Source organism: Ranitomeya variabilis, chromosome 5 (assembly GCF_051348905.1).
Source record: "Ranitomeya variabilis isolate aRanVar5 chromosome 5, aRanVar5.hap1, whole genome shotgun sequence".
NCBI lineage: Eukaryota > Metazoa > Chordata > Amphibia > Anura > Dendrobatidae > Ranitomeya > Ranitomeya variabilis.
In genome coordinates this window covers 503,624,954-503,697,042 of record NC_135236.1, presented here as the reverse complement: position 1 = coordinate 503,697,042, position 72,089 = coordinate 503,624,954, and positions in this window count along the sequence as shown.

The window sequence follows — 72,089 nt, the reverse complement described above, 5'->3', positions numbered from 1 at the left end:
ATAATTCATATTTTCTCTGCAGCAAACGCTACTGCAGAGAGGATATGAATCGCGGCTTCAGCATGATGCAGAGTGGGTACCACACGCTCCGTGTGGCACCCACTCGCCATACGGGCGGCACACGTGTGCCGCAGGTATGGCCTCCGTGAGTTCCCAGGCACACGGACACGGATAACTCCGGTACCGATTTATTCCGGTACCGGAATTATCTGGACGTGTGGGACAGCCCTTGGGCAGCTCAGATCTGCGATTATTTTCTCATGTCAATTTGGCATGAGAGAACAGTCACAGCATGCAGCTATTGGCAGCATGACTTTGGCTCATTCGCACCCATACTAGTCTATGGGTGCAAGAGAAACATCGCACTGCACTCGGATATCACCTGAGTGCATTCCGATATATGCCAAAGCAGGCAAAAGAGGAGATGGAGAAATTACTTTCTCCATCTCCTTCACAGCTGTGCTCTGATCCTGTCATGTGAGGATCAGAGCACAGTAGCATGACTCTGTTAGCAGAGGGCCATTAGCATATCGCATCTGATGTCCTCACATCGGCTGCTATATGCTGGTGTGACTCCAGCTTAGGGCAGGTAAAATCATAGCAGGACCCAACAACATAGAAAAGATGTATTACATACAGTATATACACATAGAATACATAGAAGAATGAAAAGATGTATATAGTAAAAGATTAAAAAAATTAAAAAGTTAACCCACAATGAATATATATATATATATATATATATATATATATATATATATATATATATATATATATATATATATTTATGAAGAAATGACTTCAATTACATAAGTAATAACTGCAATAAATATAAACTGAGAAAGGGATTACTGATACACAAAAGATGAGTGGCAGACCACTCGGAGAAATAACAACAAGCAAACCGGGATCAGGAGTAAAATAACGGTAAAATATGGCCAAAAGAAATTTATATAAAATTGCCTTTATTTAGTTTTTGGCAACTGGCACTACAGCATGTGCCTGTACTTGGAGTGAAAAAGTTTTGTTTTTTTTTAAACATACTGTAGAGGTAATAAATATCAGGACGGACAATATATACAAACTTATGTAAGACTTGGGATATAAAGCACAATATACCCTCAGAAAAATAAATAAATGTATATATGTAGCTACATCTCAAAGGTACACAGCCATGTGGAAAAAACGAAATGTGCAAATGTGCAAAGAATCACAGCAGGTATGTAACACCAAACAATAATTAATGCGGATAGTGAAAGTTTTTTTGTAAAAAAATTTACTAGTGTAAAAAAATGATAAAAATAAATAGGAGTGACCAATCAAACTCAGGCTGGAGTCTAACTGATGCTGAGAGGAGTAAATAATATATGTGAGTGGTATATCCTGCCCTATGCTATATGTGTAATGCGCCAAGGGTAATATATAAAGGAAGAGATGACACATAGAATACATAGCAAAGGGAAAGCTGACGGCTGGGGACAGATGTTTATAGCCTGGGAAGGGTGTAATACCCATGGAGCTTTCCAGGCTATTAATATCAGCTCACAACTGTATACATAACCTTTAGTGGCTTTTAAAGTGGGGGACCCCCAAAAAAATTATGTAGAGTCCCCCTATAATTAATAACCAGCAAAGGCTATGCAGACAGCTGCGGGCTGATATTAATAACCTAGGAAGGGGCCATGGATATTGCCCCTCAGGCTAAAAACATCAGCTATCAGCCACACCAGAAAAGGTACATCTCTAAGATGTGCCAATTCTGGCACTTAGCCTCACTCTTCCCTCTGGACCTGTAGTGGTGGCAAGTGCGGTGATAGTTGGGGGGGGTTGATGTCACCTTTGTATTTTCAGGTGACATCAAGCCCAGAGGTTAGTAAAACACAGACACCCGGAATAAAGTCCTTTAATTGAAATAATGACACAGACTCCTTTAATAAATTTTAATTAAGCCATACTCACCGCTATGCCATTAAAATTGCCTATGGCGCTTGTGCCAACATCAGATAGGTGAAGTGAGTTCATTGATTATGAACTACCAGAACAGGTGAAGTGAGTTCATTGATTATGAACTACCAGGACCTGTCTGATGGCACAGCAAGCATGAGAACTTTCTCGCGCTCGCGGTGCCATCAGACAGGGAATAGGAGTTCACAGGGAGTCACTGAGCACATGCTGCTCAGTGTCTCTGCTAGATGGCAGGCTGTGTGGTCACATCATGCAACCATGCAGCCTGTCATCTAGATGTAGAAGAGCTAGATGCATCGTGAGACAAATGGATTATCATCTTCTCTGCGGAAAGGTGAGGAATATTGTTTTTTTTATATTTTAACTCTTTTGCAGGAGACAATGGCTTCTCTGGAATGGGCAATGTCATAAGGTTTCTTTGGGGATCTCTCGATAATCTACTGATTCAGTCCAAACTACTGTATCTGTGCATGCAGACAAAGCTCACAAACATATAAACAATGTTGTCAAAGAAGTGGGATAATGTACACAATGACATTGCAGTTTAGGTCTAACATGCAAAGTGATTTCACAGTGAAAATAGTCTTTAGCACCTGCAATTCTCATTTTAAATAGAGATAGAATAAGACTTTACTATAGGGCTTGGCAACTTAAACTTATTCACTGTATAAATGAATTTTTTTGCAACTATTTAAGACCAGTACTTTTGTTTTCCCATCATCTGGCATGTTCTGGGTGTGGTACTGTTTCTATGTTTTTTTCTATAGGCTTCTCTAGAGAGCATAAGAGTGGTTTAAAATATATTAAATAGTAAAAAATGACAACAAAAAAGACACTTCTAAAAGTGACATGAAAAATGTTTACAACTCTTTCTTAATAAATGTTTAAAAAGACTAAAACTTTCCTGTTACAAATGTCAAAATCACGGAAAAGACAATCATGCTCTTTTTTTCCTACCGACATTAACAAGAAAAACATAATGATAAGAATGAATTGACTGCATTATTAAAAATAAGACAACAGGTGCTGAGTAACATTTAGTGTACTGGCACATTGTATGAATGGCAGATTATTATAATTCTCTATTGAATTACAGTGCAACATCTGCCTGCTGCGTTATCTTACACATAAAGTAATACAGCAGATAAGCATCACACATACGCTCTGTCTTAATGTGGCCTTACTAAAGGAAACTCTCCTAAATTCATATCATGCTCTCTGATCAGCACTGGGCAGTCTATCAAGACGTCGTAATCCTCATTTTGTATGCATGGAGATGTTACTGTATTTGCGTCTTGCTTTATTTTCAATGTATTTGTATTTTAGCCTTAATGCTACAATTGGCTGGTTCGATGTTTAACTTCCTTGCTTTGTATGCATGAAGAATTTCAGGATCTCTACATATCTGCAGCTCATACCAATGCAAGAAGTGTACAAGTTTTCTTATGTGAAGCATGAGGTTTTTTTGACAAAGCCAAAATCAATGGTGATGGATTAATTGATGAATCCTAATTACTTCCTGTGCCTTAAATTTATATCAAAGTGCATGGTGTGCTCTAGGCTTTGTCAATACATCTCATGTAGGGTAAATATGTTACTACCATATTACTACTGCCAGCATTCAGCAGCTGATCCGAACTGGTTAGCTAGATAAACTATTAGCAACAAGACCTTTGCACAAGGTTTCATTATGTCTCTATAGTGTCTGTGTGAGAAAGTCAGCGACCCGCACCACAGATACCGCCCTGTGCGAGCCTGTGGGTAAATGAAATCCTGCTGTCCTGCTGGGTGTCGGGTGCCAAAGCGAGAAGAAACTAAATTGATATATACGATGATGAAGAAAACGGCTGCACTCACCAACCTTCAGTAACAGGTCACTCTTTATTCAGTCCATACAAAAACGGCACGGGGGTGTGTACACAGGGTAATGCGGCGGCTGAACTCATTATGTCTCTGTTTGAGCCTCTATATGCACACATTGCAGTCTGAGGCCACGCTCACACGTTCAGTATTTGTTGAGATTTTACCTCAGTATTTTGTAATCCAAAACCAGGAGAGGAACAATTAGAGGAAAAGATGAAAAAATGAGGAAAGATTCCGGCACAACCATCCAGGGATAAAACGGATTCTTTATTCAAATGTAGTTAAAATTTTAAAAGACAAGGCCTCATACCTGACGCGTTTCAGGTGTATACACACCCTTAGTCATAGGCTAACAGTAACAGACAGTTAGCCTATGACTAAGGGTATGAATATACCTGAAGCACGTCAGGTATGAGGCCTCGTCTTTTAATATTTTAACTACATTTGAATAAAGAATCCGTTTCTCCCTTGATGGTAGTGTCGGAATCTTTCCCCATTTTTTCGTCTACCTTCCTGTGATCACCAGTGGAAATTGCACCCTCAGCAGGAACTCCGGGCCAAATTTCCAGCTACACATTTCCATCATGGTAAGCTCCTTCGTCCCTCTCCCTTTCCCTACATCTCATCAAACAGAGGGAAAGTATAGCAGAAACACGTCACCACTTCTGCATTTTCCACCAAGGCTTTGGCTTACAAATACTGATGTAAAATACTGACCAAATACTGAATATGTGACCATGGTCGAAGAGGCCCCATATTAACCATCTGTGGGCCTATAGTTTCCTATAATTGTATATGGAAGTAGAGTTTTTTTTTCAGAATCTAATAGAAAACCCAAATACATTTTTACGTGAAAAATCACCATGAATTGAAAGAGGTTTTTTTCAAGCATTTTTGTATTTTTGTTATGTTTTTTGATGTGTATACTGTGCATATAGCATAGCCATAAAGGGTTGTTCCATTACTTTTATATTACTGACCTATTCTAAATGACCAACATCAGATTTGTGGGGGCTTGACAGTCAGCACCGATCAGCAGCTTTGAATGCCAATGGCTGAATGTAAGCAGTTAGCACTTCTATTCATTCGAATAGGTGCAGATCCGCAATGCCCGGCATTGGCCACTACCCAGTTGATAGAGCTGTGCTGTTCAGCTTCGCAACTGGCAATATCCACCAGCACAGAGGACAGCTAACCGGTGGGGTTGCCAGGTGTTGAACCCCACCAATCTGACATTGATGACCTATTCTTATGATATCTCATCAATATAAAGGTGGTGGAACAATCCTTTAATGAATCATGGAGGGGCAAGGACAAGACACAGGTACAGAAGGCAGATACATAATGTAAATTGGTGACATTAAAAAAAATCCAGTGCTTTGAAATTACATTCATTTTTACAATTATTTCACTTTTTTGGCAATAAAACATATTGAAAAAGGGCAAGTCAGAGAGAATAAATAAAACAGTTTTGTACATTTAGAATTGATCTCTGTGACACTGCAAAGAAAAGGCTTTTTAGCTGTTTCAATGTTACATTGTCATATAGTTTTATTACTTTCAATTATATTTTTAGAATATTTAGAAATTACATTTCAGTTATGTTGCAAGATGAAGTTGGGAATTTTATACATTTGACCATATATGTCCTTCAGAGAAAAGATATCAAATGCCATAATTTGACAAAATTGCACAATGACTGAGAATAGCTGAGACGTTAAGGTTTTGGGCAGATGGATAGACATTGCAGGCTGCAACAGGATAATCCTCTGTGATTGATAAGCCTAGCGAGTCACATGACAGAAACATTCGTCAGGCAACGGGTCATTTGACCAGAAAAGCACAGGCTCATGACATCATTTCGTAGCTTGAAGACCTACCATTGTTAATTCCAGAATAAATAAAAAAAATTTAGGCTATCCCTGCATTGACTATCTTCTTACTAAGGTCAATCCCTTTACCTTTGTCTTTTATATGAGTGTAAAGGTACCTTCACACTCAGCAACTTTACAACAAGAACGACAACGATCCGTGACGTTGCAGCGTCCTGGATAGCGATCTCGTTGTGTTTGACACGCAGCAGCGATCTGGATCCCGCTGTGATATCGCTGGTCGGAGCTAGAAGTCCAGAACTTTATTTGGTTGTCAGGTCGGCGTGTATCGTAGTGTTTGACAGCAAAAGCAACGATATCAGCAATGTTAAACATGGAGCTAACGACCTGTGAGAACGATAAGTGAGTCACCGCTACGTCACAGGATCGCTCCTGCATCGTTCTGGAGCTGCTGTGTTTGACGTCTCTACAGCGACCTAAACAATGACGCTGCAGCGATCGGCTCGTTGTCTATATCGCTGCAGCGTCACTGAGTGTGACGGTACCTTAAGAACTTACAATTGATCTTTAACAAAACTGAATAATTTCATAAATCAATGATTTTGATACTTCTGTCTAACTACTGACACTTATTGAAAAATAATTGTGTATTTTCTTTCTCCCTTACTAAACCTTGTAACAATTCTTCAATACATTTTCATTTGGGGTTATGACATTTAAGACTTTGGAATACTCATTATAATTGGCTTTTGTTGATTTGTTTTAATATCTAAACATATTTTAAAGAGTTAAATATATGCGCATAGTCAGGGTTGGATTTAGGTTGGATGATGCTTGGTGCAGCATTTTCAGCCCTTCTTCGTATAGTAACTATACCATATAGTGCCTAATTCTAAATGTCACACTGTAGGGTGAGTATTAAATAGTGCCAAGCATTTGTTTCATACATGTGCCTTAATAACTATGCAGATAGCCTCCACCACCATCAAACAGTAAACATACACAGCACATAAAGGGGTACTACTGATATCTTTAACCTTTAATGATGAGCACTGTGCTTGTACAGGAGTGCGTGTATAGAGTGGGTTCAAGTGATAGTTGTGATATTCATCTACTATCTGTCTCTGACAGCTAAGGGTCTAACCGCGTTCTAATAGCAGCTGTTAACCTGTTACATACCACTGTCAATCTTTGACAGCTACACTGCCCAGTATAGCACCGTTACACATGTCCATTGACCACCCAGCAACTCGATTTTGGGGTGCCGATTGGTTGTCATGTCAGCTTGGGGTCTGATAAAGACTGTTGCTGCTGTTCTTAGGAGACTGAGTATTTCAGTATTTACTATAGGTCATCAGACAATTACATGGACCAGTCCCAAAAAAAGGAATACAAATATAATTAAAAAAAAAAACATTCAACACACATTCAACGCCGGTCTTGATGAATTGGATGCAGAGTGTGTATTACCAACAAATAGTGAAAGATTACTACAACCATATTATTAATAAATATCACAGTACTAACACTAATATTACCCCCATACAGTGACTGTATATTTGAAGTTATCAATATATACAAATGTAACTTCAGTCACTGGTGACATCTCCAATTAAAGCGGATAGATGAACCTTTTCAAGGGCGGCTGCGGGATGCTATTTTTAGGTGGGGCCCCAAACCAGTTTGAGAATACCATCCCTCAGTTGTTTGCTTTAGCATGGCTGGCTGTCATAAATTGGTTGGACGCCGTGACATTTTTAAAATTAATTATTTAAATAATTTAAAAAAAAATGGTGTGGGGACCCCTCTACATTTGATGACCAGCCATGATAGAGCTGACAGCTGAGGGCTGCAGCCCCCAGCTGTCAGTTATGCCTGCACTGGTTATGAAAAATAGAAGAAACCCCTAGACAATTTTTAAAATTATTTATTTATTAATAGAGCACAGGCACCCGCTGAAGAATACTCCCATCTTGCTGTTATTAGTGGCAGCAGGCATAGGCTGATGGGTGTAGTACGCTCTCATCAGATGGTGTCTGTGACCAGCAGTAACCTTATTACAGCAGGTCACACTTACCGGCTCATGCTGTCTTTTGACAGCATGGGAACCGCAGATGTCTTACTGACAGAAAAATTATCTTACTTCTAATCAGAGCTAATGTTTTCTGCACTATCATGCAGATGACAACGTGGCAAACAATGGGTGTATGGGCACCCAATTCATTTGAATCGGGTTCAGGTTCAGGTATCATTCTGGTACCCAAACCAAACATTTTCTTTTTAATGTTCGGCCGAACCCGCCGGACACGAACATCCGCATATCGACCATCACTTTCTATGAATAATCATTTCCCCAGGTACTAAATGCCAACAAACCAATCTACTTTGGCCAAGGTATTTAGATGCAGGGATACGGTGCATTATTAATTATGTTCTGTTATAGAACATTAGATTCTGTTGGTAAACTAAGGTTATGTTTCCACATTCAGGAAACGCTGCGTGTTTGACACTGCATAGAGCCGCAGCGTCAAACATGCAGCATCCAGATGTTACAGCATAGTGGAGGGGATTTCATGAAATCCTGTCTCCACTATGTGGTAAAACACGCAGGCGGCAGACCCGCGTAAACGGACATGCGGCGCGTCTCTTCAGAATGCACCATGTCTGTTTACAATGCGGCAACGCTCCGTCGATGCTCTGTAAATTTACCATAGACTATCATTAGACGCGGTAAAACAGCATCTAATGATTAGTCACATGCGTAGTAACTGCGTAAACGTGGCTTACTACACATGTCCATGTCAGCTCACCTGTTCCACTGCCGGAAGTCCCTCGTCCACTGCAGTTCCCGTGATAACTTATCTTATCGCGAGAACTGCCGTGCACGTGACTGGGAGTTATCTCCGGTCACTAGTCTGGTTCTCGCAAACAGCTGATCAGCTGATTGTCAGAATGCTGCAGTGTAGGTGATCGCTGGAGAGTTATCTCCGGCGATCATCTACAGGCTCTGCTACATCTAGATGTCAGGCATCCAGATGTAGCAGAGCCGGACTCGTCTAGACTGTGTGCACATACAACACACAACATACAACATTGAACATACAACATACACCATGCAACATACACCATGCAACATACGACATACACCATGCAACATATGACATGCAACATACAACATGCAACATGTGACATACAACATGCACCATGCGACATGCGACATACAACATGCACCATACGACATACAACATGCACCATGCAACATGCGACATAAAGCATGTACCATGCAACATACAACATGCACCATGTGACATGCAACATGTGACATACAACATGCACCATGCAACATGCAAAATACAACATGCACCATGCCACATGCAACATGTAACATGCACCATGTGACATGCAACATGCGACAAAGAACATGCACCATGAGACATACAACATGCACCATGCGACGTACAACATGTACCATGTGACATGCAACATGCGACATACAACATGCACCATGCGACATGCAAAATACAACATGCACCATGAACAATGTGACATGCAACATGTGACATGCACCATGTGACATGCAGCATGCAACACAGAACATGCACCATGAGACATACAACATGCACCATGTGACATGCAACATGCGGCATACAACCTGCACCATGTGACAAACAACATGCACTATGCGTCATACGACATGCTCCATGCGACACACAACATGCACCATGCAACATACGACATACAATGTGCACTATGCGACATGCAACATGCACCATGCGACATGCAACACATGACATACAACATGCGCCATGTGACATGCAACATGCGGCATACAACATGCATCATGCTACATGCACCATGCAACATACGACATACAACATGCGACATACGACATACAATATGCACCATGCGACATGTGACATAAAGCATGTACCATGCAACATACAACATGCAACATGCAACATGTGACATACAACATGCACCATGCAACATGCAAAATACAACATGCACCATGCCACATGCAACATGTAACATGCACCATGTGACATGCAACATGCAACAAAGAACATGCACCATGAGACATACAGCATGCACCATGCGACATACAACATGTACCATGCGACATGCAACATGCGACATACAACATGCACCATGCGACATGCAAAATACAACATGCACCATGCACAATGCGACATGCAACATGTAACATGCACCATGTGACATGCAGCATACAACACAGAACATGCACCATGAGACATACAACATGCACCATGTGACATGCAACATGCGGCATACAACCTGCACCATGTGACATACAACTTGCACTATGCGTCATACGACATGCTCCATGCGACATACAACATGTACCATGCAACATACGACATACCGTACCGTGCACCATGCGACATGCAACATGCAACATACAAAATGCACCATGCGACATACAACATGCACCATGTGACATGCAACTCATGACATACAACATGCGCCATGTGACATGCAACATGCGGCATACAACATGCATCATGCTACATGCACCATGCAACATACGACATACAACATGCGACATACGACATACAACATGCACCATGCGACATGCGACATACGACATACATGCACCATGCGACATGTAACATACAACATACAGTACACATACACTACATACAACATACATATAGACATACAGTACATATAACATAGAGTACATGCTCACCACTACCTTGTCACCTTGATCCCCGAAGCCATTGTCACCTGTAAAACTATTAAAATAATAAACAAACAATATACTCCCTGATCCGCAGAAATCCAATTAAAACGAGTGTCCCACGACGATCTCCCGTGGAGAGCAGCCACATCAGCTGATGTGACCGCTCTCAGGGGCTCCAGGAATACAATGAAGGAAGGTATCCTTTAGCAATGTATTCCTCCGCCTCTGTGAGAAATAGTCCCTACTCTCACTTGTGGCACTGCTGTGTGGGAAAATTCCCACGCAGCTTTGCCATAAAGTGAGACCCTTAACTCAGGTAAACTCTTCAGTGATGCGCTGCAGGAGCCATTGTCTCCTGTCAGTGTGTCACTGGAGGGCCTATAGAGCAGTGACATCACCCAATGTCACTGTTCTATAGGGGAGATCATCATGGGAGACTCATTATTAATTGGACTACGGCAGAAAGGTAGTATATGGTTGGTTTATTATTTTTAATTTTTTGCAGGTGATCGAGTATGGTAAGTATGGTGAAATTAGGAATATTAAAATACTTTTTTCTGGCTGTGTCTTTTTATTTTTAACCCTTTCACTACTATAGGATTAGTAATGGATAGGCGTCTTATTGATGCCTCTCCATTATTAACCGGGCTTAATGTCACCTAACAATAGCAAGGTGACATTAACCCCTTATTACCCCATATCCCACCGCTTCAGGGGAGTGGGAAGAGAGGGGCTAAGATGTGCTATTTCTTGGGTGGCTGGGGGCTGGAATTTGTAGCCGGGGGGCCAATAACCAGGGCCCCTCTCTGGGCTATGAATATCAGCCCACAGCTGTCTGCGTAGCCTTTCTGGCTATAAAATATAGGGGGATCCCACGTCATTTTTTTGGGTCCCCCTAATTTAATAGCCAGTAAAGGCTACGCATACAGCTGCGGGCTGATATTTATAGCCTAGAGAGGGGCCATGGGTAATACCCCCTTCCCAGGCTACAAATATTGGCCCCCAGCCTTCGGCTTTCCCCCCCTGGCACAGAAAATAGCGCGGGAGCCCACGCCATTTTTTTCCCTTTTTTTAAATTAAAGTTCATTAATAATCATCGGCCTTGCTATTACATATCTACCAGATGGTGGCCCGATTCTAATGCACTGGGTATTCTAGAATATGTATGTAGTTTATTTAAAAAGCGTGGTTTAAATTCCACGCCAATTCGCGGCCGGACTGCACCTGTCGCTGATTGGTTGCAGGTGGCTGGCGCGACCAATCAGCGACGCGGGATTTCCGTTACAGACAAACAGACCCTTAGGCGATTATATATATATATGGATAATCTATCTATAGATATATTTATAGAAAGATATATCTATAGATACATAGATATACTAAACATCGGGCTTGGTATTATCGATCTATCATATCTATCTCTTGTCTATCTATCATCAATCTATTTATCTATCTATCTATCTATTATCTATCTATCAATATATCTATCTAGCTATCTATCGATATATCTATCGATAGATATATTTATAGATACGATAGATAGATACGATAGATAGATACGATAGATACGATAGATCTATCTATTATCTATCTATCCCATATCTATCTATCATTTATCTATCATCTATCTGTTATCTATCATCTATCTGTCTGTGTGTGTAAACATTATTCTTCAATGGAGTATGTAAATGAATAGGTTGGACAAGAAATGACACCACCATTTTTTTTTTTTGCATATCTTTATTGAGCTTACAAAACACACACAGATCCGCATGAAAAAAATGCATGAAAAAAACGCATTAAAAACGCATTAAAAGACGCATAAAAAACGCAGGTGACGTGCCAGTGACCTCAGATTTGGTGCAGATTTTACCTGCGTCAAATCCTGATCAAATCCTGATGCAATCCTGAACGTGGAAACATACCCTAAATATCAATGAAATGTAAATAATTGGATCCACACAATTCGATACAGTGCATAATGTACTTGAGGAATATATACTTCTGTATATCCTATGCTTTCAGGTTCATGACTAAAATGCCATACCAATAGAACTACAGTAAAAATAAGGAGATCTTAGGTCTTTCTGATATACTGTACAGTTCTTAAAAGTTTGACTGAAAATAGAATAATATTTTAACTACTCTCTAATGGTGACTAGTCACGTGTTCTATCTCCTACTAAAGTATATTATAATAATTGAACAAGTTCAAAGCAGACCATAAGCCAGAAGTGGCTAGCAGTGAATGTACCATCTGCTACTTACTGTACAAATGTTGTTCTTTTTTTATCAAATGGATCTTCTCATCTCTGGACTGTTTTATGAGAAATATATTTTATACTTGTGGCTTTTATATATTGATGCTGAATCAAACAGCTGACATTGAGCAAGGTGTCGGGTTTTATTTTATTTTTACATCTAGTACATTTTTCAAGGTGGTGACACAGATTAATGATAACCAAATAAAAAGAAAATCTCATATGCTGCTTCATGACCTCTGGAAACAAAGTGCTGTCATGTTATCTTCTGCATTAAATAAGGGCACCGCTGTTAAACTAAAACCCCAGTACAAAGGATCTCTTCACCCAAAGATCACAAAGTAGCCTTTTCCATTCAACATCATCTTTATTGGATTTATGCATCCTTTTTATTATATTTTCACCATTTACCTTCTATTCCATGAGCTCATCTTTCTCATTGACTCCCAAAGTTCCACACAAACCTACACAAAATCCTTTCAGCTTGTTTTGTAAGCTAAAAAAGTAGTTACCTTCCTTGCTTATGTCATGCTTTTATGCTTTATAAAGAAACAATTACTTCCTTAACATACTTTGTATGTTGCCTACAGTAAATTTACTGTGATTTTACAGATAATTCTTGGACAAGAAATAAAAACAGCAACAAAAGGCTAGTATAATTATTTCCATTGTGGTCAGCTAAATTAGCTCGCTATTATATAATGTTCTTTTTGAACATTCTTTGGTAGAGAAACCAAGACATATGTCAACATTAAACTAATTGGATATTTTTTAATTTGCTTTCTTTTTATTTTTTTTCTAATAAAATGTTAAATAAATTCCTAAATTCAATTCTAAACAGATTAAAGTCTGCATGGCCTCTTTATGTTCTTCTAGTGTTTAAAAACACTTTTACATATGGTTAATTAGTGCTATGACTGTGTCCAAACTCACTAGAGAAAATTGGTAACACACTAAAAACTGCAACTGACCCTGCTGTTTCCTGAACAGACTAGAGATCCTGAACCCACAGAGTAAATAAAACCACACCCAAAAAGTGATAGAGCAGACAACTTAATATATAGAGAAGCCGACCACAAAGCACATTCTCTAGGGTGTGAACAGAGACGTACAGTACAGTCCAAAAGTTTGGATACACCTTTTCATTTAAAGATTTTTCTGTATTTTCATGACTATGAAAATTGTACCTTCACACTGAAGGTATCAAAACTATGAATTAACACATGTGGAATTATATACTTAACAAAAAAGTGTGAAACAACTAAAAATATGTCTTATATTCTAGGTTCTTTGAATTAGCCGCCTTTTGATTTGATGACTGCTTTGCACACTCTTGGCATTCTCTTGATGAGCTTCAAGAGGTAGTCACCGGAAATGGTCTTCCAACAATCTTGAAGGAGTTCCCAGAGATGCTTAGCACTTGTTGGCCCTTTTGCCTTCACTCTGCTGTCCAGCTCACCCCAAACCATCTCGATTGGGTTAAGGTTTGGTGACTGTGGAGGCCAGGTCATCTGGCGCAGCACCCCATCACTCTCCTTCTTGGTCAAATAACCCTTACACAGCCTGAAGGTGTGTTTAGGGTCATTGTCCTGTTGAAAAATAAATGATGGTCCAACTAAACGCAAACCGGATGAAATAGCATGCCGCTGCAAGATGCTGTGGTAGCCATGCTGGTTCAGTATGCCTTCAATTTCGAATAAGTCCCCAACAGTGTCACCAGCAAAGCACCCCCACACCATCACACCTCCTCCATGCTTCACGGTGGGAACCAGGCATGTAGAGTCCATCCATTCACCTTTTCTGCATCGCACAAAGACACGGTGGTTGGAAACAAAGATCTCAAATTTGGACTCATCAGACCAAGGGACAGATTTCCACTGGTCTAATGTCCAACCTTGTGTTCTCTAGCCCAAACAAGTCTCTTCTGCTTGTTGCCTTTCCACATGTGTTAATTCATAGTTTTGATGCCTTTCCTTCAGTGTGAATTTACAATTTTCATGAAAATACAGAAAAATCTTTAAATGAGAAGGTGTGCCCAAACTTTTGGTCTGTACTGTTTAATAATTGGTTTTCTAAAAGTGTTCAGTTATACCTTCAAAAGTGCCAAGCAAATATGTTTATTTAAATTTCAGGCTCATTTAGATGGGCCCATAATTTCATAACAATCAGTCCTCACCCTCGTTACCTATTACCGGCCTGTTTAAACAGGACAACCATTGTCCAAAAAAACAAAATGTTAGCTAGTCAACTGCAATGATTTTTAAGCAAACATCATCCCTTGAAAACAAGTGATGCATGGCCTATTTCATTGGCCTATCTACACTGACCACCTATCAGATTGTAACAAGCCCATCTGTGGTCATTTAAAGGTTACAGTTAGCACATACAGTGGCATGTAAAGGTTTGGGCACACCTGGTCAAAATTACTATTATTTTGAAAAGTTAAGCAAGTTGTAGATGAAACAATATCTAAAAAGTATAAAGCTAAAGAAGACACATTTCCTTTGTATTTGCAGCAAAAAAAATTATTGTCATTTTTTACATTTTAAAAATTACAAAAAGAAAAAAGGGCCGATACAAAAGTTTGGGCACCCTTACAGATATGTGTGATCAGATAAATTTGACCAAGATTTCAAACCTTAATTAGCCAGTTAAGGTTATGGCTTGTTCACTATCATTGTTATGAAAGGCCAGGTGATGCAAATTTTCCAGCTTTATAAAAGCCCAGCCTACTCTAACCTTATGCCAAAAAACAGATGCCATGGGTTTCCCTAAGCAGCTGCCTAGCACTCTGAAATAAAAATGGTGGAGGCCCACCAGAAAAAAGAAGGCTATAAGAAGATAGCATAGTGTTTTCAACTTGCCCTTTTCACAGTTCAAAATGTAATTAAGAAATTACAGTTAACAGGAGCAATGGAGGTCAAGATAAGGACTGGAAGATCAATCAAAATTTCAGTGATAGCTACTCATAGGATAGCTAGAGAGGCAAATCAGAACCCCCACTTGACTGCAAAAACCTTCAGAAAGACTTAGCAGACTTTAAAGTTGTGGTAAATTGTTCTACTGTTCAGAGACACCTGCACAAATATGGCCTTCATGGAAGAGTCATCAGAAGAATACCTCTCCTGTGTCCTCCTCACCATAAAATTCAGAGTCAGAAAAATGTAAAAAATCATCTAAACAAGCCTGATGTATTTTGGAAACAAGTCCTGTGCACAAATGAGGTTAAAATAGAACTCTTTGGCCGCAGTTATCAAAGGTATGTGTGGAGAATAAAAAACACAGAATTTCAGGAAAAAAACATGTCACCAACCATTAAGCATGGAGGTGGAAGAATCATTCTTTGGGAATGTGTTTCAACTAATGGCACGGGCAACATTTCACGGGTAGAGGGAAGAATGGATTCATTGAAATTTCAACAAATTCTTGATGTAAACATAAAACCATCTGTAAAAAAGCTGAAGTTGAAAAGAGGATGGGTTCTACAAACGGATAATATTCCTAAACAAACATCAAACTTCACAATAAATTACCTCAAAAGGCGCAAGCTGAAGGTTTTACAAGGGCCCTCACAGTCCACTGATATGAACTTCATTGAAAATCTGTGGCTAGACCTCAAAATAGCAATGCATGTAAGACAACCCAGGAATCTCACAGAACTGGAAAAAGTTTCCAAGGAAGAATGGATGAAAATCAATCAAACAGGAATTGAAAGACTCTTGTCTAGAGATGAGCTAATATTTCAATATTCGGTTCAGCTCATGATAGCCGAATTTGCAATATTCGTCGATTTAATCGCCGAATATAGCCAAACACACACAGCACAAAAGCCGATGTTTCCCATGATGTGTAACATAGCGTGTGGCGTAGCGCTTCTGATCGGTGGAGAAATCATCCCTGCTGGTCAGAGAGTTGCAGTTCCCAGTGTTCAGCTGTGACAGGAGGTATAAAGCTTACCTCCGGTCACTGGTGTCAGCTGATGGGACTACAGTTCTCATCAGCTGACACCTGCTGCCGCTAATAACAGTGAGAGCAGGAGTGGCAGATGGGAGTATTCATCAGCCACTCCTGCATTGTAAATAAATAATGAAAAACCCTGTATTTTTTATAACTAGTCAGGCAAAACTCATAGCTGGAGGCTGCAACCCTCAGCTGTCAGCTTCAGCAGGGCTGGTTATTAAGAATAGACTGCTATTCCCTGTCTGTATATAAGTGTATATAAGTCAGTTCTGTTAGTTTGTCGTATACAGTTGTGGCCAAAAGTATTGACACCCCTGCAATTCTGTCAGATAATACTCAGTTTCTTCCTGAAAATGATTGCCCACACAAATTCTTTGTCATTATTATCTTCATTTAATTTGTCTTAATTGAAAAAACACAAAAAGAATTGTCCTAAAGCCAAATTGGATATAATTCCACACCAAACGTAAAAAAGGGGGTGGACAAAAGTATTGGCACTGTTCAAGAAATCATGTGATGCTTCTCTAATTTGTGTAATTAACAGCACCTGTAACTTACCTGTGGCACCTAACAGGTGTTGGCAATAACTAAATCACACTTGCAGCCAGTTGACATGGATTAAAGTTGACTCAACCTCTGTCCTGTGTCCTTGTGTGTACCACATTGAGCATGGAGAAAAGAAAGAAGACCAAAGAACTGTCTGAGGACTTGAGAAACCAAATTGTGAGGAAGCATGAACAACCTCAAGGCTACAAGTTCATCTCCAAAGACCTGAATGTTCCTGTGTCTACCGTGTGCAGTGTCATCAAGAAGTTTAAAGCCCATGGCACTGTAGCTAACCTCCCTAGATGTGGACGGAAAAAAAAATTGACAAGAGATTTCAACGCAAGATTGTGTGGATGTTGGATAAAGAACCTCGACTAACATCCAAACAAGTTCAAGCTGCCCTGCAGTCCGAGGGTACAACAGTGTCAACCCATACTATCCGTCGGCATCTGAATGAAAAGGGACTGTGTGGTAGTAGACCCAGGAAGACCCCACTTCTTACCCTGAGACATAAAAAAGCCAGGCTGGAGTTTGCCAAAACTTACCTGAAAAAGCCTAAAACGTTTTGGAAGAATATTCTCTGGTCAGATGAGACATTATATACCAGCATCAGGCATGCTGATGGTTTAAGGGCAGTCAGTTTTTTCCTGTGCTCGTCTGACTACTCCTCCTCGTTTAGATCCCTTGTACTCCAGCTCCTTGAATTTACTCTCACTCACAATTTTTTTGTTTTTAAGGGGTCCTTCTTCCTGCAGCTCCAGGGAACAGCCATGGGGGCGGCCTTTGCACCCTCCTATGCTAACCTGTTCCTGGGGCTGTGGGAGAGGGACCTCTTCCTGTCAGACCAGTGGTCGTTGTCGGTGTGCCGCGTTCTTTCTTGGGCGCGGTACATCGACGACGTCTTTCTGGTCTGGCAGGGTACTGCTTTGGAGTTACAGGAGTGGATAGGTGAATTAAATGAGAACAATCTTAACCCCTTCCCGACCTTTGACGCAGCGTCTGCGTCATGAAAACCTGTGCCAATCCGACCTGTGACGCAGCATATGCGTCATGGCCGGTCGCGCTCCTGCAGGCCGGGTGAAAGGGTTAACTGTAATTTCACCCAGCCTGCAGGGACAGGGGGAGTGGTACTTTAGCCCAGGGGGTTGGCTTCGCCCCCCCATGGCTACGATTGCTCTGATTGGCTGTTGAAAGTGATGTTTCACTTTCACTTTCAATCAGAGCGATAGTAATATTTCACCAATGAAAATTGGTGAAATATTACAATCCAGCCATAGCCGATGCTGCAATAGCATCAGCCATGGCTGGAGATCGTGATCAGTCCCCCCCCGCCACCGATCTCCTCCCCTCCGGTCCTCCGTCCTGTCATATAGCGCCCCCCGCTCCCCTCCGTCCTCCTGTGCGCTCCCCACGCTGTCCGCTCCCCCCCTGCTTTCCGATCACCCCCCCTTCATACTTACCGACCTGTGACCCTCCCGGTGTCGGTCCGTCTGTTCGATGGGCACCGCCATCTTCCAAAATGGCGGGCGCATGCACAGTGCGCTCGCCGAATCTGCCGGCCGGCAGATTCGTTACAGATACATTTTGATCGCTGTAATAGGTTCTATCACAGCAATCAAAATAAAAAAAAATAAATAACCCCCCCCTTTATCACCCCCATAGGTAGGGACAATAATAAAATAAAGAATTTTTTTTTTCTTTGCCCCACTAGGGTTAGGGTTAGGGTTAGGGTAAGGTTTGGGTTAGGGTTAGTTCACACTGCGTCTAAGCAGTCCGTTTGACGGACTACGTTACACCGCGGCATAAACGCGGTATAACGTAGTCCGTTACAGCCGCCATTGACAGCAATGTCGGACGCATCACAAGCGCACGCCCAAAATGGTTGTGCGCTAGGGATGTGCCGTCATTGAGTGACGGACCCAGAGAGGCGGACTGCAGCGTTTCCGGGTCCGTCACTGCTAGCGCAGATAGAGCTAGCAGATGCTCTATCTGCGCTAGCGCGATGCAAACGTCGCCACTTGCGCTAGCAGCAGCCTGTTAACGTATGTGCTGAACGGGCTGCTGCTAGCGCAGTGTGAACCTGGCCTTAGGGTTAGGGTTTCAGCTAGAATTAGGGTTAGAACTAGGGTTAGGGTTAGAATTAGGCTATGTGCACACGGTGCGGATTTGGCTGCGGATCTGCAGCGGATTTGGCTGCGGATCCGCAGCGGATTTGGCTGCGGATCTGCAGTGGATTTGGCTGCGGATCCACAGCGGATTGGCCGCTGCAAATTCGTAGCAGTGTCCATCAGGTTTACAGTACCATGTAAACCTATGGAAAACCAAATTCGCTGTACCCATGGTGCGGAAAATACCACGCACGGAAACGCTGTGTTGTATTTTCCGCAGCATGTCAATTCTTTGTGCGGATTCTGCAGTGTTTTACACCTGTTCCTCAATAGGAATCCACAGATGAAATCCGCACAAAAAACACTGGAAATCCGCTGTAAATCCGCAGGTAAAATGCAGTGCCTTTTACCTGCGTATTTTTCAAAAATGGTGCTGAAAAATCTCACACAAACCGCAACGTGGGCACATAGCCTTATGGTTAGGGATGGAATTAGGGCTAGGGTTGGAAATAGGGTTAAGATTAGGCTTGTGGTTAGGGTTACGGATAGGGTTAGGGGACGTTGGGGTTACAGTTGTGGTTAGGGTTGGGATTAGGGTTAGGGTTGGGATTAGGGTTAGGACTAGGGTTGGGATTAGGGTTACGGGTGTGTTGGGGTTAGGGTTGTGGTTAGGGGTGTGTTAGGGTTAGGGTTGTGATTAGGGTTATGGCTACAGTTGGGATTAAGGTTAGGGGTGTGTTGGGGTTAGTGGTGAAGTTAGAATTTAGGGGTTTTCACTGTTTAGGCACATCAGGGGTCTCCAAACGCAACATGGCGCCACCATTGATTCCAGCCAATCTGGTGTTCAAAAAGTCAAATGATGCTCCCTCCCTTCCAAGCCCCGACGTGCGCCCAAACAGTGGTTTACCCCCACATATGGGGTACCAGCGTACTCAGGACAAACTGGGCAACAACTGTTGGGGTCCAATTTCTCCTGTTACCCTTGCAAAAATAAAAAATTACTTGCTAAAACATAATTTTTGAGGAACGAACAATTATTTTTTTATTTTCACGGCTCTGCGTTATAAACTTCTGTGAAGCACTTGGGGGTTGAAAGTGCTCACCACACATCTAGATCAGTTCCTTGGGGGGTCTAGTTTCCAAAATGGGGTCACTTGTGGGGTGTTTATACTGTTTAGGCACATCAGGGGCTTTGAAAATGCAACGTGACGCCCGCAGACCATTCCATCAAAGTCTGCATTTCAAATGTCACTACTTCCCTTCCGAGCCCTGACGTGCGCCCAAACAGTGGTTTACCCCCACATATGGGGTATCAGCGTACTCACAACAAACTGGGCAGCAAATATTTGGGTCCAATTTCTCTTGTTACCCTTGTGAAAAAAAAAATTGCTTGCTAAAACATCTTTTTTGAGGAAAGAAAAATGATTTTTTATTTTCACGGCTCTGTGTTGTAAACTTCTGTGAAGCACTTGGGGGTTGAATGTGCTCACCACACATCTAGATTAGTTCCTTGGGGGGTCTAGTCTCCAAAATGGGGTCACTTGTGGGGGGTTTTTACTGTTTAGGCACATCAGGGGCTCTGCAAACGTAACATGATGCCCGCACACCATTTCATCAAAGTCTGCATTCCAAAATGTCACTACTTCCCTTCCGAGCCCCGGCATGTGCCCAAACAGTGGTTTACCCCCACATATTGGGTATCAGCATACTCAGGAGAAACTGGACAACAACTTTTGGGGTCAAATTTCTCCTGTTACCCTTGGGAAAATAAAAAACTGTGGGCTAAAAAATCATTTTTGAGAAAAGAAAAATTATGTTTTATTTTCATGGCTCTGCGTTATAAACTTCTGTGAAGCACTTGGGAGTTCAAAGTGCTCACCACACATCTAGATTAGTTCCTTGGGGGGTCTAGTTTCCAAAATGGGGTCACGTGTAGGGGAGCTCCAATGTTTAGGCACACAGGGGCTCTCCAAACGCGACATGGTGTCCGTTAACGATTGGAGCTAATTTTCCATTCAAAAAGTCAAAAGGCGCGCCTCCCCTTCCGAGCCTTGCCGTGCACCCAAACAGTGGTTTACCCCCACATATGAGGTATCAGCGTACTCAGGAGAAATTGCCCAACAAATTTTAGGATCCATTTTATCCTGTTGCCCATGTGAAAATGAAAAAATTGAGGATAAAAGAAATTTTGTGTGAAAAAAAAGTACTTTTTCATTTTTACGGATCAATTTGTGAAGCACCTGAGGGTTTAAAGTGCTCACTATGCCTCTAGATAAGTTCCTTGGGGGGTCTAGTTTCCAAAATGGGGTCACTTGAGGGGTAGCTCCAATGTTTAGGCACACAGGGGCTCTCCAAACGTGACATGGTGTCCGCTAGCGATGGAGATAATTTTTCATTCAAAAAGTCAAATGGCTCTCCTTCCTTTCCGAGCCTTACCATGTGCCCAAACAGTGGTTTACCCCCACATGTGAGGTATCGGTGTACTCAGGAGAAATTGTCCAACAAATATTAGGATCCATTTTATCTTGTTGCCCATGTGAAAATGAAAAAATTGAGGCTAAAATAATTTTTTGGTGAAAAAAAAGTACTTTTTCATTTTTACGGATCAATTTGTGAAGCACCTTGTGGTTTAAAGTGCTCACTATGTTCTAGATAAGTTCCTTGGGGGGTCTAGTTTCCAAAATGGGGTCACTTGAGGGGGAGCTCCAATGTTTAGGCACACAGGGGCTCTCCAAACGCGACATGGTGTCCGCTAACGATTGGAGCTAATTTTTCATTCGAAAAGTTAAATGGCGCTCCTTCCCTTCCGAGCCCTGCTGTGCGCCCAAACAGTGGTTTACCCCCACATATGAGATATCAACGTACTCACGACAAATTTGACAACATCGTTCGTGGTCCAGTTTCTCCTTTTACCCTTGGGAAAATAAAAAAATGTTGCTAAAAGATCATTTTTGTGACTAAAAAGTTAAATGTTCATTTTTTACTTCCATGTTGCTTCTGCTGCTGTGAAATACCTGAAGGGTTAATAAACGTCTTGAATGTGTTTTTGAGCACCTTGAGGGGTGCAGTTTTTAGAATGGTGTCACTTTTGGGTATTTTCAGCCATATAGAACCCTCAAAATGACTTCAAATGTGAGGTGGTCCCTGAAAAAAATGGTTTTGTAAATTTTGTTGTAAAAATGAGAAATCACTGGTCAAACTTTAACCCTTATAACTTCCTAGCAAAAAAAAATTTTGTTTCCAAAATTGTGCTGATGTAAAGTAGACATGTGGTAAATGTTATTTATTAACTATTTTGTGTCACATAACTCTCTGGTTTAACAGAATAAAAATTCAAAATGTGAAAATTGCAAAATTTTCAAAATTTTCGCCAAATTTCCGTTTTTTTCACAAATAAACGCAGAAATTATCGACCTAAATTTACCACTAACATGAAGCCCAATATGTTACGAAAAAACAATCTCAGAACCGCTAGGATACATTGAAGCGTTCCGGAGTTATTACCTCATAAACGGACACTGGTCAGAATTGCAAAAAACGGCCAGGTCATTAATAGGCTGGGTCATGAAGGGGTTAATATACGTCTTACCTTTAATCACCATCCGGATGAGATTGATTTTTTGGATGTGGTTTTAAGGAGAGGGGAAAATGGAAATATCTGCACGAGTATCCATAGGAAGCCAACGGCTACTAACAGTCTTCTACATGCCACTTCTTTCCATCCTCAACACATGATGGTTACACGCTCAGGGACAGCTAATAAGAGAATTCATAATTCGAATTTTCATCCATACAAACGTTATGGCCCCTATCAGTCAGAGAAGAACCAAAGTAACAAGGTAATCAATTTAAGTGATTACACGCTATCCCCTACCGATCTTTCTTTGCTGGAGAAGGGTCTTACATTTTCCCCTTCTGCCGGACTTGATATGTTTATACTTATTAAAGACCTACACATGTTTGCTCGGTCTCTTTTGTTTAAACGTTTTTTCTTTGACGAAAATTCACATGTTTTATTCCCTACAGAAGAGGAGCAGGCAGCGCTGAGGGCCTTGGAGGAGTTGTCTGATGAGCACAGGACACCAGAAGGAGGTAGGATTCCGTCCTCGATTAGACCACGCTCCAGGAGGTTCCCCCCGCTTTCAACATGTAACAACATTGATTTGTTCGTTTTTGTTGTGACAATTTAACAAGAGATGAGCGGCAGCGCCTCCTTGCCCTACAGGGTCTGCTGGGAATAGTGATTAAACCTGCAGACAAGGGGGGTAATACAGTAGTATGGCCCATGGACATGTATGAACGTGAGGCCTTCCGTCAATTAAACGATTCTACCTGCTATAAGAGATTATCTTATAACCCCTTGTCTGCATACAGCGCTAATCTTGCCGCTATCCTGGCAGACGCTGTGGAGGGGGAGGTGATTACTAAAGAACTAGCTGCTGCCTTTAGGGTACCGTCACACAGTGAAATTTCCATCGCTGCGACGGCACGATTCGTGACGTCGCAGCGTCGTATGAATATCGCTCCAGCGTCGTAGACTGCGGTCACACTTTGCAATCACGGCGCTGGAGCGATGCCGAAGTCCCTGGGTAACCAGGGTAAACATCGGGTTACTAAGCGCAGGGCCGCGCTTAGTAACCCGATGTTTACCCTGGTTACCAGCGTTAACGTAAAAAAAAACAAACAGTACATACTCACATTCCGGTGTCTGTCCTCGGCGTTCTGCTTCTCTCCACTGTGTAAGCGCCATAGCCGGAAAGCAGAGCGGTGACGTCACCGCGTCACCGCTGTGCTCGCTTTCCGGCCGGCAGGCGCTCACACAGTGCAGAGAAGCTGAGACGCCGGAGGACTGACACCGGAATGTAAGTATGTACTGTTTGTTTTTTTTACGTTTACGCTTGTAACCAGGGTAAACATCGGGTTACTAAGCGCGGCCCTGCGCTTAGTTACCCGATGTTTACCCTGGTTACAAGCGAACACATCGCTGGATCGCTGTCACACACAACGATCCAGCGATGTCAGCGGGTGATCAAGCGACAAAAGAAAGTTCCAAACGATGTGCTACGACGTACGATTCTCAGCAGGGTCCCTGATTGCTGCTGCGTGTCAGACACGATATCGCTAGAACGTCACGAATCGTACCGTCGTAGCGATGGAAATTTCACTGTGTGACGGTACCCTTACTGTCACTGAACCTGTAATCTCTACTTTGTATTTACTCCCTAAAATACACAAAAATGCGCAGTCGCCACCTGGGCGTTCCATTGTTTCGGGCCGGGGGAACTTCCTGGAGCCTGTTAACAAGTGGATTGATTCCATTTTACAGCCCCTTGTGGTGGATTTACCATCGTATTTAAAGGATACAACCCACTTGTTGAGGATGGTTGATGACCTCCCACTCGATTTAGATACCCTTCTTGTTACTGCCGATATTGAGTCATTATATACCAGCATCAGGCATGCTGATGGTTTAACCCCTTCACCCCCAAGGGTGGTTTGCACGTTAATGACCGGGCCAATTTTTACAATTCTGACCACTGTCCCTTTATGAGGTTATAACTCTGGAACGCTTCAACGGATCTTGGCGATTCTGACACTGTTTTCTCGTGACATATCGTACTTCATGATAGTGGTAAAATTTCTTCGATATAAGTTGCGTTTATTTGTGAAAAAAACGAATATTTGGCGAAAATTTTGAAAATTTCGCAATTTTCCAACTTTTAATTTTTATGCCCTTAAATCACAGACATATGTCACGCAAAATACTTAATAAGTAACATTTACCACATGTATACTTTACATCAGCACAATTTTGGATCCAAAATTTTTTTTTGTGACGGAGTTATAAGGGTTAAAAGTTGACCAGCAATTTCTCATTTTTACAACACCATTTTTTTTTAGGGACCACATCTCATTTGAAGTCATTTTGAGGGGTCTATATGATAGAAAATACCCAAGTGTGACACCATTCTAAAAACTGCACCCCTCAAGGTACTCAAAACCACTTTCAAGAAGTTTATTAACCCTTCAGGTGTTTCACAGGAATTTTTGGAATGTTTAAATAAAAATGAACATTTAACTTTTTTTCACACAAAATGTATTTCAGATCCAATTTGTTTTATTTTACCAAGGGTAACAGGAGAAAATAGACCCCAAAATTTGTTGTACAATTTGTCCTGAGTATGCTGATACCCCATATGTGGGGGTAATCCACTGTTTGGGCGCATGGCAGAGCTCGGAAGGAAAGGAGCGCCATTTGACTTTTCAATGCAAAATTGACTGGAATTGAGATGGGACGCCATGTTGCATTTGGAGAGCCACTGATGTGCCTAAACATTGAAACCCCCCACAAGTGACACCATTTTGGAAAGTAGACCCCCTAAGGAACTTATCTAGATGTGTGGTGAGCACTTTGACCCAACAAGTGCTTCACAGAAGTTTATAATGCAGAGCGGTAAAAATAAAAAATCATATTTTTTCACAAAAATGATATTTTCGCCCCCAATTTTTTATTTTTCCAAGGGTAAGAGAAGAAATTGGACCCCAAAAATTGTTGTGCAATTTGTCCTGAGTACGCTGATACCCCATATGTGGGTGTAAACCATTGTTTGGGCGCAGGGCAGAGCTCGGAAGGGAAGGAGCGCCATTTGACTTTTCAATGCAAAATTGACAGGAATTGAGATGGGACGCCATGTTGCATTTGGAGAGCCCCTGATGTGCCTAAACATTGAAACCCCCCACAAGTGACACCATTTTGGAAAGTAGACCCCCTAAGGAACTTATCTAGATGTGTGGTGAGCACTTTGACCCAACAAGTGCTTCACAGAAGTTTATAATGCAGAGCCGTAAAAATAAAAAATCATATTTTTTCACAAAAATGATCTTTTCGCCCCCATTTTTTTATTTCCCCAAGGGTAAGAGAAGAAATTAGAGCACAAAAGTTGTTGTGCAATTTGTCCTGAGTACGACAATACCCCATATGTGGGGGTAAACCACTGTTTGGGCGCATAGCAGAGCTCGGAAGGGAAGGAGCGCTATTTTACTTTTCAATGCAAAATTGACTGGAATTAAGATGGGATGCCATGTTGCGTTTGCAGAGCCCCTGATGTACCTAAACATTAAAAACCCCCACAAGTGACACCATTTTGGAATGTAGACCCCCTAAGGAACTTATCTAGATGTGTTTTGAGAGCTTTGAACCCCCAAGTGTTTCACTACAGTTTATAACGCAGAGCCGTGAAAATAAATTCTTTTTTTTTTTCACAAAAATGATTTTTTAGCCCCCAGTTTTGTATTTTCACAAGGGTAACAGGATAAATTGGACCCCAAAATTTGTTGTCCAATTTGTCCTGAGTATGCTGATACCCAACATGTGGGGGGGAACCACTGTTTGGGCGCATGACAGAGCTCGGAAGGGAAGGAGCGCCATTTGGAATGCAGACTTAAATGGATTGGTCTGCAGGCGTCACGTTGCATTTGCAGAGCCCCTGATGTACCCAAACAGTACAAACCCCCCACAAGTAACCCCATATTGGAAACTAGACCCCCCAAGGAACTTATCTAGATGTGTTGTGAGAACTTTGAACCCCCAAGTGTTTCACTACAGTTTATAACGCAGAGCCGTGAAAATAAATTCTTTTTTTTTTTCACAAAAATGATTATTTAGCCCCCAGTTTTGTATTTTCACAAGGGTAACAGGATGAATTGGACCCCAAAATTTGTTGTCCAATTTGTCCTGAGTATGCTGATACCCGATATGTGGGGGGGAACCACTGTTTGGGCGCATGACAGAGCTCGGAAGGGAAGGAGCGCCATTTGGAATGCAGACTTAAATGGATTGGTCTGCAGGCGTCACGTTGCATTTGCAGAGCCCCTGATGTACCCAAACAGTACAAACCCCCCACAAGTGACCCCATATTGGAAACTAGACCCCCCAAGGAACTTATCTAGATGTGTTGTGAGAACTTTGAACCCCCAAGTGTTTCACTACAGTTTATAACGCAGAGCCGTGAAAATAAATTCTTTTTTTTTTTTCACAAAAATGATTTTTTAGCCCCCAGTTTTGTATTTTCACAAGGGTAACAGGATAAATTGGACCCCAAAATTTGTTGTCCAATTTGTCCTGAGTATGCTGATACCCGATATGTGGGGGGGAACCACTGTTTGGGCGCATGACAGAGCTCGGAAGGGAAGGAGCGCCATTTGGAATGCAGACTTAAATGGATTGGTCTGCAGGCGTCACGTTGCATTTGCAGAGCCCCTGATGTACCCAAACAGTACAAACCCCCCACACGTGACCCCATATTGGAAACTAGACCCCCCAAGGAACTTATCTAGATGTGTTGTGAGAACTTTGAACCCCCAAGTGTTTCACTACAGTTTATAACGCAGAGCCGTGAAAATAAATTATTTTTTTTTTTCACAAAAATGATTTTTTAGCCCCCAGTTTTGTATTTTCACAAGGGTATCAGGATAAATTGGACCCAAAAAGTTGTTGTCTAATTTGTCCTGAGTATGCTGATACCCCATATGTGGGGGGTAACCACTGTTTGGGCGCATGACAGAGCTCGGAAGGGAAGGAGCGCCATTTGGAATGCAGACTTAAATGGATTGGTCTGCAGGCGTCACGTTGCATTTGCAGAGCCCCTGATGTACGCAAACAGTACAAACCCCCCACAAGTGACCCCATATCGGAAATTAGACCCCCCAAGGAACTTATCTAGATGTGTTGTGAGAACTTTGAACCCCCAAGTAGGGTTGAGCGACTTTCATTTTTTTAAGATCGAGTAGGGTTTTGGGAAACCCGATTTTGTCCAGAGTCGAGTCGAGTGCAGTCGGCCGATTATCGCTAAAAGTCAGGGATCGACCGAAACACGAAACCCAATGCAAGTCAATGGGGAAGCATAGTCGGCAGTGAGTGGAGGCCAGGAAAACACCTACAGTGCCCATTTTAATGCCAAAAACATCCATTCTTGTTTCTGAAGCTTGCCAATCTTAATTAACTGTATAATAATAGTTGGGCATAGGGAATTGGGGGAAAGTTGTGGGGGGAGTAGGGCTGGCTCAAGTTTTTCGTGGGCCCAGGAAATGCGGACTACGTCACGGCGGTGTTGCAGGGAAAGGTAAGTATTTAAAAGTTGCAAGTGCTGTGATCCTGAGCAAGCAGGGGGGGCCCACTCGTTCGCATTGCCACTGGCACAGGGCCCCTCAAAGTACGGCGGTGTGTTTGCATGGCGGGGGCGCCTCCCACCAGCAGCGACACTTTTGCGTACTCTGAGGGGCCCTGTGCCAGTGACGTCGCCAACGAGTATGCCCCCCCACCTGATGAAGGAACCTGCACTTTCATCTGCACCTTCCTCTTTGTCCCTGTGTAAGGTGGTATAACATGCGGGAAGGGGAACCTTACTTTCAGCAGGGACAGATTCTGGCTGTGTAGAGTACAAGGGGAATGTAGTGGTCTAGGTCAATGTACCAGCAGACTCATTTAGCAGTGGCTGGGCAATGGGCAGGATGAGGAGGAAACAGATATAGGGCCAAAGAATAAAGTAGGCTACATGCAGTTCAAAATTGGTAACAGGACTAAACAGGCGGCATTGCTTTGTTCAGTGGAGTAGCAAACCCAAGAGCAGCAGACACTGTTTCAAGGGCCTAACCACACTAGTAGGCCAAATGCAGTTTAATATCTGATAGTATAGGGCGAAAGCCAGAATGTGGAAGCTCAGCTTTGTTCAGTTGAGGACAACACCAGGGAGGGGCAGACACCTTTAGTAGGCCGGAAAAGCCTATTGCATTTTTTAAAATGGTAATTTGGAGCAGAAGGTTGAAGCTCAGCTTTATTTAGTTGAGGGCAACACCAGGGAGGGGCAGAAGCCGTTAGTAGGCCCTAACCACCATTTTTTTTTTTTTTAAAACCACTTAATGAGAGCCGGAAGGTTGAAGCTCAGCTTTATTTAGTTGAGGACAACACCAGGGAGGGGCAGAAGCCGTTAGTAGGCCCTAACCACCATTTTTTTTTTAAAACCACATAATGAGAGCCGGAAGGTTGAAGCTCAGCTTTATTTAGTTGAGGACAACACCAGGGAGGGGCAGAAGCCGTTAGTAGGCCCTAACCACCATTTTTTTTTTAAAACCACTTAATGAGAGCCGGAAGGTTGAAGCTCAGCTTTATTTAGTTGAGGACAACACCAGGGAGGGGCAGAAGCCGTTAGTAGGCCCTAACCACCATTTTTTTTTTTTTTAAAACCACATAATGAGAGCCGGAAGGTTGAAGCTCAGCTTTATTTAGTTGAGGACAACACCAGGGAGGGGCAGAAGCCGTTAGTAGGCCCTAACCACCATTTTTTTTTTTAAAACCACATAATGAGAGCCGGAAGGTTGAAGCTCAGCTTTATTTAGTTGAGGACAACACCAGGGAGGGGCAGAAGCCGTTAGTAGGCCCTAACCACCATTTTTTTTTTAAAACCACATAATGAGAGCCGGAAGGTTGAAGCTCAGCTTTATTTAGTTGAGGACAACACCAGGGAGGGGCAGAAGCCGTTAGTAGGCCCTAACCACCATTTTTTTTTTAAAACCACTTAATGAGAGCCGGAAGGTTGAAGCTCAGCTTTATTTAGTTGAGGACAACACCAGGGAGGGGCAGAAGCCGTTAGTAGGCCCTAACCACCATTTTTTTTTTTAAAACCACATAATGAGAGCCGGAAGGTTGAAGCTCAGCTTTATTTAGTTGAGGACAACACCAGGGAGGGGCAGAAGCCGTTAGTAGGCCCTAACCACCATTTTTTTTTTAAAACCACTTAATGAGAGCCGGAAGGTTGAAGCTCAGCTTTATTTAGTTGAGGACAACACCAGGGAGGGGCAGAAGCCGTTAGTAGGCCCTAACCACCATTTTTTTTTTTTTTAAAACCACTTAATGAGAGCCGGAAGGTTGAAGCTCAGCTTTATTTAGTTGAGGACAACACCAGGGAGGGGCAGAAGCCGTTAGTAGGCCCTAACCACCATTTTTTTTTTAAAACCACTTAATGAGAGCCGGAAGGTTGAAGCTCAGCTTTATTTAGTTGAGGACAACACCAGGGAGGGGCAGAAGCCGTTAGTAGGCCCTAACCACCATTTTTTTTTTAAAACCACTTAATGAGAGCCGGAAGGTTGAAGCTCAGCTTTATTTAGTTGAGGACAACACCAGGGAGGGGCAGAAGCCGTTAGTAGGCCCTAACCACCATTTTTTTTTTAAAACCACTTAATGAGAGCCGGAAGGTTGAAGCTCAGCTTTATTTAGTTGAGGACAACACCAGGGAGGGGCAGAAGCCGTTAGTAGGCCCTAACCACCATTTTTTTTTTAAAACCACTTAATGAGAGCCGGAAGGTTGAAGCTCAGCTTTATTTAGTTGAGGACAACACCAGGGAGGGGCAGAAGCCGTTAGTAGGCCCTAACCACCATTTTTTTTTTAAAACCACTTAATGAGAGCCGGAAGGTTGAAGCTCAGCTTTATTTAGTTGAGGACAACACCAGGGAGGGGCAGAAGCCGTTAGTAGGCCCTAACCACCATTTTTTTTTTTAAAACCACATAATGAGAGCCGGAAGGTTGAAGCTCAGCTTTATTTAGTTGAGGACAACACCAGGGAGGGGCAGAAGCCGTTAGTAGGCCCTAACCACCATTTTTTTTTTTAAAACCACATAATGAGAGCCGGAAGGTTGAAGCTCAGCTTTATTTAGTTGAGGACAACACCAGGGAGGGGCAGAAGCCGTTAGTAGGCCCTAACCACCATTTTTTTTTTTAAAACCACATAATGAGAGCCGGAAGGTTGAAGCTCAGCTTTATTTAGTTGAGGGCAACACCAGGGAGGGGCAGAAGCCGTTAGTAGGCCCTAACCACCATTTTTTTTTTTAAAACCACATAATGAGAGCCGGAAGGTTGAAGCTCAGCTTTATTTAGTTGAGGGCAACACCAGGGAGGGGCAGAAGCCGTTAGTAGGCCCTAACCAAAGTTGAAGGCCAAATGCAGTTTAATTTCTGATACTATAGGCCGAAAGCCAGAAGGTGGAAGTTCCGATTTAGACAGTGGAGGACAATTTGAATTAGGGACTGCAGACAGACTTAGTAGGCTGTCCCCTGTGGACCATGCATCCACCACATTAACCCATTGCGCCGTAATGGACACGTAATCTTCCGTGGCCATGCCTACAGGTCCATGCGTCTGTTGTCAGGTGCACCTTTGTACTCACAGATTGCCAGAGTGCATGGACAATGCGGTCTTCTACATGCTGGTGGAGGGTTGGGATGGCTTTTCTCGCAAAAGAAGTGTCGACTGGTTAGCTTGTAGCGTGGTACAGCGTAGTCCATCATGGCCTTATTAATAGTAAATAAAATATATAACTAGGCTCTATGAACTTTTAAATAGGTTCCAGGGGTACACGGGCAGCATTGGTGTGGTCAGTGGAGGAGTATTGCAAGTAGGGGCTGCAGACAGGCTATCAAAGGCCTAAAATAACAAACAGTAGGCAGTCATGGCAGTTTTACATCGGTTACATGGATACACAGGCAGGCACTCCAGGCAGCATTGTGCTCAGTGGAGGAGTATTGCAAGTAGGGGCCGCAGACAGGCTATCAAAGGCCTAAAATAACAAACAGTAGGCAGTCATGGCAGTTTTACATCGGTTACATGGATACACAGGCAGGCACTCCAGGCAGCATTGTGGTCAGTGGAGGAGTATTGCAAGTAGGGGCCGCAGACAGGCTATCAAAGGCCTAAAATAACAAACAGTAGGCAGTCATGGCAGTTTTACATCGGTTACATGGATACACAGGCAGCTAGGTGGTGAGTGGAGGAGTATTTAAAGTAAGGACCGCAGACAGGCTATCAAAGGCCTAACATAACAAACAATAGGCTCATGGCAGTTTTACAGCGGTTACATGGATACACGGGCAGGCAGCTTGGTGGTGAGTGGAGGAGTATTTAAAGTATGGACCGCAGACAGGCTTCGAAGGCCTAACACAATAAAATGGGCTGGCTGTAGGCACTTTAAAATTGGTTCCAGGGGTACACGGGCAGCAGTGGTCTGGTCAGTGGAGGACTAGTGGAAGTATGGACCGCAGACAGGCTTCGAAGGCCTAACACAATAAAATGGGCTGGCTGTAGGCACTTTAAAATTGGTTCCAGGGGTACACGGGCAGCAGTGGTCTGGTCAGTGGAGGACTAGTGGAAGTATGGACCGCAGACAGGCTTCGAAGGCCTAACACAATAAAATGGGCTGGCTGTAGGCACTTTAAAATTGGTTCCAGGGGTACACGGGCAGCAGTGGTCTGGTCAGTGGAGGCCTAGTGGAAGGAGGGACCGCAGACAGGCTTCGAAGGCCTAACACAATAAAATGGGCTGGCTGTAGGCACTTTAAAATTGGTTCCAGGGGTACACGGGCAGCAGTGGTCTGGTCAGTGGAGGACTAGTGGAAGGAGGGAGCGCAGAAAGGCTTCAAAGGCCTAAAATAACAAACAATAGGCTCATGGCAGTTTTACAGCGGTTACATGGATACACGGGCAGGCAGCTTGGTGGTCAGTGGAGGAGTAGGGACCGCAGACAGGCTATCAAAGGCCTAAAATAACAAACAATAGGCTCATGGCAGTTTTACAGCGGTTACATGGATACACGGGCAGGCAGCTTGGTGCTGAGTGGAGGAGTAGTGCAAGGAGTGTCTGTCCCAGTACTCCCAAAATATAAATAGATGTTAATGTCTCGCAAAACAACCAAAACAAAAAAAAAGATGGCATACTTAGGTACAGGGGTGGGCTCATCTGCTGTGTTTCTGACATAGTAATTTGGCAGTAACTATTTAATGGTGCCAATATAGGACACAGACACAGACTACTTTAAGTTGCATCATAGATGTCTACAAATTTGTATTGTCAGTGCCAGACATTGAATGATGTCAGCGAATAGACTAAAGATTGGTGGAGCTGTGCGACATAATTTTGCACGTAGTAGAGCCCAGTTTGAGCTGGGGTAGGGGGGAACTCTCTTGAGGCCGGCGGGACCGCCCCAGGGCCACTCATGTTACAACGGTGTGTCTGACGTTGGGTGCGCACCACCACCGCCAGAGACACTACATTGTACTATGAGGGACCCAGTAGCAATGCCGTCAACCAAAAGCGAGCACACCCACCTCTTCAGACAAACAGCAGTCTCACGGGTGCTTGCGCCAAGTCGCGATACCACGGCCCCGTGTGGGGAGTTTGGCCATTTAGGGAGGTGTAAACATGTCGTATGCTGTACAATCTGCAGCAGCAAATTAGACATTAGAAAAGTAATTCACAGGCAAGAGCTTTTCATAGGAAAGCTAGGTGTCGGCCGGGCAAGGTGGGGCAAAAGATTTTGAAATCCAGTTGTGGTTCATTTTAATGAATGTTAGATCGTCAACATTTTGGGTAGCCAGACGAGTCCTTTTTTCGGTTAATATTGACCCTGCAGCACTGAATACTCTTTCTGATAGGACACTTGCTGCCGGGCAAGCAAGCTCCTGCAATGCATATTCTGCCAATTCTGGCCAGGTGTCTAATTTGGAGGCCCAGTAATCAAATGGGAATGACGGTTGAGGGAGAACATCGATAAGGGATGAAAAATAGTTAGTAACCATACTGGACAAATGTTGTCTCCTGTCACTTTCAATTGATGCAGCAGTACCTGTCCTGTCTGCGGTCATAGCAAAATCACTCCACAACCTGGTCAGAAAACCCCTCTGTCCAACGCCACTTCTGATGTGTGCACCCCTAACACTCCTAGTCTGCTGCCCCCTGGAGCTCGTGTGAGAACGATCACGTGCGCTGTGTGCTGGGAATGCCTGAAGCAAACGGTCAACAAGAGTTGATTGTTTGGTTGCTAATATTAGTTCCAAGTTCTCATGTGGCATAATATTTTGCAATTTGCCTTTATAGCGTGGATCAAGGAGGCAGGCCAACCAGTAATCGTCATCGTTCATCATTTTCGTAATGCGTGTGTCCCTTTGTAGGATACGTAAGGCATAATCCGCCATGTGGGCCAAAGTTCCACTTGTCAAATCTCCGGTTGTGATTGGTTGAGGGGCAGTTGCAGGCAAATCTACGTCACTTGTGTCCCTCAAAAAACCAGAACCCGGCCGTGACACGCAACCAATTTCCTGTGCCCCCGTGAAAGTTTCCGCATTAAAAATATACTCATCCCCATCATCCTCCTCGTCCTCCACCTCCTCTTCGCCCGCTACCTCGTCCTGTACACTGCCCTGACCAGACAATGGCTGACTGTCATCAAGGCTTCCCTCTTCCTCTGGTGCAGACGCCTGCTCCTTTATGTGCGTCAAACTTTGCATCAGCAGACGCATTAGGGGGATGCTCATGCTTATTACGGCGTTGTCTGCACTAACCAGCCGTGTGCATTCCTCAAAACACTGAAGGACTTGACACATGTCTTGTATCTTCGACCACTGCACACCTGACAACTCCATGTCTGCCATCCTACTGCCTGCCCGTGTATCCTCCCACAAATAAATAACAGCACGCCTCTGTTCGCACAGTCTCTGAAGCATGTGCAGTGTTGAGTTCCACCTTGTTGCAACGTCTATGATTAGGCGATGCTGGGGAAGGTTCAAAGACCGCTGATAGGTCTGCATACGGCTGGCGTGTACAGGCGAACGTCGGATATGTGAGCAAAGTGCACGCACTTTGAGGAGCAGGTCGGAGAACCCAGGATAAGTTTTCAATAAGCACTGCACCACCAGGTTTAAGGTGTGAGCCAGGCAAGGAATGTGTTTCAGTTGGGAAAGGGAGATGGCAGCCATGAAATTCCTTCCGTTATCACTCACTACCTTGCCTGCCTCAAGATCTACTGTGCCCAGCCACGACTGCGTTTCTTGTTGCAAGAACTCGGACAGAACTTCCGCGGTGTGTCTGTTGTCGCCCAAACACTTCATAGCCAATACAGCCTGCTGACGCTTGGCAGTAGCTGGCCCATAATGGGACAACTGGTGTGCAACAGTGTCATCTGCCGATGGAGTGGTTGGCCGACTGCGTTCTGTGGAAGAGCTGTAGCTTCTGCAGGAGGACGAGGAGGAGGGGGTGCGAACGCCTACAGCCAACTGTTTCCTAGACCGTGGGCTAGGCACAACTGTCCCTAAATTGATGTCGCCTGTGGACCCTGCATCCACCACATTCACCCAGTGTGCCGTGATGGACACATAACGTCCCTGGCCATGCCTACTGGTCCATGCATCTGTAGTCAGGTGCACCTTTGTACTCACAGATTGCCTGAGTGCATGGACGATGCGCTGTTTAACATGCTGGTGCAGGGCTGGGATGGCTTTTCTGGAAAAAAAGTGTCGACTGGGTAGCTCGTATCGTGGTTCAGCGTACTCCATCAGGGCTTTGAAAGCTTCGCTTTCAACTAACCGGTAGGGCATCATCTCTAACGAGATTAGTCTAGCTATGTGGGCGTTAAAACCCTGTGTACGCGGATGCGAGGATAAGTACTTCCTTTTTCTAACCAGAGTCTCATGTAGGGTGAGCTGGACTGGAGAGCTGTAGATCGTGGAACTTTCGGGTGTGCCGGTGGACATGGCAGACTGAGAGACGGTTGGAGACGGTATTGTTTCCGCCGGTGCCCTACATGCAATATTTCCTCCTACAAAACTGGTGATTCCCTGACCCTGACTGCTTTTGGCTGGCAAAGAAACCTGCACAGATACTGCCGGTGGTGCGGAAAATGGTGGCCTTACAGTGACGGAAGGGATGTTGCGTTGCTGACTAGCTTCATTGGCCGAGGGTGCTACAACCTTGAGGGACGTTTGGTAGTTAGTCCAGGCTTGAGAATGCATGGTGGTTAAGTGTCTATGCATGCAACTAGTATTTAGACTTTTCAGATTCTGACCTCTGCTTAAGCTAGTTGAACATTTTTGACAGATGACTTTGCGCTGATCAGTTGGATGTTGTTTAAAAAAATGCCAGACTGCACTCTTCCTAGACTCTGATCCCTTTTCAGGGATTGCAGACTGAGCTTTAACCGGATGGCAACGCTGTGCTCCAACAGGTTTTGGCTTTGACACGCGTTTTGGTCCAGATACGGGCCCGGCAGATGGAACCTGTTGCGATGTTGATGCCTGCTGCGGCCCCTCCTCCACCTCCGCTTCTGAACTACTGCCGCCTGCACCCTGTTCCCCCAATGGCTGCCAATCGGGGTCAATAACTGGGTCATCTATTACCTCCTCTTCGAGCTCGTGTGCAACTTCGTCTGTGTCACTGTGTCGGTCGGTGGTATAGCGTTCGTGGCGGGGCAACATAGTCTCATCAGGGTCTGATTGTGGATCTGTACCCTGAGAGGGCAATGTGGTGGTCTGAGTCAAAGGAGCAGCATAGTACTCTGGCTGTGGCTGTGCATCAGTGCACTCCATGTCAGAATATACTTGTAATGGGCATGGCCTGTTAAATGTTTCACTTTCTAAGCCAGGGACGGTATGTGTAAAGAGCTCCATGGAGTGACCCGTTGTGTCGCCTGCTGCATCCTTCTCTCTTGTTGTAGTTTTTGCTGAGGAGGACAAGGAAGCGACTTGTCCCTGACCGTGAACATCCACAAGCGACGCGCTGCTTTTACATTTACCAGTTTCGGAAGAGGAGGCAAAAGAGCTAGAGGCTGAGTCTGCAATGTAAGCCAAAACTTGCTGTTGCTGCTCCGCCTTTAAAAGCGGTTTTCCTACTCCCAGAAAAGAGAGCGTTCGAGGCCTTGTGTAGCCTGACGACGAAACTGGCTCCACAGCTCCAGACTTAGGTGGAATATTTTTATCCCCACGACCACCTGATGCTCCACTACCACTACCATCATTACCAGCTGACAATGAACGCCCACGACGACCTCTTGCACCAGACTTCCTCATTGTTTTAAAATCTTAACCAAAGTAACTTTATTTGTTGCTATCAAACAACTTACACGGTGAGCTATAACTTCAGTATGATTTCAATATCCCTTAACAGGTTGGTGAGACCACAAGGAAAATCAGGCACAATGTTACACACTCTGTTTTCTGTGGCACAAAATCACAGAGATGACACACACGCAGGACTGTCACTCAAGCACTAATGTCAATATTAATCTCCCACCTAATTTATTTATTTTTTTTTCTCAGGGAGACTTTAGAAACCAAATAATATTAAAAAAAAAAAAAAAAAAGGCTTTCTATGGCCCACAATTAGAGAGAGAGAGGTGGCACAACCAGGAGTCAAGACTGGCGCACAAGCTGAAAGGGCAATATTACTCTCCCACTGTTTTTTATGTTTTTTTTGTTTTTTTCAGGGAGACTTTAGAAACCAAATAATATTAAAAAAACCAAAAAAAAAAAGGCTTTCTATGGCCCACTGAATGAGAGGGAGAGAGGTGGCACACCCAGGAGTCAAGACTGGCACACAAGCTGAAAGGGCAATATTACTCTCCCACTGTTTTTTTATGTATTTTTTGTTTTTTCAGGGAGACTTTAGAAACCCAATAATATTTAAAAAAAAAAATAAATAGGCTTTCTATGGCCCACTGAATGAGAGGGAGAGAGGTGGCACACCCAGGAGTCAAGACTGGCACACAAGCTGAAAGGGCAATATTACTCTCCCACTGTTTTTTTAGGTTTTTTTTTTTTTTTCAGGGAGAATTAGAAACCAAATAATATTAAAAAAAAAAAAAAAATAGGCTTTCTATGGCCCACTGAATGAAAGGGAGAGAGGTGGCACACCCAGGAGTCAAGACTGGCACACAAGCTGAAAGGGCAATATTACTCTCCCACTGTTTTTTTATGTATTTTTTGTTTTTTCAGGGAGACTTTAGAAACCCAATAATATTTAAAAAAAAAAATAAATAGGCTTTCTATGGCCCACTGAATGAGAGGGAGAGAGGTGGCACACCCAGGAGTCAAGACTGGCACACAAGCTGAAAGGGCAATATTACTCTCCCACTGTTTTTTAGGTTTTTTTTTTTTTTTCAGGGAGAATTAGAAACCAAATAATATTAAAAAAAAAAAAAATAGGCTTTCTATGGCCCACTGAATGAAAGGGAGAGAGGTGGCACACCCAGGAGTCAAGACTGGCACACAAGCTGAAAGGGCAATATTACTCTCCCACTGTTTTTTTATGTATTTTTTGTTTTTTCAGGGAGACTTTAGAAACCCAATAATATTTAAAAAAAAAAATAAATAGGCTTTCTATGGCCCACTGAATGAGAGGGAGAGAGGTGGCACACCCAGGAGTCAAGACTGGCACACAAGCTGAAAGGGCAATATTACTCTCCCACTGTTTTTTTAGGTTTTTTTTTTTTTTTCAGGGAGAATTAGAAACCAAATAATATTAAAAAAAAAAAAAATAGGCTTTCTATGGCCCACTGAATGAAAGGGAGAGAGGTGGCACACCCAGGAGTCAAGACTGGCACACAAGCTGAAAGGGCAATATTACTCTCCCACTGTTTTTTTATGTATTTTTTGTTTTTTCAGGGAGACTTTAGAAACCCAATAATATTTAAAAAAAAAAATAAATAGGCTTTCTATGGCCCACTGAATGAGAGGGAGAGAGGTGGCACACCCAGGAGTCAAGACTGGCACACAAGCTGAAAGGGCAATATTACTCTCCCACTGTTTTTTTAGGTTTTTTTTGTTTTTTCAGGGAGACTTTAGAAACCCAATAATATTTTAAAAAAAAAAAAAGGCTTTCTATGGCCCACAATTAGAGAGAGAGAGGTGGCACAACCAGGAGTCAAGACTGGCGCACAAGCTGAAAGGGCAATATTACTCTCCCACTGTTTTTTATGTTTTTTTTGTTTTTTTCAGGGAGACTTTAGAAACCAAATAATATTAAAAAAACCAAAAAAAAAAAAGGCTTTCTATGGCCCACTGAATGAGAGGGAGAGAGGTGGCACACCCAGGAGTCAAGACTGGCACACAAGCTGAAAGGGCAATATTACTCTCCCACTGTTTTTTTAGTTTCAACAAGTTTTTATTTTCAAGATAAATCCAGAAAGCTTTACAACAAAATCCCACGCAGGGGAGAATACTTAAATATTATCTAAATTCAGGATAACTTTCATGGTATTTAAACAATACAAATAAACACATAGACAAAGACAGGTAAATGGAAAGAACAAGAAGGAAGGGGGGGGGGGGGAGAGGGATAAGAGATCCATAACTGCATCATAGTGGTACCAATCATTCAATCAATGGTCAGGTATACGGAGCGAGTTCAATAGAAACCATCAGATATTAGATTTGCCTCATAGAGATAATGTTAAAGCCTGGTCAAGATTACTGTTAGAATTCCTTTCAATCCACGGTCTCCACACTTTATAATATGACTCCCAGGAGTCCTCTCTTGTAGCTTGTATTCGTTCACTTAGCATGATAGTGTTCATCTTGTCAATTACTGGGGAGAGAGACAGGGTAGCTGTCTTCCACTTCGCTGCAATGTGCAACTTAGCAGCAAGAAATAGTTGATTAACTAAATTATGGAGCTTGTTGGAGAAGCCCGGGTATCTGGCCCCCAGTAGGAACACGGTTTCCTCCAACTGGATCGCCCCACCATACAGCTCCTCTACAATAGATTTGATTTTTGACCAGAAGGCGGACACGACCGGGCAATCCCACCACGTATGCCTCAGATCTCCCAGGGCACCACACCCTCTGAAACACCGATTCGATATGTTTGGGAAGATAGCATGTAGCTTGCTCGGGACTAAGTATGTTCTGTGTAGAAGTTTGATAGACGTCTCAACTATAGAAGTCTGGAGACTGCCCTTAGTGAGGGAACAACAACATTTTTGCCAATCAGATGGGGACATTATCTTATTGAAGTCATTTTCCCACTGTATCATATAATTAAGTTTTACGCCGTCTGGTATTGCATTTAGGTTCGAATAAATTAAAGAGATAGCTCCCCCGCCAAGTGGGTCAGTTAAACATATTTGTTCATAACCTGATGAGCGGTGGGTAGTACCATGTCCCAGTATCTGTTCAGCGAAATGAAAAATTTGGATGATACGCAATGTTTCAGAGCTTGGTGGAGAATATTTTTGGATGAACTCATGCTTAGTAAGTAGAGTGTTAAATGGTGAGGTAAGCTGTTCGAGGGTAGTTAAACCCCTAGATGTCCACCAACTGAAAGGTCGAGGATCCAACCCTGGGGGGAAAGCTGGATTGTGGAAAATATGTGTCATTAGGGAGGACCTGGATTGCAGGGAGTGTTTAAATCTCTCCTTCCTCCACAGCATCAGGGAGTGTGCTGAAAAAGGGGTTAACTTATGAATCCCTTTCGGGAGTCTCTGCAACGTCCACATGAGGCCAGGAAGGGTGAATGGGGATAGGAGGTGAGATTCGAGATTCACCCATCTGGGAGTGCTGTGTTTATCCGCGTTAGCACCTATTAGCTGGGCTAGTTGGGCCGCTCTATAATATAAGATGAAGTTGGGTAGGGACAGACCTCCCCGTCTTCTGTTAATAAACATAGTCTTAAGCCTTATTCTAGGCCTCTTCCCCTGCCATATGAATTTAGAAATCATGTTGTGAATATCTAGCAACGTTTTGGCAGGGAGAGGAATGGGCAAGGATCGAAAGACATAGAGAAATCGTGGTAAGGAAACCATCTTAATGGCATGGAGTCTACCCAACCAGGATAAGGGCATGGAAGACCATCTAGTAAGGTCCGATTTGAGGTTAGAGATTAAGGGAGCATAGTTCCATTTAAATAAAGTCGACCTATGGGAGGTTAAGTTTATGCCAAGATAGGTTAGGTATTGCTCCTTTCTGGTAAATTTGAATCGCGCTGTTATGTTGTTTTGTGCATCTCTGGGAGTGTTAATAAACAGGGCTTCGGATTTATCTACATTAATCTTGAGGCCAGAGACCACTTCAAATTCATGGAGAGCAGCAAAAAGATTTGGGAGTGTGATTATGGGATTGACTAAGGACAAAAGCAGATCATCCGCAAAAAGGCTAGCCTTGTAGTGATCACCTCTAATTGTAGGACCATTAATGTTAGGGTTGGTTCTGATGGCTTCCGCTAATGGTTCCATGGCTAGGGCAAATAGAGCTGGGGAGAGCGGACACCCTTGCCTGGTGCCACGTTGGATGTTAATAGGGGTAGGCTGGTTTGAGGGTAACTTTAGATAGGCCGTGGGGTGATCGTACAGGAGTCTAAGGCAGGTGATGAAACCACTCGGAAAGCCAAATTTTGCAAGGACCTCGAACAGGTACGACCACGATACTGAATCAAAGGCTTTCTCTATATCGAGTGCTAACAAGAGTAAGGACTGTTTGGAGTGATTTGCTAAATGTATTAAATTAAGGTTCCTCCTAATATTGTCTGGGCCCTGTCTTTTAGGAATGAACCCCACTTGGTCCCGGTGAATTAGGGTAGGCAATATTTTATTTATTCTGGCCGTGAGTATAGATGTAAAAATTTTTAAGTCTATGTTTAGTAGTGAGATAGGCCTGTAGTTTTTGGGGTAAAGGTGATCTTTCTTCGGTTTTGGGATCACAGTGACGTGGGCAACGTAAAATTCGGATGGCATTTGGGCTCCGTTTAGTAAAGCATTACAAAAGTTTTGTATATGGGGTATAAGTATGCTGTCAAATTTTTTATAGTACTGCGCGGTGAGCCCATCAGGCCCCGGGGCCTTATTTTTTTTCAAATTTTTGATCGTTGCCTTTATTTCTTCAGAGTCGATTGGCGCTTGAAGATGTGTCAAGTCAGAATTTGGGACTTTAGGTAATATCAGGTCTTTAAGGAAATTCTGGATGCGAGTTGGAGAAGGAGGCCTTGGGAGAGAGTAGAGATCTTGGTAAAATTGCTGAAACGTTTTATATATTGCATCAGGATGGGCAGTGGTGCGGCCTGAAGGATCTTTGATAAGGGGGATATTATTCAGGAGCTCTCTACTCTTAAGTTTACGGGCCAACATGCTGTTTGGTTTGTTTGCATATTTGTGAAAAGTAGTTTTCGTCCAAGCCAGGGCTCTTTCTGATCTGTTTGTTAAAATGGTATTGAGTTGTAGTTTAGTTTCACGAATTTTCTTAATTAGATAAAGTGAGGGGAGGTCTTGGTTTGCCTGTTCTAGTTTTGAGAGTTTATTTTCTAATTGTAATTGTAGCTCAGACCTTTGCTTTTTTTTGCTAGAGGCAATTTTAATTAGCGACCCTGTTATAAATTTTTTGTGTGCCATCCACACATTTCCCGGGGACACTTCTGCAGTATTGTTGGTTTGGAAATATAGATTCAGTTCATCTTTTATGGTAGATAAAACCGATGGATCTACTAGTAGGGATTCATTTAGTCTCCACCTGAAGAGTCTAGAAGAGGTAATGGCAAAGTTAAATGCAGATAGGACCGCGTCATGGTCTGACCAAGACGATACAATATGCCGGGAGAATAAGACCGAGGGAAGGGTTCTGGATGATGTGAGATGTAGGTCAATTCTGGAATAGGACTTTTGTGCAGGTGAAAAGTAAGTATATCCCCTCTGAGGGCCATTTTGCTCTCGCCAGATATCGGCCAGACAGTTTACTTTCAGCATTTGTAGAATCTTTTTCCTGTCCATTTTCGATATATCAACTCGATTTAGTGAGCTGCTGTCAAGCGACGGGCTGAGAGTGAGATTAAAGTCGCCACACCAGATAAGGTGATGGTACGAGAGTGAGGCCAATTTTGATAAGATTAAACGCATGACCCGGGTCTGAGTGGCCGTTGGCAGGTAACTATTAACAATGCATATGTTTAGACCCTGTAGGGTTCCCATCAAGATAATGAATCTGCCCTCAGAGTCGGAATACGTGTTGGTGGGTTGGAATGGAAAGCTGTTTTTAATTAGAATAGCCACACCCCTTGTTTTGCGGTCCCAGGTTGAGAGGAAAAATTTTGAATAATGTGTGTCCAGGAATTTGGGTTGAGATGAATTGGAAAAATGGGTTTCCTGAATGCAGATTACATCCGGATTGTGCTTCTGATAATCGAGGAAGGCCTTTTTACGTTTTACAGGTGAGTTAAAGCCTCTAACATTATGGGAGAGCACTCTACACATGTTTGGTTAAATGAATACTGCTAGAAGAATGCAAACCAACACCTCCCACCTGACCTCGGCCTACAAATTCACCATCACAGCCATAATCTCTATGTGGGAACAGAGGGAAAGAAACAAACAAGGGGAGGACGTCGACACAAGACATAACAAAAGTTTTCCAAAGGGCATTGAGCCCACAAAGTATGGCGATCTGGGGTCCCATATTAAAAAGGACGCCAAAAATCGCCAGGATTGGGCAGCATGATACAACCCTTAGGACCTCAACCCTTGAATCATATAAAGATGAACTAGATAATGCATTAGCAGGTAATACAACAACTGTAGATAGACCAAACATTAACTGCTAGGTAGTTAACCTAAATCCAGAGCAGGGCAAAAATAACAACTGGCCCTATAAATATAGCCTAGAGAAACATGAATTATTTTGAGGATGACAAATCTTGAGGTATGCAAATCAGGTAATCTGAGTGTCTTGACTTCTTGCTCTGGTGTGGTTTGTCCACTCCCTTGTTGGCCTAGGTTTTCTTTGTGGAAGCGAGGGAGTCTCTGAAGATAATGGAATGCTAGCCTTTATCAAGGCCTGGGTTCCTTCCTCTAGTGACCGGCAGGTAAAGAGCTGAGACTTGAGAGTGAAGATAAGAGCGAATGGAAAGCCCCACTTGTATTTAACCTGGGCTTCTTGTAGGGAGGTAGTAATTGGCCTGAGGGCCCTTCTTCTGGCCAATGTAGTGGGCGCAATGTCTGCATAAATGTGCACTGAGTCCGGTAGGCCCGGTAGGGTAGGTTGGTTTCTGGCAGCCAGCAAGATCTGATCGCGGGATTCCTCATAGTGCATCTTTAGTATTACATCTCTGGGCATAGCATTAGATCTTGGCCTACCCAGTGCCCTGTGTATTCTTGTAATATGGAGAAGGGCCGGGTCTAGGTCAGGTAGAAGGGCTGCAAAAAGGGCTGCAGCTGTATCTTTAAGGGCAACTACATGTTCAGGAAGTCCTCTAATTCGAAGGTTGCTTCTTCTGGACCTGTTCTCATAATCCTCACATCTCAATTCCAACTCAGTAATACGGTCAGTATGTCGCTTGAGGGTCTCTTGATCTTCCTCCAGCGCGTCAGATACAACATCCATTTTTTCCTCCAAGTTATTCGTGCGCTGTGCTAGGTCTTGCAGCTGGGATGAGATACTCTGCATGGCGGTGGTCAGCTCCTCTCTAAAGGTTTCCTGCAAGGATCTCGTGAGGGCAGCCGTTGAAATCATTGCTTCAGAGTTTGGGGAAGCATCATCCCGCTCTACACCCCCACTACCCCGAGTTGTCGAAGTAGACGGAGGGTTAGTTGCTGCAGCCATTTTGGAGGTGTTGCCGTTCTTAAGGAGGTCTGAAATGGTGCGGCTCGTCGGCTGTGCTGCGCCCCTCTTTTTTGGCATTACTGATTACCCTGCTCTTAAAGTCAGACTGTCCCCTGGAGGGGAATATTTACAATGTTTCGGTCGCTGGAAAGGGCTGATTGGGGTCCGTCGGGTAGCAGAGCTCAGCACAACATGGCTGTCATTGCCGTACTCTGCACATGCGCCCCGTCAATAAAGTTTTATCTACTTGCTGATTTTACTTAGTTGCAGGATGGGCCACATGTTAAGGGAGGCCCTATGGGCTGGAAACTAATGATATTGCTTATAGAGTGCTCAGTCCCGGCCACAACATCTGCTATCTTCCGCTGAGTTGAAGTGCCTCGTATTCAGGGCGTCAGTAGGCAACGGAGCAGCAAGAGATAAGGCACAAGTGTAGGCTGCAGGTGGGGGGGGTGATCTCAGTACAAGGTGTCGCTTTCTGCTGAGGTGTACTTCTGTGTAACGGTGCATAAACAACTACAGCTATCTCTTCAGCTCAGTAAGTGTTAAACAGACTGGTAGGGGGCAGCAGGAGATAAGGCACACGTAAAGACTGCAGGCAGGGAGTGATCCCAGCACGGGGAGACGCTTTCTGCTGAAGTGAACTGCAATGTAACAGTGCACAGATAGCCACAACTATCTCCAGCCTAGTAAGTGTTAAGCAGGTGGGTCTGGTGCAGCAAGAGATAAGGCACAAAAGTACAGGCTGCAGGCGTGGAGCGATCCCAGCACGGGAGATGATCTCTGCTGGAGAGTGTCTCAGTGTAACAGTGCACACACTATTATTCTAGATTTCAAGGGGTTAAATCGGGGTTCTGATGGAGCTGTATGGTCTCTCCCGACCTATGTTAGCCCCAGGGTAGTGTGACGTCGCTGTGAAGGAGCTGATCCTGCTCCTGGTTAAAATGGCGGCGATTGGCGCCGAAATACAGTCCCAGAGAGGGGGAGGGGGAGGACAGGAACCACTGCCGCTTCAATCTCCCGCAGGCCCCCGCACTTCGCCCACGTCTGGCAGGGCCGGGACAGAGGAGGCGAGAGTGAGGGGACGATAGGGACGGGCGGTGTAGTAGTTTCCCCAATGTGGGTGGCCCGGACCGCCGCAGCCTCTGGGTGTCTCTGGCTGCTGGAGAGCGGGCAGTTTCCTCCTGCTTTAGTCACGATCCCCGACTCACCGGACCTGCCGCCAAGAGCTGCTAACCCCCTCCTTGCCTCACAGCTGCGATCACTTCAGGTCTCTGCAGCGTGATGTCCCTCTGTTGTAGGGCTCCTTCACTGCAGGGGCTGCAGAGGGACACAAAGATGGCGCCGCCCGGCTGAGGCGCTGCGTGTTCCCGCCGGCTTCTTCACTTCACGGCCCTTCTCACAGCGCCGGATCCAGGTGCCGTCCGTCCAGCGACCCCCTGTGCTCACAGATGCGGGATTTCCAGGGGTTTGGACGCAATTTTGGGGTTCCCAGGCATAAAGTACTGGGGAGCTCTTGTCACCCACGTCTGCTCCGTTCAAAGTCTAGGCCACGCCCCCCCTCCCACTGTTTTTTTATGTATTTTTTGTTTTTTTCAGGGAGACTTTAGAAACCCAATAATATTTAAAAAAAAAAATAAATAGGCTTTCTATGGCCCACTGAATGAGAGGGAGAGAGGTGGCACACCCAGGAGTCAAGACTGGCACACAAGCTGAAAGGGCAATATTACTCTCCCACTGTTTTTTTAGGTTTTTTTTGTTTTTTCAGGGAGACTTTAGAAACCCAATAATATTTAAAAAAAAAAATAAATAGGCTTTCTATGGCCCACTGAATGAAAGGGAGAGAGGTGGCACACCCAGGAGTCAAGACTGGCACACAAGCTGAAAGGGCAATATTACTCTCCCACTGTTTTTTTATGTATTTTTTGTTTTTTTCAGGGAGACTTTAGAAACCCAATAATATTTAAAAAAAAAAATAAATAGGCTTTCTATGGCCCACTGAATGAGAGGGAGAGAGGTGGCACACCCAGGAGTCAAGACTGGCACACAAGCTGAAAGGGCAATATTACTCTCCCACTGTTTTTTTAGGTTTTTTTTTTTTTTCAGGGAGACTTTTGAAACCAAATAATATTAAAAAAAAAAAAAAAAAAAAAATATAGGCTTGCTATAGCCCACTGAATGAGAGATAGCGCACACACAGCAGTGGCACACAAGCCCTGACTGAGGCCAATATTTTTCTCCCACTGATTGATGTAGTGTTTCTGTGTTGAGGTAGATTTTAGAACACAAATCACGGAAAAAATAAATAGGCTTTCTATGGCCCACTCAGTGAGAGATGGCACACACAGGGATGGCACTGTAGCAGAAATGCCAATCTTAATCTCCCACAAAAAAAAAACAAAAAAAAAAAAAAAACTGTCCTACAATTACTATCTCCCTGCAGTAATGTAAGCCAGGTATGGCAGGCAGCAATAGGAGTGGACTGATGCACAAATTAAATAAAAAGTGTGGACAAACAAAAAAGATAGCTGTGCAGAAAGGAAGGAACAAGAGGATATGTGCTTTGAAAAAAGCAGTTGGTTTCCACAGTGGCGTACACACAGCAATACAGCTATCACGGAGCCTTCTAGGGCAGCCCAATGAGCTACAGCGCTGAGGGGAAAAAAAAAAAAAAATAGCTTCCACTGTTCCTGCACACCGAAGGTGGTGTTGGACAGTGGAAATCGCTGCAGCACAAGCGGTTTGGTGGTTAGTGGACCCTGCCTAACGCTCTCCCTGCTTCTGATGAAGCGGCAGCAACCTGTCCCTAAGCTCAGATCAGCAGCAGTAAGATGGCGGTCGGCGGGAACGCCCCTTTATAGCCCCTGTGACGCCGCAGACAGCAAGCCAATCACTGCAATGCCCTTCTCTAAGATGGTGGGGACCAGGATCTATGTCATCACGCTGCCCACACTCTGCGTTCACCTTCATTGGCTGAGAAATGGCGCTTTTCGCGTCATTGAAACGCGACTTTGGCGCGAAAGTCGCGTACCGCATGGCCGACAAGCACAGGGGTCGGATCGGGTTTCATGAGACGCCGACTTAGCCAAAAGTCGGCGACTTTTGAAAATGATCGACCCGTTTCGCTCAACCCTACCCCCAAGTGTTTCACTACAGTTTACAACGCAGAGCCGTGAAAATAAAAAATCATTTTTTTCCCACAAAACTTATTTTTTGGCCCCCAGTTTTGTATTTTCCCAAGGGTAGCAGGAGAAATTGGACCCCAAAAGATGATGTCCAATTTGTCCTGAGTACGCTGATACCCCATATGTTGGGGTAAACCCCTGTTTGGGCACACGGGAGAGCTCGGAAGGGAAGGAGCACTGTTTTCCTTTTTCAACGCAGAATTGGCTGGAATTCAGATCGGATGCCATATCCCGTTTGGAAAGCTCCTGATGTGCCCGAACAGTGGAAACCCCCCAATTATAACTGAAACCCTAATCCAAACACACCCCTTACCCTAATCCCAACATTAACCCTAACCACTCCTCTAACCCAGACACACCCAACCCTATTCCCAACCGTAAATGTAATCCAAACCCTAACCCTATCTTTAGCCCCAACCCTAACTGTAGCCCCAACCCTAGCCCCAACCCTAGCCCTAACCCTAGCAATAACCCTAGCCCTAACTCTAGTCCTAACTCTAGCCCTAACCCTAACCCTAATGGGAAAATGGAAATAAATACATTTTTTAATTTTTTTATTTTTCCCTAACTAAGGGGGTGATGAAGGGGGGTTTGATTTACTTTTATAGCGGGTTTTTTAGCGGATGTTTATGATTGGCAGCCGTCACACACTGAAAGACGCTTTTCATTGCAAAAAATATTTTTTGCGTTACCACATTTTGAGAGCTGTAATTTTTCCATATTTGAGTCCACAGAGTCATGTGAGATCTTGTTTTTTGCGGGATGCGTTGACGTTTTTATTGGTAACATTTTCGGACACGTGACATTTTTTGATCGCTTTTTATTCCGATTTTTGTGAGGCAGAGTGATCAAAAACCAGCTATTCATGAATTTCTTTTTGGGGAGGCATTTATACCGTTCCGCGTTTGGTAAAATTGATAAAGCAGTTTTATTCGTCGGGTCAGTACGATTACAGCGTTATCTCATTTATATCATTTTTTTAATGTTTTGGTGCTTTTATACGATAAAAACTATTTTATAGAAAAAATAATTATTTTGGTATCGCTTTATTCTCAGGACTATAACTTTTTTATTTTTTTGCTGATGATGCTGTATGGCGGCTCGTTTTTTGCAGGACAAGATTACGTTTTCAGCGGTACCATGGTTATTTATATCAGTCTTTTTGATCGCGTGTTATTCCACTTTTTGTTCGGCGGTATGATAATAAAGCGTTGTTTTTTGCCTCGTTTTTTTTTTTTTTTTCTTACGGTGTTTACTGAAGGGGTTAACTAGTGGGCCAGTTTTATAGGTCGGGTCGTTACGGACGCGGCGATACTAAATATGTGTACTTTTATTGTTTTTTTTATTTTATTTAGATAAAGAAATGTATTTATGGGAATAATATATATATTTTTTTTCATTATTTTGGAATTTTTTTTTTTTTTTTTTTTTACACATTTGGAAAATTTTTTTTTTACTTTTTTACTTTGCCCCAGGGGGGGACAATACAGATCGGTGATCTGCCAGTTTGCATAGCACTCTGACAGATCACCGATCTGAGAGAAGTACAGGCTGCTTCACAGTGCCTGCTCTGAGCAGGCTTCTGTGAAGCCACCTCCCTCCCTGCAGGACCCGGATCCGCGGCCATCTTGGATCCGGGTCTGGAGCAGGCAGGGAGGGAGGTAAGACCCTCGCAGCAACGCGATCACATCGCGTTGCTGCGGGGGGCTCAGGGAAGCCCGCAGGGAGCCCCCTCCCTGCGCGATGCTTCCCTGCACCGCCGGCACATCGCGATCATGTTTGATCGCGGTGTGCCGGGGGTTAATATGCCGGGGGCGGTCCGTGACCGCTCCTGGCACATAGTGCCGGATGTCAGCTGCGATATGCAGCTGACACCCGGCAGCGATCGGCCGCGCTCCCCCCGTGAGCGCGGCTGATCGCGTATGACGTACTATTCCGTCCTTGGGAAGTAGGGCCCACCCCACATGGACGGAATAGTACGTCTAATGACAGAAAGGGGTTAAGCGCAGTCAGTTTTTTCCTGTGCTCGTCTGACTACTCCTCCTCGTTTAGATCCCTTGTACTCCAGCTCCTTGAATTTACTATCACTCACAATTTTTTTTGTTTTTAAGGGGTCCTTCTTCCTGCAGCTCCAGGGAACAGCCATGGGGGCGGCCTTTGCGCCCTCCTATGCTAACCTGTTCCTGGGGCTGTGGGAGAGGGACCTCTTCCTGTCAGACCAGTGGTCGTTGTCGGTGTGCCACGTTCTTTCTTGGGCGCGGTACATCGACAACGTCTTTCTGGTCTGGCAGGGTACTGCTTAGGAGTTACAGGAGTGGATAGGTGAATTAAATGAGAACAATCTTAATATACGTCTTACCTTTAATCACCATCCGGATGAGATTGATTTTTTGGATGTGGTTTTAAGGAGAGGGGAAAATGGAAATATCTGCACGAGTATCCATAGGAAGCCAACGGCTACTAACAGTCTTCTACATGCCACTTCTTTCCATCCTCAACACATGATACGCTCGGTACCTGTTGGCCAATTTCTTCGCCTCCGTCGCATTTGCTCAACACTGGCAGTGTTTGAGCTTGAGGCAGAGAAATTAAAAGAATGCTTTCGCGAACGTGGCTACAGCAATCATGCCATCAAAAGGGCGTATCATAGGGTGAAGTGGTCGGGTAGAAATAGCCTTTTATATGATCAGAGGGTTAAAGCGCAAGATCCTAATCTTGTTAGATTCATTACTAACTTTAATACACAGTCTGAACAGATCCGCTCTTCTCTGAAGAAATCCTGGCCTATCCTTCTGGCAGATGCCAAAATTGCTAAGCTTATACCTGATCAGCTTCAGATTACGTTTAGACGGGCAAAAAATCTCCGCGACTACCTAGTTCACAGTCATCATAACCAGACATCTACACATACTTTTTTGGATAATTACAAGGCTCGACACGGGTGTACCCCATGTGGACACTGTTTTGCTTGTAGCAATGTTGATCGGAGTGATGTATTTTGTGACTCTTCGGGTCAGAAGAACTACAAGATCAAAAAGTTCATCACCTGTACCACTAAAAATGTAGTTTATTTTGCGGTTTGCCCATGCCCCCTGATTTATGTCGGATTAACAACACGACAATTGAAAGTTCGGGTCAGGGAGCATGTGCGAGGTATACAGGCGGCCAAGGAACAAGAGGATTTGACATTATTAAAAACTATACCGCGACATTTTAAGGTATTTCATGATTGTATTAGCAGTGGCCTACGATTCAAAGGTATTGACTCTATTGACCCTGGTATTCGTGGTGGAAGGATTTCCCAACGATTATCACAATTAGAATCACGGTGGATTTGGACGTTAGATACTGTCCACCCACGCGGCCTGAATGAGAGCCTCAGCTTCGCCCCTTTCCTGTGATCACCTTTTTTCTGCGCGTTTTTTCATCTTGGTATCCCATTTTTTGCTTCGGTACTTGATTTTAACTTTTGTTCTTTTTATTCATTTTAGATATAGTTTTCGTCTTTCATATGCTTACCTGTGTCAAGTGATTTGCTCCGGTGTCCCTGGTCGTGCGGCATGTGACTTGGTCTATCTTTCCATCTTCTTGCAACATGGGAGTACAGTTGCTTCATCTTTGAAGATAAAGAATCCACATGGACGCCTAGAATGATTTTTGTCGTTTTAAACTAGTATATTTGATCATCATTAGACATCACGTATATATATGGTTCATGATTATCTGTAGATACCTAATTGTAGTGTGATCTACGTTACAGCGCTGATCTTTACTTATTTATTGTGAAGAGATATTATTTATATTTTGTTACGTCTTTTTATTGTTTATAATGATTTGTATCTTTTCACGGAGTGTCTGTTGATTAGCATATACTGTATTTTTATATTCGTGGTGTATTATGTAAATTCTACTTTTATTAGATTTACTGATATTTTTCATATATCTAGTTGCATATTCCAGGTTGTCATTCTTTGTGCCCCAATATTCTGGTTTAATGTGCATCTTTATAGTTCATTACTCCTATTAATGTTTGTTATATGATGACCAATTACCTTTTGAATCTGCCCCCTTTGTTGCCACTACTGACCATGGTGTCTCTCTGCTCTTGCGCTGCTTTGCGCATGCGCGTCTTTTGTTTCCGCCCCCTGCTCCCCGGCGCTTCTGCCTGTCGCTCACCCGACTGTGGAGTACACGGGGCCCCGTGTCATTTCCCCAGTGTGTGGTGGAGTGTGAGGTGTGCGCCGTGGAGTTCGGCTATAAATCTTATTATTACTTATTATTTTCAATGTCTCTGCGGCGAGTGCTGTATTTCCGGTGTCTATGACGTGTACTTCCTGCTGGCTTTTTTTACTATTCAGTGCCATTGCGCTGTTTGGTCTATGCGCTTATTTGCGCATGCGCGGCTCAACTCACCTTGTTTTCTGCTACGTTCTATACCCACCGTGCTACTGGCGGTGTGATGCATGGTTTTCCGTGTTAATCCCCTGCTTGTGGTACGGTATGGGTAGCATGTTATATCGATTAGCTTTATTTATGATAATGGTTCATTTTTCCTTTTGTCTGATGAGAGGCATCATGGTCACCATGGCAACCAAGTAACTTCCGGTTTCGGGGGACATGAGTTTCCGCCGCCTATTGCTATTTAAACCAGCCTGGGACACCATTTACTATGCCCCCTGAGGAAGGATAACATCCGAAACGTGCGTTGGGGTGTGTGTGCACATCCCTGGAACCCTTATTCTGGTGCCGCTCACAATAAGGTATAGCTATCATTATACATGCTATTTCATCTGTTGATTTATGAGGTTGTTCTGCTTCTCAGAGCACCATTTACTTTGTGAGCTGATTTGTATAGGCACTTTCTCCTACACCGCCATATGTCGACGGGGAGACTAATTTTTATTATTTCCTTATTTTCTGAGTGGTTCCAGCATGTGTGCACACCTGTTGTTTTTTATCGTGATTTTTGGTTACCTTTATTGCATGCCATTTTCTTGGTCTGATTACCGTGTGTCCTTATTATGTATCAATAAAGTATTTTCACTTTTATATGTATATGGACTGTTTTGGTTGTCTTTTCTGGCTTGCTAGCCATGTGTTTTTTCAGATGAGTCAAAAGTAGAGCTTTTTGGGCAAAGGCATCAACATAGAGTTTACAGAAGAAAAAAAGAGGCATTCAAAGAAAAGAACACGGTCCCTACAGGCAAACATGGCGGAGGTTCCCTTATGTTTTGGGGTTGCTCTTCTGCCTCTGGCACTGGACTGCTTGACCGTGTGCATGGCATTATGAAGTCTGAAGACTACCAACAAATTTTGCAGCATAATGTAGGGCCCAGTGTGAGAAAGCTGGGTCTCCCTCAGAGGTCATGGGTCTTCCAGCAGGACAATGACCCAAAACACACTTCAAAAAGCACTAGAAAATGGTTTGAGAGAAAGCACTGGAGACTTCTAAGGTGGCCAGCAATGAGTCCAGACCTGAATCCCATAGAACACCTGTGGAGAGATCTAAAAATGGCAGTTTGGAGAAGGCACCCTTCAAATATCAGGGTACCTTGAGCAGTTTGCCTAAGAAGAATGGTCTAAATTTCCAGCAGAGCATTGTAAGAAACTCATTGATGGTTACCGGAAGCGGTTAGTCGCAGTTATTTTGGCTAAAGGTTGAGCAACCAAGTATTAGGCTGAGGGTGCCAATACTTTTGTCTGGCCCGTTTTTGGAGTTTTGTGTGAAATGATTAATGTTTTGCTTCTTGCTTCATTCTCTTTTGTGTTTTTTCATTTAAGACAAATTAAATAAAGATAGTAATACCAAAGAATTTGTGATTGCAATCATTTTCAGGAAGAAACTGAGTATTATCTGACAGAATTGCAGGGGTGTCAATACTTTTGGCCACAACTGTATCAGCCAGCCACGTTCTGCCACTTACATTCTGTTGGGTTATACACTGGGCCTGAGTTTTGGTCCAGTCTCCCCCCCAAAAAAAGTGAGATTCAAATTGTCTCAAAGTGGATATAAGTCAGTTCTGTTAGTTTGTCGTATATCAGCCAGCCACGTTCTGCCACTTACATTGTGTTGTGTTATACACTGGGCCTGAGTTTTGGTCCAGTCTCCCCCCCAAAAAAAGAGATTCAAATTGTCACAAAGTGGCTATTAGTCTACGTTCACATTAGCGTTCTGTGCCGCAGCGTCGGGCGCCGCAGCGTCGCCGCATGCATCATGCGCCCCTATATTTAACATGGGGGCGCATGGACATGCTTTGCACTTGCATTTTGCGACGCATGCGTCACTGTGGCGCACGCGTCATGGCGCAGAGGACGCAGCAAGTTGCATTTTTTGTGCGTCCAAAATCAAGCAAAAAAAGGACGCATGCATCGCAAAACGCAGCGTTGTGCATGCGTTGTGCATGCGTTGTTCCTGCGTTGTGCGTTGCGTCGCCGACGTAGCGGCGCACAGCGCAAATGTGAACGTAGCCTAAGTCAGTTCTGTTAGTTTGTCGTATATCAGCCAGCTGCGTTCTGCCACTTACATTCTGTTGTGTTATACACTGGGCCTGAGTTTTGGTGCAGTCAGCCCCCCAAAAAAGGGAGATTCAAATTGTCACAAAGTGGATATATATCAGTTCTGTTAGTTTGTCGTATATCAGCCAGCCACGTTCTGCCACTTACATTGTGTTGTGTTATACACTGGGCCTGAGTTTTGGTGCAGTCTCCCCCAAAAAAGGGAGATTTAAATTCTCAACAAGTTTATATACACCTTCTACCTTGCTTTACAGGACCATATAACGGTTGTTATTTTGTTTAGATTTTCTCAAAAGTGAGGAAGTCTGGTGGAAGAGGCCACGGTCGGTCGTTGCCAGCTGGTACTGATGGTGGTGGTGGTGGAGCATCTGGTGGTAGTGGGAAAAGCAAAATAGCACCTAAGGCTGGAGGTGTTGAGCCAGCGTCATCGTCTGGCTACACAAGGCCTCGAAGACTCCCTTATCTTGGAGTAGGAAAACTGCTTTTAAAGCCGGAGCAGCAGGAAAAAGTTTTGGCTTTCCTTGCTGACTCAGCCTCTAGCTCTTTCACCTCCTCTTCAGAAAGTTCAAAATATAAAAGCAGCGAGTCGTCAGTGGATGCTCCCGGTCAGGAACAAGACGTTTCCTTGTGTCCTTCACCCAAGCCAAAAGTGAAGGATGCGTCAGGTGACACTATAGGTTACTCCATGGAGCTCTTTACACATACCGTGCCTGGGTTAGAAAGGGAAATTGTTAACTGCCCATTACAAGATGAATCAGACATGGAGTGCACTGATGCACAGCCACAGCTAGATTATTATGCTGTTCCATTGACTCAGATCACTACATTGCCCTCGCAGTGTACTCAGCCAGAATCTGACCCTGATGAGACTATGGTGCCCCGTCCCAAACGCTATAGCACCTTACAGGGTGACACAGAGGAAGGTGCACATGACATTGAAGTGGAGGTGATAGATGACCCAGATGTTTACCCAGATTGGCAGCCATTGGGGGAATAGGGTGCCGCTGCCCGTAGCTCAGAAGCAGAGGTGGATGATCCGCAGCAGCCATCTACATCACAACAGCTGTCATCTGGCAGGCCCGTATCAGGCCAAAAACGTTTGTCAAAAACAAAAACAGTTTTAGGACAGCGTGGCCATCCGGTAAAAGTAGCACAGCGTGCATTGCCTGAAAAGGTATTCGATAGTAGGAAGAGTGCAGAATGGCAATTTTTTAACCAAGATCAGAATGATCAGTCAAAAGTTATCTGTAAGAAATGCTCAAAGACCTTTAGCAGAGGGAAGAATCTTCAAAATTTAAATACAATGTGCATGCGTAGACATTTAACCAGCATGCACTTGCAAGCCTGGACTAACTACCTAACGTCACGTACCGTTGGTGCACCTGCTCAGAATGAAGGTAGTCAGCAACGCTACATTGCTTCCCTGACTGTAAGCCCACCGGTTAGGACACCACAGCAGCAAATGTGGAGGTATCATCGCAAGGCTAAAGCATTCAGGGAATCACAAGGTTATTGGTAGGAAACACTGTATGTAGGCCAACATCAAGAATACCATCACCAACCCTCTCTCAATCCGCCATGTCCACCACCACCACCGCTAGTTCCACCATATGCAGCTCTCCAGTCCAGCTCACCCTAGAGGAGACTCTCTTTAGGAAAAGAAAGTACCCATCCTCTCATCCGCGTACACAGGGTTTGAAGGCCCACATTGCTAGACTAATCTCGTTAGAGATGATGCCCTACTGGTAGGTTGAAAGTGAAGCTTTCAAAGCCCTGATGGCCTACGCAGTACCACGCTATGACCTACCCAGTCGGCACTTCTTTGCGAGAAAAGCCATCCCAACCCTCCACCAGCATGTCAAAGACCGCATTGTACATGCACTGAGGCAATCAGTCAGTGGAAAGGTGCACCTCACAACAGATGCATGGACCAGTAGGCATGGCCAGGGACGTTATGTGTCCATCACGGCGCACTGGGTTAATGTGGTGGATGCAGGGTCCACAGGGGACAGCCATAGTGGGACAGTTCTACATAGCCCACGGTCTAGGAAACAGTTGGCTGTAGGCGTTCGCCACCCCTCCTCCTCCTACAGAAGCAAAAGCTCATCCACAGAGCGCAGTAGCACGACCACTCCATCCGCAGCTGCCAGTGTTGCACACGAGGTGTCCCATTATCAAACAGCTAGTGGTAAGCGTCAGCAGGCTGTGTTACAAATGAAGTGTTTGGGCGACAACAGACACACCGCGGAAGTACTGGCCGAGTACTTGCAGCAACAAACGCAGTCATGGCTGGGCAGTGTACATCTTGAGGCAGGCAAGGTAGTCAGTGATAACGGAAGGAATTTTATGGCTGCCATAGCCCTTTCAGAACTGAAACACATACCTTGAATGGCTCACACCTTGAACCTGGTGGTGCAGTGCTTCCTCAAAAATTATCCGGAGTAACCAGCCCTGCTACTGAAGGTGCGAAGACTTTGCTCGCACATCCGCCGGTCGCCCGTACACTCCAGCCATATGCAGAACCATCAGCGATCGTGCTGATTCTTCCCCAGCACTACCTAATAATCGACGTTGCAACAAGGTGGAACTCCACACTGCACATGGTTCAGAGGCTGTGCGGACAGAGGCATGCTGTAATTAATTCGTGGGAGGATACACATACACGGGCAGGCACTTGGATGGCAGACATGGAGTTGTCTGGTGTGAAATGGTCGAAGCTACAAGACCTCTGTCAAGTCCTTCAGTGTTTTGAGGAATGCACATGGCTGGCAAGTGCAGACGACACCATCATAAGCATGAGCATCCCACTAATGCGTCTGCTGATGCAAAGTTTGACGCACATTAAGGAGCAGGCATCTGCAGCCGAGGAGGAGGGAAGCCTTGATGACAGTCAGCCATTGTCTGCTCAGGGATCTCTCCTGGACGAGGTGGCAGATGTAGAGGAGGAGGAGGAGGATGATGGGGATGAATATTTATGGGAGGAGGATGCTTCTCAGGGGCAATAGAAACTGGTGGCGTTGCAAGGTCAGGTACAGGGTTTTTGCGGGACACAAGTGATGTTGATTTGCAAGAAAATGCTCCTCAACCCAGCACAAGCAGTGAATTGAAACCTGGAACATTGGCCCACATGGCGGATTTTGCCTTGCGTATCCTAAAAAGGGACCCCCGCATTATCAAAATGATGACCGATGACGATTACTGGTTGGCCTGCCTCCTGGGTCCACAATATAAAGGAAAATTACAAAATATCATGCCACATGAGAACCTTGAGCAAATATTGGCTACCAAACAAGCAACTCTTGTAGAGCGTTTGGTTCAGGCATTCCCAGCACACAGCGGTGGTGATGGATCTCACACGAGCCGTAGGGGGAGACATGGCAGAGGTGTTAGAGGTGCACAAATCTGAAGTGGCGTTGGACAGAGGGGTTTTATGACCAGGTTGTGGAGTGATTTCGCAATGACCGCTGACACGATAGGTACTGCAGCATCGATTCAAAGTGACAGGAGACAGGATTTCTCCAGTATGGTTATGAACTACTTTTCCTCCCTTATCAATGTTCTCCCTCACAGGTCATTCCCCTTTGATTACTGGGCATCTAAAATAGACACCTGGCCTGAATTGGCAGAATATGCATTACAGGAGCTTGCTTGCCCTGCTGTTAGTGTGGTATCAGAAAGAGTCTTCAGTGCTGCTGGTTCAATACTGACCAAAAAAAGGACACATCTGGCTACCCGAAATGTTGATGATCTATCCTTCATTAAAATGAACCAATCATGGATTTCAAATTATTTTGCCCCACCTTCCCCTGCTGACACGTAGCTTGCCTGAAAAATGTCTTGCTTTTGGCCTCCTTTTACTGACTGCTCCAAATCCTCCATTTTCAGCTGCTGAATGTCCACCATAGGCCATTTTTATACCTCCCTAAAGGGGCTGACTCTCCCCACAGGGCCGTGGTCACCACCTGGCGCAAGCACCCGTGCGAGTGCCGTTTGCCTGGACAGGTGGGTGTACCCACTCTTGTGCAACGGCACTGGCACAGGGTCCCTCATAGTACAATGAAGTGTCTCTGACGGTGGTGGTGCACAACCAACGTCAGACACACTGTCGTAATATGAGGGGCCCTGTGCCAGTACCGCCGCCCACGAGAGAGTGTTCCCCCCAGCTCGAACAGTGCTCTACCACTTGCAATACTTACCTCTCCCTGCTCCACCACTGTGTAGTCTGGGCTGGTAAATCCTTCAATGGCACTGCCAATACAAATTTGTTGAAATGATAGATGATAGTTAAGGCCAGCTCCATTTAGACGAGTTAATACTTTGCGCTTACTACCGCTGTCTGCTACTCTGCAGAGGAGCCCATCCCTGTACCTAGCTATGCCACCTGTTTATTTATGAACAATTTTTTGGCAGACATTTTGCCCACTTTATTATTTGGGCCTACTAACTGTGTCTGCCCCTCATTATAGTTGTCCTCCACTGAACAAAGCAATGCCACCTGTTTATTCCTGTTATCAGTTTTGAACTGCATTTAGCCTACTTAATTATGTGGGCCTACTAACTGTGTCTGCCCCTCATTACAGTTGTCCTCCACTGAACAAAGCAATGCCACCTGTTTAGTCCTGTTACCACATTTGAACTGCATTTAGCCCACTTTATTATTTGGGCTACTAACTGTGTCTGCCGCTCATTACAGTTTTCCTTCGCTGAACAAAGCAATGCCGCCTGTTTAGTCCTGTTACCAATTTTGAACTGCATTTAGCCTACTTAATTATTTGGGCCTACTAACTGTGTCTGCCCCTCATAACAGTTGTCCTCCGCTGAACAAAGCAATGCCGCCAGTTTAGTCCTGTTACCAATTTTGAACTGCATTTAGCCTGCTTAATTATTTGGGCCTCCTATCTGTGTCTGCCCCTCATTACAGTTGTCCTCCACTGAACAAAGCAATGCCGCCTGTTTAGTCCTGTTACCAATTTTGAACTGCATTTAGCCTACTTTAGAATTTGGGCCTACTAACTGTGTCTGCCACTCTTTACAGTTGTCCTCCGCTGAACAAAGCAATGCCACCAGTTTAGTCCTGTTACTAATTTTGAACTGCATTTTGCCCACTTTATTATTTGGGCCTATATCTGTGTTTCCTCCTCATCTTGCCCATTGCCCAGCCACTGCTAGATGAGTCTGCTGGTACATTGACCCAGACCACTACATTCCCCTTGCACTCTACACAGCCAGAATCTGACCCTGCTGAAAGTCATGTTCCCCTTCCTGCATACTATACCACCTTACACGGTGACAAAGAGGAAGGTGCAGATGAAAGTGCAGGTTCCTTCATCAGGTGGGGGGCATACTCGTTGGCGACGTCACTGGCACAGGGCCCCTCATAGTACACAGAAGTGTCTCTGCCGGTGGGAGGCGCCACCCGCTGTCAAACACACCACCGTACTATGAGGGGCCCTGTGCCAGTGCCAATGCCAACGAGTGGGGCCCCCCCTGCTTGCTCAGGATCACAGCACTTGCAAAGTTTAAATACTTACCTCTCCCTGCTCCACCGCCATGACGTATTCCGCATTTCCTGGGCCCACGAAAATCTTGAGCCAGCCCTACCCCCACACAACTTTAGCCAAATGACCCCCAGTTTTCAATGCCTAACTATTATTATAAAGTAAATTAAGATTGACAAGCTTCAGTAATAAGAATTGATGTTTTTGGCATTAAAATGGGCACTGTAGGTGTTTTCCTGTCCTCCTTTCACTGCCGACTTTAATTCCCCATTGACTTGCATTGGGTTTCGTGTATCAGTAGGTCCCCGACTTTTCGCAATAATTGGCCGATTTCACCCGACCCGACTTTTGACAAAGTCGGGTTTCACGAAACCTGACTCGATCCGAAAAAAGTAAAAGTCACTCAACTCTAGTCTGGACTATTGTAACTCTCTACTAATCGGCCTCATTCTTACCAAACTCTCCCTGCTCCAATCTGTCCTGAATGCTGCAGTCCGGATCATATTCCTCACCAAAAATTACACCGATGCCTCTTCTCTGTGCCAGTCATTACACTGGCTACCCATCCATTCCAGAATCCAGTACAAAACTACTACCCTCATCCACAAAGCACTTCATGGCTCAGCACCACCCTACATCTCCTCTCTGGTCTCAGTCTACCACCCTACCCGTGCCCTCCGCTACGCTAATGACCTCAGGTTAGCATCCTCAATAATCAGAACCTCCCACTCCCGTCTCCAAGACTTTACACGTGCTGCGCCGATTCTTTGGAATGTACTACCTAGGTTAATACGATTAATCCCCAATCTCGACAGTTTTAAGTATGCCCTAAAAACTCATTTGTTCAGATTGGCCTACCGCCTCATCACATTAACCTAACTATCCCTGTGTGGCCCATTCAAAAAAACAAACAAACAAACAAACAAACAAACAAACAAAAAAAAACATAATCAGGTTCCTCGCATCATGTTCTCATACACTTGATGCAGTTAATAGCCCTCTGTGTCTGTACTGTTACATACTTAGGCAGTTAACTGGTTCATGCAGCTTTACATGAACACCCGAGCCTTACACTATGGCTGGTCCAAATAACTAAAGCAATTGTTACCATCCACCTCTCGTGTCTCCCCTTTTTCCTCATAGATTGTAAGCTTGCGAGCAGGGCCCTCACTCCTCTTGGTATCTATTTGGAACTGTGATTTCTGTTATGCTGTAATGTCTATTGTCTGTACAAGTCCCCTCTATAATTTGTAAAGCGCTGCGGAATATGTTGGCGCTATATAAATAAAATTATTATTATTATTATAACCTGTAACGCTGTGATTATACTGTACGCGGCACATGAATTGCCGGCTTTTATTCTATCTATTTATCTATCTATCTTCTATTTTATCAAAAGTTACCGACTTTTACCTTTTTTAAGAAAAATGCCCGTGTTATCGATCACGAATGTGCAATATTCGTGCTGAATTTATGTTTGGCGATTGTGGTGGTGCTACTATGTACTAACCATGCAGAGTACCAAACTTTTGCATTGGACCATTTTCCATCTTCTAATTGTTAAGATGCAAAAGATGAAAAAAAAAAATAAAAAAAAAAAAATATATATATATATATATATATATATATATATATATATATATATATATATATATGTTTATATATGAAAAGCTCTGACAAAAATTAAGAGACCACCACATCAAAATCCTTTCATGGGCTACCCAATCTCCAGACCTGAACTGCATTGAAAAGCTCTGGAATGTAATCAAGAGGATGATGGATAGTCACAAGCCATCAAACAAAGAAGAACTGCTTACATTTTTGCGCCAGAAGCAGTGTGAAAGACTGGTGGAAAGCATGCCAGGACGCATGAAAGCTGTGATTAAAACATGGTTATTCCACAAAATATTGATTTCTGAACTCTCCCTGTGTTAAAACATTAGTATTGTTAATTTTAAATGATTATGAACTTATTTTCTTTGCATTATTTGAGGTCTGAAAGCGCTGGTTTATTTTTATTTTAACCATTTTTCTTTGTCAGAAAAAAAATACAAAATATATTGCTTGGAACTCCGGAGACATGTTGTCAGAAGTTCATAGAATAAGTGAATAATATAAGGCGAATAAGCCTCCTTACCTTGACAAGCCAGCTGGTATGTCACTCTCAATAACGAGAAACTTACCACTTAGACCCCTGTCCAGACCCTCTCACCTAGCCAAATCAGTTCTCATGCTTCGCACTGACGAGGGCCAACAGCCCGAAACACCGTGTCTGCGAATTGAGATACTGATTTGATTTTTATCCTAAGTCATATTGCACGACTCGATAAAGGGTTGATTGTGACTTGTAGGATCGCTACTTCCAATAGGTGGCGCTATAGAGTTAAGTCCTCTTTTTCTCAGAAGAGACAATTTGCATATTTAATTTCCCAGAGGAGCATTGCACGGCGAATAAGCCTCCTTACCTTGACAAGCCAGCTGGTATGTCACTCATTATAAGGAGAAACATTACCCCTTAGACCCCTGTCCAGAGCCTCTCACCTAGCCAAATCAGTTCTCATGCTTCACACTGACAAGGTCCAACAGCCTGAAACACCGTGTCTGCGAATTGAGATACTGATTTGGCTTTTATCCTAAGTCATATTGCACAACTCGTTAAAGGGTTGATTGTGTCTTGTAGGATCGCTACTTCCAACAGGTGGCGCTATAGAGTTAAGTTCTCTTTTTCTCAGAAGAGGCAATTTGCATATTTAATTTCCCAGTGGAGCATTGCATGGTGAATAAGCCTCCTTACCTTGACAAGCCAGCTGGTATGTCACTCTTCATAAGAAGAAACGTTACCCCTTAGACTCCTGTCCAGAGCCTCTCACCTAGCCAAATCAGTTCTCATGCTTCGCACTGACGAGGGCCAACAGCCTGAAACACCATGTCTGCGAATTGAGATACTGATTTGGCTTTTATCCTAAGTCATATTGTACGACTCGTTAAATGGTTGATTGTGACTTGTAGGATCGCTACTTCCAACAGGTGGCGCTATAGAGTTAAGTCCTCTTTTTCTCAGAAGAGGCAATTTGCATATAGAATAAGTGAACAATTTACATTTTACTCAAAAATATACCTATAAAGGGAAAAATCAGACAAGCTGAACATTTTGCAGTGCTCTGTTATTTTTTGCCAAAGCTGTATGTATATATATCAAATACTTATTTCCCCCACTGTGTAAATATAAATATATACTGTATATATATATATATAAATATATATACAGTATATATTTATATTTACACAGTGGGGGAAATAAGTATTTGATCCCTTGCTAATTTTGTAAGTTTGCCCACTGACTAAGACATGAACAGTCCATAATTTTAAGGGTAGATTATTTTTTAACATTGAGAGATAGAATATCAAAAATAAAATAGAGAAAATCACATTATATAAATTATATAAATGTATTTGCATTTTGCAGTGAGAAATAAGTATTTGATCCCTCTGACAAACAAGACTTAATACTTGGTGGAAAAACCCTTGTTGGTAAGCACAGCAGTCGGATGTTTTTTGTAGTTGATGTTGAGGTTCGCACACATGTCAGGAGGAATTTTGGACAACTCCTCTTTGCAGATCATCTCTAAATCATTAGGATTTTGAGGCTGTCGCTTGGCAACTCGGAGCTTCAACTCCCTCCATATGTTTTCTATGGGATTAAGGTCTGGAGACTGGCTAGGCCACTCCATGACTTTATTGTGCTTTTTTTTCAGCCACTCCTTTGTTGCCTTGGCTGTATGTTTTGGATCATTGTCTTGCTGGAAGATCCAGCCATGACCCATTTTTAATGTCCTGGCGGAGGGGAGTAGGTTGTCACTCAGGATATTATGGTACATGGCTCCATCCAGAGAAACACCCTCAAAACATAATGTTTCTACCTCCATGCTTGTCAGTGGGGACGGTGTTCTTTGGGTCATAGGCAGCCTTCTTTGCTTAAAATGAGCGCGTTTAGGGCCTTCCATGATGTCACGGCTTCTGATTGGTCGCGTGCCGCTCATGTGACCGCCACGCGACCAATCACAAGCCGTGACGTCATTATCAGGCCCTAAACTCCTCATTCTCCTCATTCTAGGAATGTCTTACTTATGGTTTTGTAGCCCATTCCAGCTTTGTGCAGGTCTATGATCTTGTCCCTGACAACCTTAGAAAGCTCTTTGGTTTTGCCCATGTTGTAGAGGTTACAGTCTGACTGAGACTGATTAATTGAGAACTCTTTACCCCTTTGAGACTAAGCCTGTTTCACCTTAACCCTGCTGTTCTGTTCGGGTCATAGTGATCCGAACAGACTTTTTGCGGCCCTGTAGATTTTTTTCTGTAAGTCTATAAAACTTGAGACTCCTTGACTTTTCCTCATTTGGATGGACCTACCTATGAGTATTTTTTTTTTTATTTTTTTCGTTTACTTTTTGCTACACGCAAAAAGTTACACTTGTGTTCGGGTCATAGTGACCCGACATCGTTTTTTCCAGCTGTGAGGCCATATTTTCAGTGAAATAAAGGAGTTATAACCTCAGTTGGGTCTATTTATTGCATCTACTATTGTATATCAATTGATTTTTTTCCTAAATTATTTCAATGGGGTCGTACGCGCGCTCTACCGGGGGTATGCATTGAGATCTGCGCACCATAAAAATGGCTTTATATTGATTATTTTTGGTGCGCAGTCTATTCTAAAATGTAGAGTGCATCCGGAGAGATCACTAGGTGTGCACTACATGTGTATATTTTGTGCAGAACGGACTGCTCAGAACGCGCTGTCTAAGACGTTTTTTTATTGTAAATCTGAGCTGTAAAGTCTTGCAAATAATTTTTTTGGCTAAGTAAGTCGGTCTTCCTGGCTTATCTGCTTGTTTTCAGAAGTTTTCAAAATGTTTGATTTGATTGTTTTGATTTTTTTTTTTTTACAAAAATGTGTATTTTTCTATTTTCGCTTTGCTCATTGATCTGTTTTTTCAGAATAAAAACAAAAAAAAAAAGATTTCTAGTTAATTTTTCTTTTTTTTTACTACCAAACATGTTCACAAACAGTCTAGTAAGCAAAAAGTATAAAAAAAATGGAGTTAGAGTGTCTAAAATCAAGGTTTAAGATAAGCCGGGTCATAGTGACCCGGAACACTACAAGTGTATAGTAAATGCGAACAAAACAGCAGGGTTAATGATTAGGCCAATTTTTAAAATTCTGACCGCTGTCACTTTATGAGGTAATAACTCTGGAACATTTCAATAGATCCCGTTGATTCTGAGATTTTTTTCTCGTGACATATTGTACTTTATGGCAGCAGTAAAATTTGTTTGATATGACTTGCGATTGTTAAAAAAACAGAAATTTGGTGAAAATTTTGCAGTTTTCAAACTTTTAATTTTTGTGCCCTTAAATCAGAAAGTCATATCGCACAAAATAGTTAATTAATAACATTTTGCACATTTACATCATCAGCACTATTTTGGAACAATTTTTTTTGTTAGGAAGGTATAAGGCTAGGTTCACATTGTGTTAGGGCAATCCGTTAACACAACAAGAAAGGATTGGGCGCACTACATATACAATGTAAAGAAGTTTCTGCGGGTGCGGTGGCAGTGATAAAAAGACTATATCAAAGAAAAAGAAAAAGCATCACTGCAGTGAATCGCACACCTGCAAACAGTAAATGACAATATGTATAAAATACAAACTGTTTTATTAATAGCTCAAAAAACACATCACAAACAATAAAAACATAATTAAAAACATATAAGCACCATCAGAGACACACAGGAAAAATGGACCATAGCACAGTGTAATAACGTGACCCAAAACCTAATGGCTCATGGGGTGTAGCGCAGACCTGTATATATATTATAGAGACAGTGCCCAGAAAAAGGTACAATAAATGATGCCTAAGCAAACAAAAGTATATATATTAGGCACAATGGATAGTCCCATAAAGAAATAGTACCTGAGGGTGAGCCAAAGGAAAAAAAAAAAAAAAAAAAAGCCAATGGATCACAAATATGCAATAGTACCACTAGGTCACAGCAGATATCACAGGAAATAAATTCCCATAAACATACAACCTGGTGAGGTGATGCCCCACGCGTATCGCCCGGCGAACCAGGCTTCGTCAGGGAAGATGTGTACTTGAGCCCTAACACAGTCTTAAATAGAGAAAAGCAAAATAGCTTAATTAGATACCGGTGTGTGCAGCCAGCAATGGACCGGAAGGCGGTGCAAGAGAATAGTGATTCCGCAGGCGGCAGCTGTGCAACTAGAAAAACATCATGGAAAATGGGCAATGGCAAGCCGAGAGGTACAAAAATAAATTATCAACATACGTAAATTGCCGTGTCCGTAAGCGCATGCATGCGCAGGGGAGCGCAAGTGGTAATGTTCAGGCACAGCATACAGCGGCGAACCGGAAGTACCAGTACCCGCAACCAAAAGTATCCGGAGTGTACAAACCGTACAAGCGCGCAAGCGCAAGGAGAAGCCGGCAGAATAGGCACTTGCAGGACCAGAGGGGGAGATGTTAGTACAACAAAAAAAAAAAAAAAAGTGTGCTTGACTGATTGGAGCATACGAAACTGGATGATAAACCGAGTACCTAATGATAAATAGAACAACACCAGCATATATAGCCATAATGTATATAAAATGATTAACGACCTCCAATGTAAAGTCAACAATAATCTGCAAGCCAAAATGGGTTGCAGATTATATAAAGGGATGAAGAATATAGTAACCATAAGAGGATATGACAATAAAAGGTGAGGTTGTACAGTTCACTGAAGCACAAGGTAATATAAGACTATAAGGGGATATAAGAGTGGATAATATTAAACACTGAAACAAGAGGTAATGTGGAACGATATGTTGGAAAAAGCATAAAAAACACCATATGCCAGGTAGAACTTGGCGACAATAGTGCCAATCTGCCTACCCCCACTCAGATATAACCAACCAACGCATACGTACCACCAATCACCTCGTATCAGACATCCCCCGGGGGCACTTAAACATGCACACAACTCACATACACCAGTTATAAGTCACATAAGTACGGAGATCTACATGATGACTAAACATAGTTTTATTAGAAGGAAGATATAACCATCAAGAATATACAGCAAAACATGTAGATAATTTAATATGATTATGAGCTCATACAGGATACTAAGAGCCAATATATTCATTGTAAAGAACAATATACAAAAATGGATAGCACAAAAGAAGGGCCACTAAGGCCAAATATGCGCAGTGCTAAAAAATAGCACCCCCCATGAGCCAAATACCATTTTATTATACTTTATTGCACGACCCCTTGAGCCAATAAGTTATACATATGGAGTAAAAAGTACAAAAAACCCCAAATACAATGACCGCATAAGAGACCTCACCATAGTTAACAAGAGCTGGCATTTGAAGCACCAAGAGATGCTAAAGGTGGAATCTTATTATAGGGAGATCCAATAAGGCAATTGCGCAAAAGAAAAGAACCACCATTAATAATGAGAACAATATCCAAATGAAGTCCATGACAGATGCAGCGGGATGGTGAATTGCAGATCACGTCCATAAAGAAAGACAGACAACGGCAGATTCTCATAGTCCCACGATGTACCGAAAGCACATAGGTTTATCCAAGAAATCCAGTAAAAAGCAAATCTTCATTAAGACCTACGGGAGCAATGGAACCAAGATTAAAGATCCATCTAGCCTCCATACGCAAAAGCAATTGTTTGTAAATGCCGCCCCTATTAGATGTACGAACTTTATCCAACCCAATGACTTTTGTGTTCACAGTCTGGCCATCATGGTGTGCCAAAAAATGAGATGCCACTGGAGTAAGCACTTTTCCCTTCAAGGAGTCACTGCGTGCCAGATGAATGGTGGAAAAATGTTTCTGTACCCTACGCCGTAACTCCTGAGATGTCTGGCCAACGTAAACACGCTAACATGGGCAAATAAGGGCATAGATGACCAAGGTTGTCCTACAGTTAATGTAGGAACTCAACCTATGTCTGCTCTGGTTAGTAGGATTCACAAAGAAGTCCCTGGTGGAGCACATATAAGGGCAGATGTTGCAACCCCCACAGGCAAACGACCCATGAAGGTCAATGCCCCGGTTCAGCCTAATGGTCTGTCGTCTGTAGTGGCTGCTTGTAAGGAGGTCCCTAAAGTTGGGTGCCCTCCTAGCTGTAAGTAATGGTTGGTCACCCACTAACCTAGAGGTAGAAAGGTCAGTGGTCAGAATACCCCAGTGTCTTTGAAGGATAGTTCTGATTTGTGACCAATTGTTGTTAAAGCCAGTGATGAATCTCGGCTTGTTATCCCGTACCTTATTATGAGACACCAGCAATGACTCCTGCGTATGTGCATTGGCCCGCTGAAAGGCTGTAGAGATGCATCTCCGTGGATAGTGCCTTTGTCGAAACCAATTTGTCAATTGGAGAGCTTCTTGACGGAAATCTTCGTCCAAAGTACAATTTCTTCTAATTCTCAGAAACTGCCCCATAGGGACCCCATTCCTGGTATGTGCCAGATGAAAGCTCCTGTAGTCTAATAGACTATTAGTTGCCGTTGGCTTCCGAAATAGTTTTGTGTAAAGGGAACCATCTCTAGCCATAACCTGTAGGTCCAGGAAGGTCACTGTCGTGGAAGAAAAAGAATAAGTCAGCACAATATTGTGAGAGTTCCTGTTGAGAGAGTCGATAAAATCCTGACACTCATCAATACTGCCAGACCAGATGAAGAATAGATCATCTATATATCGACTCCAGTGACAGACATGGCGCTTAAACTCCTCCAAGGGGTAGACCATGGTTGCCTCCCACCAACCTAAAAATAGATTGGCGACGGCCGGGGCACAACGCGCCCCCATGGCCACCCCTGAGGTCTGAAGGTAGAAAGCCCTGTCAAACAGGAAAAAGTTGTGCTTCATGATGAACTCCAATTGATCGACCACCAAGGAGTCGTGCATCCTATCAGAATGCCCGAGTTGGTCAAGGAAATGTAAGGTAGCAGTAATTCCATCGTCATGGCTAATGTTGGAGTAAAGCGACTCCACATCGCAAGTAACCAACAAGAAATTGGGGGGTAAAGAAATCTCTCGACATAAACGAATGAAGTGCGAGGAATCTTGGACAAATGATGGTAGGTTTCTGGCTAAGGGTTGCAAAAAATGATCCACATACATGCATGCTTTCTCACAGAGGCTACCGATGCCGGCCACAATGGGTCGGCCCGGAGGCCTCTGTGAGTTTTTGTGGATTTTCGGCAGCATGTAGAAAGTTGCCGTAATAGGAACCTCTACCCACATAAATTCAAATTCGTGTTGACTAATGATGCCAAGATCCCTCGCTTTCTCCAAAAGGAGTCTAAACTTGCCCGCAAATATGGCTGTGGGATCAGATGGAAGTTTTCTGTAAAATCGACCATCCCCAAGCTGGCGATGTGCTTCCTCTAAATAGAGCGAATGTGGCCAAAGAACAACGTTTCCCCCTTTATCTGCCTCTTTAATCAAGAAGCTTTTATTGGACTTAAGGTCTCTGAGGGCATGTTTCTCTTTCCCACTAAGATTGCCCAGAGTAGATGTACATGGTCGTAAGGCAACAATATCCCTTTTAGTGAGCTCAAAAAACACCCTAATGGCAGGAACTAGGGAGAATGGTGGAGCTACTTTAGACTTGTTCCTGAATAAACGAGAGTCCTTACCCTCCTCAGAGCTGTTTTCTTGCAGAAGTTGTAATAAGTCACGAAAAACTTGTTGGTCAGTTTGTTCAAGACCTTCCGCCATATATGGTCTGTTGTGCAGTACCTGTAATAAAAGACGTCTGCAAAATAAGTAAAGGTCTTTCACTGCAGTGAATTTGTCAAGCTCATGAACTGGATAAAAAGTTAGACCACGTTGTAATACGGATAGCTCAGTAGGAGAGAGTACATGATCCGATAAATTAACAACCTGTAGTAAGTCAGAGGATACCTGAACAGAAGCAGAGGAATCCATTAAGGGGTCCACAGTCATTATTTGCGTTGGGCTTTGTAAGGCCTCTGAAACGTCGGTCGGCGACCCCCATACCTCGTTGTCCGTGGTGGCAGGTATGCGGCACCTCCGCCCCCTTCGTGTCCGGTGTCGGGGTCGCTTTCTACTGACGATAAAAAATCGCTCTCTGATGTACCGGTCATCCCTGTCACAGCAATTTGTTTGATATCAACACTCTTTTGAGGCTGAGGACCCTGTCTTCTATTCCCCTGATGCCTCCATTTGAAAGCCCTCTTAGAGTCGAAATCATTCCGATCTCTAGCAAATTTGGATTTCTTCTTTAGCATAACCTCACGGTCATATTTATCCAAGCCCTCCTTTAATTTGGTCTTAAAGGGCTGCACTTGTTTGGCATCATCAAAATTTCCCAATTTGGCCTCCAAATCCTTGATGTTACCCTTAGTTGTAACAAATAATTCTCGATCATGCTCCAAGAGCATATTCATTATAATGCTGGAACATTTCAAGAGACCTTGTTCCCATAAATCACGAAACCCAGGGGAGGGCTCCCATGCTGGATAGATGGACACCCTTAAGCCACGAGGAGCAATACCAAGTTTGATATACTCCTCGAGGCTGCGGATGTTCCACCAAAGTCTGATGCCCGCTCGATGTGCAGCTATTGATCTGCAATTCACCATCCCGCTGCATCTGTCATGGACTTCATTTGGATATTGTTCTCATTATTAATGGTGGTTCTTTTCTTTTGCGCAATTGCCTTATTGGATCTCCCTATAATAAGATTCCACCTTTAGCATCTCTTGGTGCTTCAAATGCCAGCTCTTGTTAACTATGGTGAGGTCTCTTATGCGGTCATTGTATTTGGGGGTTTTTGTACTTTTTACTCCATATGTATAACTTATTGGCTCAAGGGGTCGTGCAATAAAGTATAATAAAATGGTATTTGGCTCATGGGGGGTGCTATTTTTTAGCACTGCGCATATTTGGCCTTAGTGGCCCTTCTTTTGTGCTATCCATTTTTGTATATTGTTCTTTACAATGAATATATTGGCTCTTAGTATCCTGTATGAGCTCATAATCATATTAAATTATCTACATGTTTTGCTGTATATTCTTGATGGTTATATCTTCCTTCTAATAAAACTATGTTTAGTCATCATGTAGATCTCCATACTTATGTGACTTATAACTGGTGTATGTGAGTTGTGTGCATGTTTAAGTGCCCCCGGGGGATGTCTGATACGAGGTGATTGGTGGTACGTATGCGTTGGTTGGTTATATCTGAGTGGGGGTAGGCAGATTGGCACTATTGTCGCCAAGTTCTACCTGGCATATGGTGTTTTTTATGCTTTTTCCAACATATTGTTCCACATTACCTCTTGTTTCAGTGTTTAATATTATCCACTCTTATATCCCCTTATAGTCTTATATTACCTTGTGCTTCAGTGAACTGTACAACCTCACCTTTTATTGTCATATCCTCTTATGGTTACTATATTCTTCATCCCTTTATATAATCTGCAACCCATTTTGGCTTGCAGATTATTGTTGACTTTACATTGGAGGTCGTTAATCATTTTATATACATTATGGCTATATATGCTGGTGTTGTTCTATTTATCATTAGGTACTGGGTTTATCATCCAGTTTCGTATGCTCCAATCAGTCAAGCACACTTTTTTTTTTTTTTTTGTTGTACTAACATCTCCCCCTCTGGTCCTGCAAGTGCCTATTCTGCCGGCTTCTCCTTGCGCTTGCGCGCTTGTACGGTTTGTACACTCCGGATACTTTTGGTTGCGGGTACTGGTACTTCCGGTTCGCCGCTGTATGCTGTGCCTGAACATTACCACTTGCGCTCCCCTGCGCATGCATGCGCTTACGGACACGGCAATTTACGTATGTTGATAATTTATTTTTGTACCTCTCGGCTTGCCGTTGCCCATTTTCCATGATGTTTTTCTAGTTGCACAGCTGCCGCCTGCGGAATCACTATTCTCTTGCACCGCCTTCCGGTCCATTGCTGGCTGCACACACCGGTATCTAATTAAGCTATTTTGCTTTTCTCTATTTAAGACTGTGTTAGGGCTCAAGTACACATGACGAAGCCTGGTTCGCCGGGCGATACGCGTGGGGCATCACCTCACCAGGTTGTATGTTTATGGGAATTTATTTCCTGTGATATCTGCTGTGACCTAGTGGTACTATTGCATATTTGTGATCCATTGGCTTTTTTTTTT